This window comes from Triticum urartu, chromosome 2A, assembly GCF_056163025.1.
Source record: "Triticum urartu cultivar PI428250 chromosome 2A, HENAU_Tu73, whole genome shotgun sequence".
Taxonomy (NCBI): domain Eukaryota; kingdom Viridiplantae; phylum Streptophyta; class Magnoliopsida; order Poales; family Poaceae; genus Triticum; species Triticum urartu.
The window spans coordinates 102,425,047-102,496,931 of NC_141874.1; the positions used below are offsets into that span (position 1 = coordinate 102,425,047).

The 71,885-nt window shown below is 52.2% G+C and overlaps 1 protein-coding gene across 1 annotated transcript; it reads left to right on the forward strand.

Annotated features, from left to right (window-relative positions):
* The first annotated feature begins 41,442 nt into the window (after window positions 1–41,442).
* Window positions 41,443–42,309, forward strand: LOC147984095 (uncharacterized). The gene has a single exon (XM_087539679.1). The coding sequence runs from the start codon at window positions 41,443–41,445 to the stop codon at window positions 42,307–42,309; it is 867 nt and encodes a 288-aa protein (XP_087395805.1).
* Window positions 42,310–71,885: the final 29,576 nt, after the last annotated feature.

Sequence of the window (71,885 nt, forward strand, 5' to 3'; positions counted from 1 at the left end):
TAAATTGATTAGACCTATCTTTTTGCGTATGCATTTAACTGATATGCTCAAAATGAATCCTTATGCTAAGTACATGAAAGAAATTGTTACAAATAAAATAAAGATACCGAAAGCTGAAATTTCCACCATGCTTGCTAATTATACTTTTAAGGGTGGAATACCAAAGAAACTTGGAGATCCAGGAGTACCAACTATACCATGCTCCATTAAAAGAAACTATGTTAAAACTGCTTTATGTGATCTTGGAGCCGGTGTTAGTGTTATGCCTCTCTCTTTATATCATAGACTTAACTTGAATAAGTTGACACCTACTGAAATATCTTTGCAAATGGATGATAAATCAACTGCTATACCTGTCGACATTTGTGAGGATGTGCCTGTTGTAGTTGCAAATGTTACTATTTTAACAGACTTTGTTATTCTTGATATTCTCGAGGACGATAGTATGTATATTATTCTTGGAAGACCCTTTTTGAATACTACAGGGGCTGTTATTGATTGCAAAAAAGGCAATGTCACTTTTCATGTTAATGGTAATGAGCATACGGTACACTTTCCAAGGAAACAACCTCAAGTTCATAGTATCAACTCTATTGGAAAATTTCCATCCATTATTTTTGGAGGTTTTGGATTTCCTCTTCCTACTGTCAAAAAGAGATATGATATTCTTATTGTTGGGGACGTGCATATCCCGTTGAGGTAACATAGTGTTATTCGAAATTTCTCCGGTTTCATGTTATTCGAAATGAGTTTGTTAACAAGACCTGATCAACCTTGTTAGTGGATTCCTTTTGATGAGCATGAGATGGATGAAGTTAGAAAGCACAACCTTCGGTACCCTCCATTTACTTTCTGTTATTTGGAATAAATAAAGTAAAAATAGTATTTTTCTGTCTGTTTTCTGAATTATCCATGCAATAAAAAATACCTTGAAAATAAAAGTTCTCCAAATGCCCCGAAAATGAAATATGATTTTTTCTAGAATATTTGAGAATATCTGGCACTGAGAACACAGCAGCAGGAGCAAGCACCTGGCCATGAGGGTCCAGGGTGCGCCCCTGCCTCGTGGGCCCATGGTGGCTCCCCTCCACTTATTCCTGCACCCACACACTCCTTCCTCCCCAAAAAAATCACCATCCAGCTCAAGCACGAGTTCTAGCTCATTTTGCTGCGATTTTCGATCTGCTTGCTCAAAGCACCTCTCACAAAACTGCTTTGGGGGATTGTTCCTTGGTATGTGACTCCTCCAATGGTCCAATTATTTTTTGTTCTAGTGCTTTATTCATTGCAAATTTGTGCTGCCTAGGTGACCATGTTCTTGAGCTTGCATGTCAAATTTATATGGTTCCAAGTAGTTCTAATGCATGATATAGTCTCTAGGCACTTGTGGGAGTAGTTGCTATCAATTTTGTTGAGTTTGGTTCACTTTTATTTGAAGATACTAAAAATTTCAGAAAGTTTCAGAAAATGATGAAGAGATTTTTGAGGGGCTCTTCGAGCCGAAGCTCGAAGGATAAGCAAAGTGAAGAAGAAGAGAGGCCCAAATATAATCTGCCTCGCATCGCGGAAGTTTGGCCGTGTGAATGGCCTTGTGTTGATTTCTTGAGAGCAGCCGAGATTTATGATGATTTTTATGAATTGGCTGAGAATGCAGGCCTCACTGACTTCCTCCGCGACCAACGCGAACAGTATCTCTTACTCACTAATTTGTGCAAAATTTTCATTTCCATTCTAGGATGTCACCACCTACGGTGGATTTTTATTTATATGATGAGTATAAGGAGATGACCCTTCGTGAATTTTGTGAGGTTTGCAAGTTGCCGTTTTCAGGCATCATAGAGGAACCACATCGTGACGATGTGGAAGGGTTTATTGATACCATTGCTGTAGGGGAAACGAGGAAGGTTTCCGACGCATGAATTACTAGCATACACTTTCCTGTTCTACGTTACTTTGCTATATTTGCTAGTAGATGCTTAATTGGTCGTGGAAACTGTGGCAAACTAAGTGCCCCTGACATTGTTATTTTGTTCCATGCCTTGTTTCGTGATGACACATTTAGTATGGGGTTGCAAAGCGATTAAATCTTAACCGTACCAAGGGCCCTACCTTGGGAGGCATCTTCGCCTCGTGCCTCGCTGCATACTATAGCATACCTATTAGGCATTATGAGAAAGAAGAAAAGTTGCTGCCTCCTGTTTATCTAGATTATAAGAGTATGGTAGCGCATGATTTTATTGTTAAGAATAGGGAAAAGGCGCTTAAGTACAAACTATTATTTGATAAAAATCACCCTGAGACTATTACCTTGCCTGCTCCTTCCCTGTTTGACTTATCTGCAGGCAAGTATCTTGTTCCGCTGGCGGCCATCCACGCCTACCAGAACCCTACATCAGCTACAGAGCCAGAGCCGGAACCACAATTTGATCCTCCACGACAATCTGATTACTAGTGCGATCCGGAGGTGATTGCCAACCAGTGGCAATCCGAGGCTTCTTCTCAGTACGACCCCAACTATAACTTTGGATATCCGCCAGGCCAGCCGTGGCAATAGACTAACTTAGGCCAAAAGCCTAAGCTTGGGGGAGTACGTATTTCTCACCGACATTACATTTATGTTCACACACTCATTGCTAGTTGTCGATGCTCATACTTTTTCACTGTAATATCCATGCTAGTTTATTTTCCTTTTTATGCTTTCTTCTTGTGTGTTTGAAAAACCTTAAAAAAACCAAAAAATTAGTAGTAGCTTTTAGCTAGTTTACTTTTCTTGCTGTAGTAGTAATAATTAAAATAAAACCCAAAAATATTTCCTGTTCTTCTTTTGCTTGTTGGGAGCTTTCCCGTGTACATAGTTTTATTTCTTTTCTTTTCTTTTCTTTGGGGGTCGATAGGAGAAGACCATAATAAATTTTTTGAAGTGGCTCTTATATGCATTATTATTTATTTAACCAAGAGCCCATATTGCCTTGTCTTCTCCTGTTTATTGAATGCTTGCAGATTCCAGCTTAGTCCAATGCACGTGCACCATTATTATTATTCACATCATTCGGTCGTGCAAGTGAAAGGCAATTATGACGATTTATGATGGACTGATTGAGATGAGAGAAGCTGGTATGAACTCGACCTCTCTTGTTTTTATAAATATGATTAGTTCATATCAGGACCGGATTTTCGGGATATAATTTCCCAGAAAATGGCCCTTATGCTCATCAGCCCCAGGATTACTGTTAGCTGATGAGGCACCAACTTGATACAGAAATTCCAAGCAAAGTACATAATATGTAGTACAAGACCATTCTGGCCTATGAGTACAACAATTCCAAGCCAGAATGCCAATGGCATCTAGGCAACTCCTGGGGTGGCCCAAATTTCCAGATCAAAGTCTCTTTAGATGATACAGAGGGTGGCGAGGTTAGTTTGCCAAAAGCTCAAACTTGTTAGTGTAAGTTTTGCCAAACTTCAGTTTTGGACAGAAAGAAAAAGGCCTCATTGCATGCACTTAAAATCCTCCAATGGGTCCACTCTCCTGGACTTAAGTGTTTTGTATGGAGGTCTACATGTAGGAAAAAGAATCATGGGTAAAAGAGCAAGATAAAATGGGGTTGCAGTACAAACCACCAAGATGGATCAGAATGAAAAAGAGGTTGATTCACTCAATTTTTTCAAAGGACATCAAAGGGTTTTTGCATAAAGTTGAATAATATACTCCCATGAACATCCCATAATTTTGGTGGAGGCTAGAAATAAATATTTAAATGGGTTGTAGTGCAAAATTGCCCACTGGACCAGATTTGAAAACTTGGTGTACAGCTCAAAATATTAAATGAATGAAATACATTTTTGCATAAAAGTGATTTAGAAACATCACATGACATCTCCAATTTTTGGTGAAAATATAAAATAAATTTATCCAGTGGTTGTAGTTCAAAAAAGGGCTCCAAAACTATTGGAAAATCATTTTAAGGAATAAAGCTCAGAGAGAATTAATTATGCAATTAAATTCCACTGATAATAGAAATGTTTTTCCTGAAATGGCAAACAAGTCCAATAACATATTTGGAAAGTTTTTCATTTGAGGTAAAAACTCCATAATAATAAGGAAAAGAATGGCTCTGAAATCCATAGAAAAGTCCAGAAAATAAAAGTTCAAATTTCCTGGCAAAATTTTAATTAATAAAACAAGGAAAATTTTTTGGGGTGTCACAACACTACCCCCCTTAAGAAAAAATCTTGTCCTCGAGATTTGTTAAGAGCTGTTTAAAAAAAAAGATACTCCCATTAGTTGAAATCGAGAGTTTACTCATAGCGCAAACTTGGGGTACAATCATAAGCTGCAACACACAAATAAACATGGCTATGACATTTACAATGGAAATGGTAAAAGGATAGGATCCCGAGAAAACGCCTTTGGTACTGGGGCACACTCTTCTTCTATCGGGGGAAGCGGGTTGACCAGTCGATGAACGCGTCTCTCCTGGTCGGACCTCAGTGGTCTGCCAATGGCGATCTGAGAATTTAAATCAGCGAGGCTCTAGAGATAACCCATTACTCGCTGGGTCAAACGCTCTTGCGCGATGACATATTGGACAAGGTTGGCCAGTACTGGGTCGCTCTCAATTCGTCCACCGGGAAAAGATGTCACTTCCCCAGGTGCTGCATGGCTCGGAAAGTAGTAATACCCTCGTTCGCTGGCTTAGGGTACCACGAATTGAAGGCGAACAATCGCTTCGTGTGCAGCTGCTTCTATGGCCATTTGCGGAGTCGGCATGGATTTCCCCAGGAAGGAGACTTCCGTGGGGTCTTGATTTGAGTTTACGGGAGGGATCTGCACTACTGCCCAATATTTCGAGGTGTATGAGGTGATTCTTGATTTGAGCAGCTCGTATTGGGGTGGCCGGGTAGAACCCGTGGTACTGCAGGTAAAGTCCCACAATATTTTAACAAAGCTACCCGGGGTTGCATCAGGGGTTCTCAGATAAATGCTAGGGCTCGGCATGGCAAGAAAAGGTGGTGATGGTTGTGCACAAGGTGAGGGGGTACTCAGCAAGGTCAGAGGTGGCCATTTATATAGCCTCCAGGCTGGGTTATTTACCGCGGTGAAGGGCAACTGGTTTGTTGGTTCTGCTCTCATGGGGTCGGGGTCAAAGCCATAGATACACACATCTCGCCAAAGCGATGTATTATCGTGGGTGTCGTTTGTTTTTGGTAGCTACGCCCGAAATAAAAAAAAGCAACCGCATATCAACACCTCTATTATTTAAATTAGGAGCGCACATGCAGACAACATTGCGGGGATACAAGATCACACAACTACAGGTTGTGGACAAACTGAGACTCGGTACTACTCGAGTGACTTAGTCCACCAGGTTTATATCTAAGCGGGCGTGTCTTGTGGATGTCGAGGCTTCTCCAATGGCCTCACCGTCAGGGTTAGCTGGAGGGGGTTGAGGAACTGCAGGGTCGGGGTAGTGATGATGACCATCACGGGGATTGTTGGCCACAATCTCGTTGGAGTGTGTTCCCAAAAGGCGACGGAGCACTTCTGGGGTCATCAAAGCACCTTGGTTGATGGCTGGGGCTGACCTCAAGGTCTCGATCGATTATCGGAACAGCACGACCGGGTTGTCAGCATCGGGCCCATCTTCTCTTATTGCCGGGGCTCGGCAGATCAGTTCTCCGTGAGCTGCGATCAGATCAAGGGTGATTTGATCGAACGGTCCCTCTAGTGCACTTACATAGCGCACCATATGCAATAATGCAGGATCCGTCTCGTGGTCTCCGTTGGCAACTTAGGGTGGTCTACCATACCCGTCACGGCTGGGGTAGTAGTAGAAGGAGCGACAGTTAACTCTGGGCGACAAGTGCCGGAGTTGAACTATAGCTTCTCGAGCAGCTAGTTGGATGGCTTGTGGCTCAAAGGAAGTTGTCCTTCCGGTGAACCTGTAGGGGCGTTCTGGCGATAGACCCCTACCATAGACGTGCACAGTGGCCCAAAATTGACGGCTCTCACCTCTCATGGACCCTTGGTACACAACATATTCTGGGGGCTCTTCTAATGCAAAGGCACGACAAGTGAGGTTTGCTAGCACGGTCACAAAACCTCCAAGGTTGGTTGCTGTGGTCTCATTGTGAACAATGGGTCCTGGCATTTGGATTGGTTTGGGGTAGAGGCTGTGCTGTGCTGGGTCGAGACTAGCGTGCCCTTTTTATAGAAAAAAGGGGACGGAGTCTTCCTTCGCACGCTTGCGAAAAAGACTATTTAGGGGCCGGTCACTGGCGCGTGATCGACTGGCTAGGCTGATAGGTTGGGCACCGACTGCCAAAAAGGTGGCGGGTCACTGTGTGGCTATCTTACATGAGAAGCTTGGCTGGGATTTGGTTAAGGTCTGGTGGGTTGGTTTACCTAGGTTTTTCGACCTGGCTAAGATAGGATTAGCCAATGGTTAGCCTGGCTCTGATACCAAGTTTTTCAGGACCGGATTTTCGGGATATAATTTTCCAGAAAATGGCCCTTGTGCTCATCATCCCCAGGATCACTGTTAGCTGATGAGGCACCAACTTGATACAGAAATTCCAAGAAAAGTACATAATATGTAGTACAAGACCATTCTGGCCTATGAGTACAACAATTGGTTTCTAGTGGTTGATGGCGGAAGTGGTTTGCGGATCATCAGCGTCTATGGGACTCCATTTCCCACATGAACAGCTGACCAGGATAACTCCTATCTTCGCGAGGCTGCTAACACCATTTCGTAGGTTCCGGGGCTGTCATCACAACGCTCCTCTCCACGTAGGAAATCTGGCCAAGACAATAGCCAGGGACAAGCGTGTGAGTACTTTGAATGTACTCACAAACATTAAGAACACATGTATAATATAGCCATTGATAATCATGCTTTAAAATATTCTATGATCACTTCGTCAGTTATGAAATAAGGTTCATGATGCACGCAAGTAGATCATTTAAATAAAGGGACATTTACATCTATGCCCTTAACTCGAACCCACTACTCAGTTTTGCCCATAATTTTTAGGTATGCTCAGTTTTGCCCCTCCGCCGTTAGTTTCACTTATAGAAATGCCCTTCTCTGCCGTTACCGTCCGGTCAAAGGTCTTTGACCGTCCTGAAAAAATAGCAAAAGAATCAAAAAAAATATGAAATTTTGTGGGATCGAAGATAGTCATGTCCGCAAGGCGCGTGCACATTTTCATGCCGTTCGGACACTCCGGGAGCTCGTGTCAAAGGAAAACATAAATTTTGTACGCATGCGAGTAGTAAATTCAAAAAAAATAGAAAAAAAATCAAAAAAATATGAAAGTTCGTGGGACTGAAGATATTCAGGTTCGCAAGATGTGTGCACGTTTTTGTTGTGTTTGGAGATCGTAGGAGCTCGTGGAGAAAAAAAACAAATCTTAGCTCAAAAAAACTTTGAAAAAATGCAGTATTTTGTTTTTTTCTCTAGAGCGCCTCGTACGTCATTTGATCACCAAAACTTGCAAGCACCTTGTGCACTCAAGCCTCTTTGACGCCAAATAAATTCATTTTTTTTGAACTTTTTTGCTATTTTTTTCGAATTTACTGTTCATATGCATAAATTATTATTTTTTTCCTTTGCCACGAGCTCCCAGAGTGTCCAACCAACACAAAATTGTGCACGCACCTTTCGGACATGACTATCTTCGGTCCCACCAAATTTCATATTTTTTTGATTTTTTTGCTATTTTTTTGGATGGTCAAAGTACTTTGACCGGACGGTAACGGCGCAAAAGGGCATTTCTATAAGTGACACTAACGACGGAGGGTCAAAACTGAGCATACCTAAAAATTAGGGGCAAAACTGAGTAGTGGGTTCGAGTTAGGGGCAGAACTGGAATTGGCCCTTAAATAAAACATGAGTAAACAATCAGGGAGTAGAAATGAAAAGCACCGATCGGGTGTCTGAAGCGACGCCTCGAAAGGATAGTAATATGAAGCGTGCCTCAGTCGGGCGTCTGAGCGACACCACATAAAGGGCTTATAAGTAAATGAAATAACAAGCATGCCACGGTCGGGCGTCTGTGCGACACCACATAAAGGGCTTATAAGTAAATGAAATAACAAACATGCCACAGTCAGGCGTCTAAGCGATGCCACATAAAGGGCTTATATGTAAAAATAATCACAGTGAATATCCAGGAGGTAGAACCGTCCCAGGGATACTCAATAATTCAAATAACATAATTGGTTAGTCCATAATAATAATAATCATAGTCATCATACGTCACAAGTCATAATCAATGTCCTGATTTAGTAGTTTCTCCTCCGAAGACCGACACTTGACCCATCCCAGACTGTAGTCCTTAACCATGGACATGGCTATTCGAATAGATTTAATCTCCGTAGAGGGTGTACTCTTTATCCACTAGCAACGGATTTCCTTTAGTCCATCGGGACTAATTCCGTCTACGGTCTTTCATTCGAAAACACACCTAACCGCACACACCAGCCTAACTTACCGATGTCTGGAGTCACCCTTGACACCTGTTAAGCAAAACTCTAAGTGGGGAGGCTACAACCTCGACTAGCATGGGATCACAAAATTTATATCGCGCGCAAACTAGGGGAGATACCCCTTCGGCTACAACCGAAACACCCATGCCCCCGGACCAGGTGGCATGCCTACCGGATGCAGCCGGTATCTTCCACCATGGCCTCTCTATACGGTGTGTGCTAGGAAAGGGGTTGACAACTTACTGAACCATACCCTACCTATGGCAGGGACAAGTGGTAGTACGAAACAAGTATGGGGGTTACCGGAACAAGACTCGATCTATGGTCGACTCAGGAGGCTTAGGTATTCCCTGCATGATTAGCATAACAAATATATTTCACTCCGACAGACAGAATCACCACTCAGCATACCTCATCATGCCATACCGGACACAACTATCTCGACGAGGAACTAGAGACAAGCATCGTGTCTACCCAAGACAGAGGCTTTCCCGGTTTCCTTCCGGTAGGCATGAAGGCTATATGAGGGTGTCTGCTGTCACGACATATCAATGTTCAAAAGAACGGTATCATTAACATGCACTCATGAGTAGGATCATATCACCCTAATCAATAACGGAAATTTCAAGACATGGTGGTGTTGTAACCAATTTAAAACAACACACGGCAATATTATGCCCGGGTTCAGAATGCTTGCCTTCAAGGTGTGGAGAGGTGAGGTGTTCTCCAAAACTTTTGAAAGTTTTCTTCTCTCTCCAAAAATCCTATTTAAGAAAATTGAAAACAACACATACTTTCAAAACAGACAAAAAAGTTTCTTAGAAAATTTTGAAATAAATATGAAAATAAACTAGACAATATTTGAGAAACAACATAAAAGAATCAAGTCATTTGGATTTATATTTTAAAAGTTATAGCCAGTCAAAGTTTAGTCAATTCTGTTTTTTAAAATAAAACTGAAAAAGGGAAAACGTTTCGGGCAGAATATGTCTTCAAAGTAGAGGAGACGTACTCGGGGGTTTGCGCTTCCACTTACGCCAGCGTGGACTCGATCGGGGTCGCTGACAGTGGGTCCAGGGGGCCCACTGGTCAGGTTTGACCGGTCGCCCTGCCTTCATCCTCCTCTGGCCGAACAGAGGCGGGGGCTCCGGCGATGAACGCCGGCGAACGGCGGCTCCCCGCGGGCTCCAGAGGGTCGGGATGGATCCGCAAGACCGGGGCGGTCCTCCCGGTGGTCGTTGGGTCGGCGGGGGTGGAGGGAATCGCCGGCGACGAGCTCCGCCGCGGAGGAAGTTTCGGGTGAAATTGGGGTTCTGTGACGCGGTGGCTCTGGGTTGCGTTTTGAGGGGTTGGGCAGCTCCGCGAGGTTGAGGGGAGTCGAGTGGTGGCGCTAGATGGACGGGAGGGGCTCGTGTTGTGATTGAATGGACCGGAGGGCGGCGGCGGCTGTACTGGCCGGAGATGGGGAAGAAGACCTTCCCTGGTCTGCTACGGGGTGCTAGGTGGGGTGGCTTGAGGTCGCCTGAGGTTTCGGAGAGGCTCGGGCTCCTTATGTAGGCGGTTGAGGTCGGCTGCGGCGATGGCCGTGGATAAGAACATCGGCGACCGTCATTCTGTAGGGGCAGGGCGACGTGGCGGTGACGAGCGCTAGCGGACGGCCTTGCGGATGAGGTCGGGCTGTTGCACGAGCGAGCTGGTGCGCTGGTGTGGTTCGGGCGGCGCCGTCCACGGCAGAGCCCTGCTACGGCCGTCGGCGGCTAGTGTCGGTGGCGCTGTGGGGCGCCAGGAGGAGGGGTCCAACCGGCTCCACGGTGAAGGAGGAGTCGGGGCGCTGGCTGCGAGTAGGGAGAGGCCAGAGCAGGCGCGAGGAGGCAGCCGTGCAACGCGGCGGCTCGGGCGCCCGCACGTGCAAAACGCGCGCTCTGGGTGCGCCCAAAGCATGCACACGACATGCTCGACCAAATACCAGGGCATTCTAGAGTGCTCGAGCGAGGCTGGCAAATAGCAGACCTAGGTTAGGAGTAGCTAGGAGTTTAGTGGACAAGCCTGTTGGGTCAGAGGATCAAGTTCACAATGCAAACCAAAAACTCATGCCCAATCTGTCCATGCACTCAAGGTGTTTGCCAGAATGCCAATGGCATCTAGGCAACTCCTGGGGTGGCCCAAATTTCCAGATCAAAGTATCTTTAGATGATATAGAGGGTGGCGAGGTTAGTTTGCCAAAAGCTCAAACTTGTTAGTGTAAGTTTTGCCAAACTTTAGTTTTGGACAGAAAGAAAAAGGCCTCATTGCATGCACTTAAAATCCTCCAATGGGTCCACTCTCCCGGACTTAAGGGTTTTGTATGGAGGTCTAAATGTAGGAAAAAGAATCATGGGTAAAAGAGCAAGATAAAATGGGGTTGCAGTACAAACCACCAAGATGGATCAGAATGAAAAAGAGGTTGATTCACTCAATTTTTTCGAAGGACATCAAAGGGTTTTTGCATAAAGTTGAATAATATACTCCCATGAACATCCCATAATTTCGGTGGAGGCTAGAAAGAAATATTTAAATGGGTTGTAGTGCAAAATTGCCCACTGGACCAGATTTGAAAAATTGGTGTAGAGCTCAAATTATTAAATGAATGAAATACATTTTTGCATAAAAGTGATTTAAAAACATCACATGACATCTCCAAATTTTGGTGAAAATATTAAAGAAATTTATCAAGTGGTTGTAGTTCAAAAAGGGGCTCCAAAACTAATGGAAAATCATTTTAAGGAATAAAGCTCAGAGAGAATTAATTATGCAATTAAATTCCACTGATAATAGAAATGTTTTTCCTGAAAGGGAAAACAAGTCCAATAACATATTTGGAAAGTTTTTCATTTGAGGTAAAAACTCCATAATAATAAGGAAAAGAATGGCTCTGAAATCCACAGAAAAGTCCAGAAAATAAAAGTTTAAATATCCTGGCAAAATTTTAATTAATAAAACAAGGAAATTTTTTTGGGGTGTCACAACACTACCCCCCTTAAGAAAAAATCTTGTCCTCGAGATTTGTTAAGAGCTGTTTAAAAAAAAAGATACTCCCATTAGTTGAAATCGAGAGTTTACTCATAGCGCAAACTTGGGGTACAATCATAAGCTGCAACACACAAATAAACATGGCTATGACATTTACAATGGAAATGGTAAAAGGATAGGATCCCGAGAAAACGCCTTTGGTACTGGGGCACACTCTTCTTCTATCGGGGGAAGCGGGTTGACCAGTCGATGAACGCGTCTCTCCTGGTCGGACCTCAGTGGTCTGCCGATGGCGATCTGAGAATTTAAATCAGCGAGGCTCTAGAGATAACCCATTACTCGCTGGGTCAAACGCTCTTGCGCGATGACATATTGGACAAGGTTGGCCAGTACTGGGTCGCTCTCAATTCGTCCACCGGGAAAAGATGTCACTTCCCCAGGTGCTGCATGGCTCGGAAAGTAGTAATACCCTCGTTCGCTGGCTTAGGGTACCACGAATTGAAGGCGAACAATCGCTTCGTGTGCAGCTGCTTCTATGGCCATTTGCGGAGTCGGCATGGATTTCCCCAGGAAGGAGACTTCCGTGGGGTCTTGATTTGAGTTTACGGGAGGGATCTGCACTACTGCCCAATATTTCGAGGTGTATGAGGTGATTCTTGATTTGAGCAGCTCGTATTGGGGTGGCCGGGTAGAACCCATGGTACTGCAGGTAAAGTCCCACAATATTTTAACAAAGCTACCCGGGGTTGCATCAGGGGTTCTCAGATAAATGCTAGGGCTCGGCATGGCAAGAAAAGGTGGTGATGGTTGTGCACAAGGTGAGGGGGTACTCAGCAAGGTCAGAGGTGGCCATTTATATAGCCTCCAGGCTGGGTTATTTACCGCGGTGAAGGGCAACTGGTTTGTTGGTTCTGCTCTCATGGGGTCGGGGTCAAAGCCATAGATACACACATCTCGCCAAAGCGACGTATTATCGTGGGTGTCGTTTGTTTTTGGTAGCTACGCCCGAAATAAAAAAAAGCAACCGCATATCAACACCTCTATTATTTAAATTAGGAGCGCACATGCAGACAACATTGCGGGGATACAAGATCACACAACTACAGGTTGTGGACAAACTGAGACTCGGTACTACTCGAGTGACTTAGTCCACCAGGTTTATATCTAAGCGGGCGTGTCTTGTGGATGTCGAGGCTTCTCCAATGGCCTCACCGTCAGGGTTAGCTGGAGGGGGTTGAGGAACTGCAGGGTCGGGGTAGTGATGATGACCATCACGGGGATTGTTGGCCACAATCTCGTTGGAGTGTGTTCCCAAAAGGCGACGGAGCACTTCTGGGGTCATCAAAGCACCTTGGTTGATGGCTGGGGCTGACCTCAAGGTCTCGATCGATTATCGGAACAGCACGACCGGGTTGTCAGCATCGGGCCCATCTTCTCTTATTGCCGGGGCTCGGCAGATCAGTTCTCCGTGAGCTGCGATCAGATCAAGGGTGATTTGATCGAACGGTCCCTCTAGTGCACTTACATAGCGCACCATATGCAATAATGCAGGATCCGTCTCGTGGTCTCCGTTGGCAACTTAGGGTGGTCTACCATACCCGTCACGGCTGGGGTAGTAGTAGAAGGAGCGACAGTTAACTCTGGGCGACAAGTGCCGGAGTTGAACTATAGCTTCTCGAGCAGCTAGTTGGATGGCTTGTGGCTCAAAGGAAGTTGTCCTTCCGGTGAACCTGTAGGGGCGTTCTGGCGATAGACCCCTACCATAGACGTGCACAGTGGCCCAAAATTGACGGCTCTCACCTCTCATGGACCCTTGGTACACAACATATTCTGGGGGCTCTTCTAATGCAAAGGCACGACAAGTGAGGTTTGCTAGCATGGTCACAAAACCTCCAAGGTTGGTTGCTGTGGTCTCATTGTGAACAATGGGTCCTGGCATTTGGATTGGTTTGGGGTAGAGGCTGTGCTGTGCTGGGTCGAGACTAGCGTGCCCTTTTTATAGAAAAAAGGGGACGGAGTCTTCCTTCGCACGCTTGCGAAAAAGACTATTTAGGGGCCGGTCACTGGCGCGTGATCGACTGGCTAGGCTGATAGGTTGGGCACCGACTGCCAAAAAGGTGGCGGGTCACTGTGTGGCTATCTTACATGAGAAGCTTGGCCGGGATTTGGTTAAGGTCTGGTGGGTTGGTTTACCTAGGTTTTTCGACCTGGCTAAGATAGGATTAGCCAATGGTTAGCCTGGCTCTGATACCAAGTTTGTCAGGACCGGATTTTCGGGATATAATTTTCCAGAAAATGGCCCTTGTGCTCATCATCCCCAGGATCACTGTTAGCTGATGAGGCACCAACTTGATACAGAAATTCCAAGAAAAGTACATAATATGTAGTACAAGACCATTCTGGCCTATGAGTACAACAATTGGTTTCTAGTGGTTGATGGCGGAAGTGGTTTGCGGATCATCAGCGTCTATGGGACTCCATTTCCCACATGAACAGCTGACCAGGATAACTCCTATCTTCGCGAGGCTGCTAACACCATTTCGTAGGTTCCGGGGCTGTCATCACAACGCTCCTCTCCACGTAGGAAATCTGGCCAAGACAATAGCCAGGGACAAGCGTGTGAGTACTTTGAATGTACTCACAAACATTAAGAACACATGTATAATATAGCCATTGATAATCATGCTTTAAAATATTCTATGATCACTTCGTCAGTTATGAAATAAGGTTCATGATGCACGCAAGTAGATCATTTAAATAAAGGGACATTTACATCTATGCCCTTAACTCGAACCCACTACTCAGTTTTGCCCATAATTTTTAGGTATGCTCAGTTTTGCCCCTCCGCCGTTAGTTTCACTTATAGAAATGCCCTTCTCTGCCGTTACCGTCCGGTCAAAGGTCTTTGACCGTCCTGAAAAAATAGCAAAAGAATCAAAAAAATATGAAATTTGGTGGGATCGAAGATAGTCATGTCCGCAAGGCGCGTGCACATTTTCATGCCGTTCGGACACTCCGGGAGCTCGTGTCAAAGGAAAACATAAATTTTGTACGCATGCGAGTAGTAAATTCAAAAAAAATAGAAAAAAAATCAAAAAAATATGAAAGTTCGTGGGACTGAAGATATTCAGGTTCGCAAGATGTGTGCACGTTTTTGTTGTGTTTGGAGATCGTAGGAGCTCGTGGAGAAAAAAAACAAATCTTAGCTCAAAAAAACTTTGAAAAAATGCAGTATTTTGTTTTTTTCTCTAGAGCGCCTCGTACGTCATTTGATCACCAAAACTTGCAAGCACCTTGTGCACTCAAGCCTCTTTGACGCCAAATAAATTCATTTTTTTTGAACTTTTTTGCTATTTTTTTCGAATTTACTGTTCATATGCATAAATTATTATTTTTTTCCTTTGCCACGAGCTCCCAGAGTGTCCAACCAACACAAAATTGTGCACGCACCTTTCGAACATGACTATCTTCGGTCCCACCAAATTTCATATTTTTTTGATTTTTTTGCTATTTTTTTGGATGGTCAAAGTACTTTGACCGGACGGTAACGGCGCAAAAGGGCATTTCTATAAGTGACACTAACGACGGAGGGTCAAAACTGAGCATACCTAAAAATTAGGGGCAAAACTGAGTAGTGGGTTCGAGTTAGGGGCAGAACTGGAATTGGCCCTTAAATAAAACATGAGTAAACAATTAGGGAGTAGAAATGAAAAGCACCGATCGGGTGTCTGAAGCGACGCCTCGAAAGGATAGTAATATGAAGCGTGCCTCAGTCGGGCGTCTGAGCGACACCACATAAAGGGCTTATAAGTAAATGAAATAACAAGCATGCCACGGTCGGGCGTCTGTGCGACACCACATAAAGGGCTTATAAGTAAATGAAATAACAAACATGCCACAGTCAGGCGTCTAAGCGATGCCACATAAAGGGCTTATATGTAAAAATAATCACAGTGAATATCCAGGAGGTAGAACCGTCCCAGGGATACTCAATAATTCAAATAACATAATTGGTTAGTCCATAATAATAATAATCATAGTCATCATACGTCACAAGTCATAATCAATGTCCTGATTTAGTAGTTTCTCCTCCGAAGACCGACACTTGACCCATCCCAGACTGTAGTCCTTAACCATGGACATGGCTATTCGAATAGATTTAATCTCCGTAGAGGGTGTACTCTTTATCCACTAGCAACGGATTTCCTTTAGTCCATCGGGACTAATTCCGTCTACGGTCTTTCATTCGAAAACACACCTAACCGCACACACCAGCCTAACTTACCGATGTCTGGAGTCACCCTTGACACCTGTTAAGCAAAACTCTAAGTGGGGAGGCTACAACCTCGACTAGCATGGGATCACAAAATTTATATCGCGCGCAAACTAGGGGAGATACCCCTTCGGCTACAACCGAAACACCCATGCCCCCGGACCAGGTGGCATGCCTACCGGATGCAGCCGGTATCTTCCACCATGGCCTCTCTGTACGGTGTGTGCTAGGAAAGGGGTTGACAACTTACTGAACCATACCCTACCTATGGCAGGGACAAGTGGTAGTACGAAACAAGTATGGGGGTTACCGGAACAAGACTCGATCTATGGTCGACTCAGGAGGCTTAGGTATTCCCTGCATGATTAGCATAACAAATATATTTCACTCCGACAGACAGAATCACCACTCAGCATACCTCATCATGCCATACCGGACACAACTATCTCGACGAGGAACTAGAGACAAGCATCGTGTCTACCCAAGACAGAGGCTTTCCCGGTTTCCTTCCGGTAGGCATGAAGGCTATATGAGGGTGTCTGCTGTCACGACATATCAATGTTCAAAAGAACGGTATCATTAACATGCACTCACGAGTAGGATCATATCACCCTAATCAATAACGGAAATTTCAAGACATGGTGGTGTTGTAACCAATTTAAAACAACACACGGCAATATTATGCCCGGGTTCAGAATGCTTGCCTTCAAGGTGTGGAGAGGTGAGGTGTTCTCCAAAACTTTTGAAAGTTTTCTTCTCTCTCCAAAAATCCTATTTAAGAAAATTGAAAACAACACATACTTTCAAAACAGACAAAAAAGTTTCTTGGAAAATTTTGAAATAAATATGAAAATAAACTAGACAATATTTGAGAAACAACATAAAAGAATCAAGTCATTTGGATTTATATTTTAAAAGTTATAGCCAGTCAAAGTTTAGTCAATTCTGTTTTTTAAAATAAAACTGAAAAAGGGAAAACGTTTCGGGCAGAATATGTCTTCAAAGTAGAGGAGACGTACTCGGGGGTTTGCGCTTCCACTTACGCCAGCGTGGACTCGATCGGGGTCGCTGACAGTGGGTCCAGGGGGCCCACTGGTCAGGTTTGACCGGTCGCCCTGCCTTCATCCTCCTCTGGCCGAACAGAGGCGGGGGCTCCGGCGATGAACGCCGGCGAACGGCGGCTCCCCGCGGGCTCCAGAGGGTCGGGATGGATCCGCAAGACCGGGGCGGTCCTCCCGGTGGTCGTTGGGTCGGCGGGGGTGGAGGGAATCGCCGGCGACGAGCTCCGCCGCGGAGGAAGTTTCGGGTGAAATTGGGGTTCTGTGATGCGGTGGCTCTGGGTTGCGTTTTGAGGGGTTGGGCAGCTCCGCGAGGTTGAGGGGAGTCGAGTGGTGGCGCTAGATGGACGGGAGGGGCTCGTGTTGTGATTGAATGGACCGGAGGGCGGCGGCGGCTGTACTGGCCGGAGATGGGGAAGAAGACCTTCCCTGGTCTGCTACGGGGTGCTAGGTGGGGTGGCTTGAGGTCGCCTGAGGTTTCGGAGAGGCTCGGGCTCCTTATGTAGGCGGTTGAGGTCGGCTGCGGCGATGGCCGTGGATAAGAACATCGGCGACCGTCATTCTGTAGGGGCAGGGCGACGTGGCGGCGACGAGCGCTAGCGGACGGCCTTGCGGATGAGGTCGGGTTGTTGCACGAGCGAGCTGGTGCGCTGGTGTGGTTCGGGCGGCGCCGTCCACGGCAGAGCCCTGCTACGGCCGTCGGCGGCTAGTGTCGGTGGCGCTGTGGGGCGCCAGGAGGAGGGGTCCAAGCGGCTCCACGGTGAAGGAGGAGTCGGGGCGCTGGCTGCGAGTAGGGAGAGGCCAGAGCAGGCGCGAGGAGGCAGCCGTGCAACGCGGCGGCTCGGGCGCCCGCACGTGCAAAACGCGCGCTCTGGGCGCGCCCAAAGCATGCACACGACATGCTCGACCAAATAGCAGGGCATTCTAGAGTGCTCGAGCGAGGCTGGCAAATAGCAGACCTAGGTTAGGAGTAGCTAGGAGTTTAGTGGACAAGCCTGTTGGGTCAGAGGATCAAGTTCACAATGCAAACCAAAAACTCATGCCCAATCTGTCCATGCACTCAAGGTGTTTGCCAGAATGCCAATGGCATCTAGGCAACTCCTGGGGTGGCCCAAATTTCCAGATCAAAGTATCTTTAGATGATATAGAGGGTGGCGAGGTTAGTTTGCCAAAAGCTCAAACTTGTTAGTGTAAGTTTTGCCAAACTTTAGTTTTGGACAGAAAGAAAAAGGCCTCATTGCATGCACTTAAAATCCTCCAATGGGTCCACTCTCCCGGACTTAAGGGTTTTGTATAGAGGTCTAAATGTAGGAAAAAGAATCATGGGTAAAAGAGCAAGATAAAATGGGGTTGCAGTACAAACCACCAAGATGGATCAGAATGAAAAAGAGGTTGATTCACTCAATTTTTTCGAAGGACATCAAAGGGTTTTTGCATAAAGTTGAATAATATACTCCCATGAACATCCCATAATTTCGGTGGAGGCTAGAAAGAAATATTTAAATGGGTTGTAGTGCAAAATTGCCCACTGGACCAGATTTGAAAAATTGGTGTAGAGCTCAAATTATTAAATGAATGAAATACATTTTTGCATAAAAGTGATTTAAAAACATCACATGACATCTCCAAATTTTGGTGAAAATATTAAAGAAATTTATCAAGTGGTTGTAGTTCAAAAAAGGGCTCCAAAACTAATGGAAAATCATTTTAAGGAATAAAGCTCAGAGAGAATTAATTATGCAATTAAATTCCACTGATAATAGAAATGTTTTTCCTGAAAGGGAAAACAAGTCCAATAACATATTTGGAAAGTTTTTCATTTGAGGTAAAAACTCCATAATAATAAGGAAAAGAATGGCTCTGAAATCCACAGAAAAGTCCAGAAAATAAAAGTTTAAATATCCTGGCAAAATTTTAATTAATAAAACAAGGAAATTTTTTTGGGGTGTCACAACACTACCCCCCTTAAGAAAAAATTTCATCCTCGAGATTTGTTAAGAGCTGTTTTAAAAAAAAAGATACTCCCATTAGTTGAAACCGAGAGTTTAATCATAGCACAAACTTAGGGTACAATCATAAGATGCAACACACAAATAAACATGGCTATGACGTTTACAATGGAAATGGTAAAAGGATAGGATCCCGAGAAAATGCCTCTGGTACTGGGGCACACTCTTCTTCTATCAGGGGAAGCGGGTTGACCAGTCGATGAACGTGTCTCTCCTGGTCGGGCCTCATGTTGGGGAACGTAGTAATTTCAAAAATTTTCCTATGCACATGCAAGATCATGGTGATGCATAGCAACGAGGGGAGAGTGTGATCTACGTACCCTTGTAGATCGACAACGGAAGCGTTTGGTTGATGTAGTCGTACGTCTTCACGGCCCGACCGATCAAGCACCGAAACTACGGCACCTCCGAGTTCTAGCACACGTTCAGCTCGATGACGATCCCCGGACTCCGATCTAGCAAAGTGTCGGGGAAGAGTTCCGTCAGCACGACGGCATGGTGACGATCTTGATGTACTACCATCGCAGGGCTTCGCCTAAGCACCGCTACAATATTATCGAGGACTATGGTGGAAGGGGGCACCGCACATGGCTAAGAATATGATCACGTGGATCAACTTGTGTCTCTGGGGTTCCCCTGCCTCAGTATGTAAAGGATCAAGGGGGGGGGGTGCGGCCAGCCTAGGAGAGGCGCACCAGGAGTAGTCCTACTCCCTCTGGGAGTAGGATTCCCCCCAATCCTAGTTGGAATAGGATTCGCGGAGGGGGGAAAAGAGAGAGGGGGCCCGGCCCCCTCTCCTTGTCCTATTCGGACCAAGGGAGGGGAGGGGCGTGTGGCCCATCTTGGGCTGCCCCTTCTCTTTTCCACTAAGGCCCACTATGGCCCATACAGCTCCCGGGGGGTTCCGGTAACCTCCCGGTACTCCGGTAAAATCCCGATTTCACCCGGAACACTTCCGATATCCAAACATAGGCTTCCAATATATCAATCTTTATGTCTCGACCATTTTGAGACTCCTCGTCATGTCCGTGATCACATCCGAGACTCCAAACAACCTTCGGTACATCAAAATGCATAAACTCATAATGTAACTATCATCGTAACCTTAAGCGTGCGGACCCTACGGGTTCGAGAACAATGTAGACATGACCGAGACATGTCTCCGGCCAATAACCAATAGCGGAACCTGGATGCTCATATTGGCTCCTACATAATCTACGAAGATCTTTATCGGTCAGACCGCATAACAACCGTTGTTCCCTTTGTCATCGGCATGTTACTTGCCCGAGATTCGATCGTCGGTATCTCAATACCTAGATCAATCTCGTTACCGGCAAGTCTCTTTACTCGTTCTGTAATACATCATCCCACAACTAACTCATTAGTTGCAATGCTTGCAAGGCTTAAGTGATGTGCATTACCGAGAGGGCCCAGAGATACCTCTCCGACAATCGGAGTGACAAATCCTAATCTCGAAGTATGCCAACCCAACATGTACCTTCGGAGACACCTGTAGAGCTCCTTTATAATCACCCAGTTACGTTGTGACGTTTGGTAGCACACAAAGTGTTCCTCTGGTAAACGGGAGTTGCATAATCTCATAGTCATAGGAACATGTATAAGTCATGAAGAAAGCAATAGCAACATACTAAACGATCGGGTGCTAAGCTAATGGAATGGGTCATGTCAATCAGATCATTCACTTAATGATGTGATCCCGTTAATCAAATAACAACTCCTTGTTCATGGTTAGGAAACATAACCATCTTTGATTAACGAGCTAGTCAAGTAGAGGCATACTAGTGACACTCTGTTTCTCTATGTATTCACACATGTATTATGTTTCCGGTTAATACAATTCTAGCATGAATAATAAACATTTATCATGATATAAGGAAATAAATAATAACTTTATTATTGCCTCTAGGGCATATTTCCTTCAGTCTCCCACTTGCACTAGAGTCAATAATCTAGATTACACAATAATGATTCTAACACCCATGGAGCCTTGGTGCTGATCATGTTTTGCTCGTGGAAGAGGCTTAGTCAATGGGCCTGCAACATTCAGATCCGTATGTATCTTGCAAATATCTATGTCTCCCACCTGGACTAGATCTCGGATGGAATTGAAGCGTCTCTTGATGTGCTTGGTTCTCTTGTGAAATCTGGATTCCTTTGCCAAGGCAATTGCACCAGTATTGTCACAAAAGATTTTCATTGGACCCGATGCACTAGGTATGACACCTAGATCGGATATGAACTCCTTCATCTAGACTCCTTCATTTGCTGCTTCCGAAGCAGCTATGTATTCCGCTTCACACGTGGATCCTGCCATGACGCTTTGTTTAGAACTGCACCAACTGACAGCTCCACCTTTTAATGTAAACACGTATCCGGTTTGCGATTTGGAATCGTCTGGATCAGTGTCAAAGCTTGCATCAACGTAACCTTTTACAATGAGCTCTTTGTCACCTCCATATATGAGAAACATACCCTTAGTCCTTTTCAGGTATTTCAGGATGTTCTTGACCACTGTCCAGTGATCCACTCCTGGATTACTTTGGTACCTTCCTGCTAGACTTATAGCAAGGCATACATCAGGTCTGGTACACAGCATTGCATACATGATAGAGCCTATGGCTGAAGCATAGGGAACATCTTTCATTTTCTCTCTATCTTCTGCAGTGGTCGGGCATTGAGTTTTACTCAACTTCACACCTTGTAACACAGGCAAGAACCCTTTCTTTGCTTGATCCATTTTGAACTTCTTCAAAACTTTGTCAAGGTATGTGCTTTGTGAAAGTCCAATTAAGCGTCTTGATCTATCTCTATAGATCTTAATGCCTAATATGTAAGCAGCTTCACCGAGGTCTTTCATTGAAAAACTCTTATTCAAGTATCCCTTTATGCTATCCAGAAATTCTATATCATTTCCAATTAGTAATATGTCATCTACATATAATATCAGAAATGCTATAGAGCTCCCACTCACTTTCTTGTAAATACATGATTCTCCAAAAGTCTGTATAAAACCAAATGCTTTGATCACACTATCAAAGCGTTTATTCCAACTCCGAGAGGCTTGCACCAGTCCATAAATGGATCGCTGGAGCTTGCACACTTTGTTAGCTCCCTTTGGATCAACAAAACCTTCTGGTTGTATCATATACAACTCTTCTTCCAGAAATCCATTCAGGAATGCAGTTTTGACATCCATCTGCCAAATTTCATAATCATAAAATGCGGCAATCGCTAACATGATTCGGACAGACTTAAGCATCGCTACGGGTGAGAAGGTCTCATCGTAGTCAATCCCTTGAACTTGCCGAAAACCTTTTGCGACAAGTCGAGCTTTGTAGACAGTAATATTACCGCCAGCGTCAGTCTTCTTCTTGAAGATCCATTTATTCTCAATTGCTTGCCGATCATCGGGCAAGTCAACCAAAGTCCATACTTTGTTCTCATACATGGATCCCATCTCAGATTTCATGGCTTCAAGCCATTTTGCGGAATCTGGGCTCACCATCGCTTCTTCATAGTTCGTAGGTTCATCATGATCTAGTAGCATGACTTGCAGAACAGGATTACCGTACCACTCTGGTGCGGATCTTACTCTGGTTGATCTATGAGGTTCAGTAGTATCTTGTTCTGAAGTTTCATGATCATCATCATTAGCTTCCTCACTAACTGGTGTAGGTGTCACAGAAACAGTTTTCTGTGATGCACTACTTTCCAATAAGGGAGCAGGTACAGTTACCTCGTCAAGTTCTACTTTCCTCCCACTCACTTCTTTCGAGAGAAACTCCTTCTCTAGAAAGTTTCCGAACTTAGCAATAAAAGTCTTGCCTTCGGATCTGTGATAGAAGGTGTATCCAATAGTCTCCTTTGGATATCCTATGAAGACACATTTCTCCGATTTGGGTTCGAGCTTATCAGGTTGAAGCTTTTTCACATAAGCATCGCAGCCCCAAACTTTCAGAAATGACAACTTTGGTTTCTTGCCAAACCACAGTTCATAAGGCGTCGTCTCAACGGATTTTGATGGTGCCCTATTTAACGTGAATGCGGCCGTCTCTAGAGCGTATCCCCAAAACGATAGCGGTAAATCAGTAAGAGACATCATAGATCGCACCATATCTAGTAAAGTACGATTACGATGTTCGGACACACCATTGCGCTGTGGTGTTCCGGGTGGCGTGAGTTGCGAAACTATTCCACAATTTTTCAAATGTACACCAAACTCGTAACTCAAATATTCTCCTCCACGATCAGATCGTAGGAATTTTATTTTCTTGTTACGATGATTTTCTACTTCACTCTGAAATTCTTTGAACTTTTCAAATGTTTCAGACTTGTGTTTCATTAAGTAGATATACCCATATCTGCTGAAGTCATCTGTGAAGGTGAGAAAATAACGATATCCGCCACGAGCCTCAATATTCATCGGACCACATACATATGTATGTATGATTTCCAACAAATCTGTTGCTCTCTCCATAGTACCGGAGAACGGTGTTTTAGTCATCTTGCCCATGAGGCACGGTTCACAAGTACCAAGTGATTCATAATCAAGTGGTTCCAAAAGTCCATCAGTATGGAGTTTCTTCATGCGCTTTACACCGATATGACCTAAACGGCAGTGCCACAAATAGGTTGCACTATCATTATCAACTCTGCATCTTTTGGCTTCAACATTATGAATATGTGTGTCACTACTATTGAGATTCAATAAGAATAGACCACTTCTTCAAGGGTGCATGACCATAAAAGATATTACTCATATAAATAGAACAACCATTATTCTCTGATTTAAATGAATAACCGTCTCACATCAAACAAGATCCAGATATAATGTTCATGCTTAACGCTGGCACCAAATAACAATTATTTAGGTCTAATATTAATCCCGAAGGTAGATGTAGAGGTAGCGTGCCGACTGCGATCACATCGACTTTGGAACCGTTTCCCACGAGCATCTTCACCTCGTCCTTATCCAATCTTCGTTTAATCCGTAGTCCCTGTTTTGAGTTGCAAATATTAGCAACAGAACCAGTATCAAATACCCAGGTGCTACTGCGAGCATTAGTAAGGTACACATCAATAACATGTGTATCACATATACCTTTGTTCACCTTGCCATCCTTCTTATCCGCCAAATACTTGGGGCAGTTCCGCTTCCAGTGACCAGTCTGCTTGCAGTAGAAGCACTCAATTTCAGGCTTAGGTCCAGGTTTGGGTTTCTTCTCTTGAGTAGCAACTTGCTTGCCGTTCTTTTTGAAGTTCCCCTTCTTCTTCCCTTTGCCCTTTTTCTTGAAACTAGTGGTCTTGTTGACCATCAACACTTGATGCTCCTTCTTGATTTCTACCTCCGCAGCTTTCAGCATTGCGAAGAGCTTGGGAATAGTCTTATTCATCCCTTGCATATTATAGTTCATCACGAAGCTCTTGTAGCTTGGTGGCAGTGATTGGAGAATTCTGTCAATGACGCAATTATCTGGAAGATTAACTCCCAATTGAATCAAGTGATTATTATACCCAGACATTTTGAGTATATGCTCACTGACAGAACTGTTCTCCTCCATCTTGCAGCTATAAAACTTATTGGAGACTTCATATCTCTCAATCCGGGCATTTGCTTGAAATATTAACTTCAACTCCTGGAACATCTCATATGCTCCATGACGTTCAAAACGTCGTTGAAGTCCCGATTCTAAGCCGTAAAGCATGGCACACTGAACTATTGAGTAGTCATCAGCTTTGCTTTGCCAGACGTTCATAACATCCGGTGTTGCTCCAGCAGCAGGCCTGGCACCCAGCGGTGCTTCTAGGATGTAATTCTTCTGTGCAGCAATGAGGATAATCCTCAAGTTACGGACCCAGTCCGTGTAATTGCTACCATCATCTTTCAACTTTGCTTTCTCAAGGAACGCATTAAAATTCAATGGAACAACAGCACGAGCCATCTATCTACAATCAAGCATAAACAAGCAAGATACTTATTAGGTACTAAGTTTCATGATAAATTTAAGTTCAGTTAATTTACTTAAAGAACTCCCACTTAGATAGACATCCCTCTAATCCTCTAAGTGATTACGTGATCCAAATCAACTAAACCATGTCCGATCATCACGTGAGATGGAGTAGTTTCATTGATGAACATTACTATGTTGATCATATCTACTATATGATTCACGCTCGACCTTTCAGTCTCCGTGTTCCGAGGCCATATCTGTATATGCTTGGCTCGTCAAGTATAACCTGAGTATTCCGCGTGTGTAACTGTTTTGCACCCGTTGTATTTGAACGTAGAGCCTATCACACCCGATCATCACGTGGTGTCTCAGCACGAAGAACTTTCGCAACGGTGCATACTCAGGGAGAACACTTCTTGATAATTAGTGAGAGATCATCTTATAATGCTACCGTCAATCAAAGCAAGATAAGATGCATAAAAGATAAACATCACATGCAATCAATAAAAGTGATATGATATGGCCATCATCATCTTGTGCTTGTGATCTCCATCTCCGAAGCACCGTCGTGATCACCATCATCACCAGCGTGACACCTTGATCTCCATCGTAGCATCATTGTCGTCTCGCCAAGCTTGTGCTTCCACGACTATCGCTACCGCTTAGTGATAAAGTAAAGCATTACAGCGCGATTGCATTGCATACAATAAAGCGACAACCATATGGCTCCTGCTAGTTGCCAATAACTCGGTTACAAAACATGATCATCTCATACAATAAAATTGAGCATCATGTCTTGACCATATCACATCACAACATGCCCTGTAAAAACAAGTTAGACGTCCTCTACTTTGTTGTTGCAAGTTTTACGTGGCTGCTACGGGATTAAGCAAGAACCAATCTTACCTACGCATCAAAACCACAACGATAGTTTGTCAAGTTGGTGCTGTTTTAACCTTCGCAAGGACCGGGCGTAGCCACACTTGGTTCAACTAAAGTTGGAGAAACTGTCACCCGCAAGCCACCTATGTGCAAAGCACGTCGGGAGAACCGGTCTCGCGTAAGCGTACGCGTAATGTCGGTCTGGGCCGCTTTGTCCAACAATACCGCCGAACCAAAGTATGACATGCTGGTAAGAAGTATGACTTATATCGCCCACAACTCACTTGTGTTCTACTCGTGCATATAACATCAACATATAAAACCTAGGCTCGGATGCCACTGTTGGGGAACGTAGTAATTTCAAAAAATTTCCTACGCACACGCAAGATCATGGTGATGCATAGCAACAAGGGGAGAGTGTGATCTACGTACCCTTGTAGATCGACAACGGAAGCGTTTGGTTGATGTAGTCGTACGTCTTCACGGCCCGACCGATCAAGCACCGAAACTACGGCACCTCCGAGTTCTAGCACACGTTCAGCTCGATGATGATCCCCGGACTCCGATCCAGCAAAGTGTCGGGGAAGAGTTCCGTCAGCACGACGGCGTGGTGACGATCTTGATGTACTACCATCGCAGGGCTTCGCCTAAGCACCGCTACAATATTATCGAGGACTATGGTGGAAGGGGGCACCGCACACGGCTAAGAATATGATCACGTGGATCAACTTGTGTCTCTGGGGTTCCCCTGCCTCAGTATATAAAGGATCAAGGGGGGGGGGGTGCGGCCGGCCTAGGAGAGGCGCGCCAGGAGGAGTCCTACTCCCTCTGGGAGTAGGATTCCCCCCAATCCTAGTTGGAATAGGATACGTGGAGGGGGGAAAAGAGAGAGGGGGGCCGGCCCCCTCTCCTTGTCGTATTCGGACCAAGGGAGGGGAGGGGCACGCGGCCCATCTTGGGATGCCCCTTCTCTTTTCCACTAAGGCCCACTATGGCCCATATAGCTCCCGGGGGGTTCCGGTAACCTCCCGATACTCCGGTAAAATCCCGATTTCACCCGGAACACTTTCGATATCCAAACATAGGCTTCCAATATATCAATCTTTATGTCTCGACCATTTCGAGACTCCTCGTCATGTCCGTGATCACATCCGGGACTCCGAACAACCTTCGGTACATCAAAATGCATAAACTCATAATGTAATTATCATCGTAACCTTAAGCGTGCGGACCCTACGGGTTCGAGAACAATGTAGACATGACCAAGACATGTCTCCGGCCAATAACCAATAGTGGAACTTGGATGCTCATATTGGCTCCTACATATTCTACGAAGATCTTTATCGGTCAGACCGCATAACAACATACATTGTTCCCTTTGTCATCGGTATGTTACTTGCCCGAGATTCGATCGTCGGTATCTCAATACCTAGTTCAATCTCGTTACCGGCAAGTCTCTTTACTCGTTCTGTAATACATCATCCCGCAACTAACTCATTAATTGCAATGCTTGCAAGGCTTAAGTGATGTGCATTACCGAGAGGGCCCAGAGATACCTCTCCGACAATCGGAGTGACAAATCCTAATCTCGAAGTACGCCAACCCAACATGTACCTTCGGAGACACCTGTAGAGCTCCTTTATAATCACCCAGTTACGTTGTGACGTTTGGTAGCACACAAAGTGTTCCTCTGGTAAACGGGAGTTGCATAATCTCATAGTCATAGGAACATGTATAAGTCATGAAGAAAGCAATAGCAACATACTAAACGATCGGGTGCTAAGCTAATGGAATGGGTCATGTGAATCAGATCATTCACTTAATGATGTGATCCCATTAATCAAATAACAACTCCTTGTTCATGGTTAGGAAAAATAACCATCTTTGATTAACGAGCTAGTCAAGTAGAGGCATACTAGTGACACTCTGTTTGTCTATGTATTCACACATGTATTGTGTTTCCGGTTAATACAATTCTAGCATGAATAATAAACATTTATCATGATATAAGGAAATAAATTATAACTTTATTATTGCCTCTAGAGCATATTTCCTTCACCTCAGTGGTCTGCCGATGGCGATCCGAGAATTTAAATCAGCGAGGCTCTGGAGATAACCCATTACTCGCTGGGTCAAACGCTCTTGCGCGATGACACACTGGACAAGGTTGGCCAGTACTGGGTCTCTCTCAATTCTTCCATCGGGAAAAGATGTCACTTCCCTAGGTGCTGCACAGCTCGGAAAGTAGTAATACCCTCGTTCGCTGGCATAGGGTACCGCAAATTGAAGGCGAACAATCGCTTTGTGTGCAGCTGCTTCTATGGCCATTTGCGGAGTTGGCATGGATTTCCCCAGGAAGGAGACTTCCGTGGGGTCTTGATTTGAGTTTACGGGAGGGATGTGCACTACTGCCCAATATTTCGAGGTGGATGAGGTGATTCTCGATTTGAGCAGCTCGTATTGGGGTGGCCGGGTAGAACCCATGGTACTGCAGGTAAAGTCCCACAATATTTTAACAAAGCTACCCGGGGTTGCATCAGGGGTTCTCAGATAAATGCTAGGGCTCGGCATGGCAAGAAAAGGTGGTGAGGGTTGTGCACAAGGTGAGGGGGTACTCGGCAAGGTCAGAGGTGGCCATTTATATAGCCTCCAGGCTGGGTTATTTACCGCGGTGAAGGGCAACTGGTTTGCTGGTTCTGCTCTCATGGGGTCGGGGTCAAAGCCATAGATACACACATCTCGCCAAAGCGACGCATTACCGTGGGTGTCGTTTGTTTTTGGTAGCTACGCCCGAAATAAAAAAAGCAACCACATATCAACACCGCTATTATTTAAATTAGGAGCGCACATGCAGACAACATTGTGGGGATACAAGATCACACAACTACAGGTTGTGGACAAACTGAGACTCGGTACTATTCGAGTGACTTAGTCCACCTCGTTTATATCTAAGCGGGCGTGCCTTGTGGATGTCGAGGCTTCTCGAATGGCCTCACCGTCAGGGTTAGCTGGAGGGGGTTGAGGAACTGTAGGGTCGGGGTAGTGATGATGACCATCACGGGGATTGTTGGCCACAATCCCGTTGGAGTGTGTTCCCAAAAGCCGACGGAGCACTTCTGGGGTCATCAAAGCACCTTGGTTGATGGCTGGGGCCGACCTCAAGGTCTCGATCGGTTGTCCGAACAACACGACTGGGTTGTCGGCATCGGGCCCATCTTCTCTTCTTGCCGGGGCTCGGTGGATCAGTTTTCCGCGAGCTGCGATCAGATCAGGGGTGATTTGATCGAACAGTCCCTCTAGTGCACTTACATAGCGCACCAGATGCAATAATGCAGGATCCGTCTCGTGTTCTCCGTTGGCAACTTGGGGTGGTCTACCATACCCGTCACGGCTGGGGTAGTAGTAGAAGGAGCGACAGTTAACTCTGGGCGACAAGTGCCGGAGTTGAACTATAGCTTCTTGAGCAGCTAGTTGGATGGCTTGTGGCTCAAAGGAAGTTGTCCTTCCGGTGAACCTGAAGGGGCGTTCTGGCGATAGACCCCTACCATAGACGTGCACAGTGGCCCAAAATTGACGGCTCTCACCGCTCATGGACCCTTGGTACACAACATATTCTGGGGGCTCTTCTAATGCAAAGGCACGATGAGTGAGGTTTGCTAGCACGGTCACAAAACCTCCAAGGTTGGTTGCTGTGGTCTCATTGTGAACAATGGTCCTGGCATTTGGATTGGTTTGGGGTAGAGGCTGTGCTGTGCTGGGTCGAGACTAGCGTGCCCTTTTTATAGAAAAAAGGGGACGGAGTCTTCCTTCGCACGCTTGCGAAAAAGACTATTTAGGGGCCGGTCACTGGCGCGTGATCGACTGGCTAGGCTGATAGGTTGGGCCCCGACTGCCAAAAAGGTGTCGGGTCACTGTGTGGCTATCTTACACGAGTAGCTTGGCCGGGGTTTGGTTAAGGTCTGGTGGGTTGGTTTACCTAGGTTTTTGGACCTGGCTAAGATAGGATTAGCCAATGGTCAGCCTGGATCTGATACCAAGTTTGTCAGGACCGGATTTTCGGGATATAATTTCCCAGAAAATGGCCCTTGTGCTCATCAGCCCCAGGATTACTGTTAGCTGACGAGGCACCAACTTGATACAGAAATTCCAAGCAAAGTACATAATATGTAGTACAAGACCATTCTGGCCTATGAGTACAACAATTGGTTTCTAGTGGTTGATGGCGGAAGTGGTTTGCGGATCATCAACGTCTATGGGACTCCATTTCCCACATGAATAGCTAACCAGGATAACTCCTATCTTCGCGAGGCTGCTAACACCATTTCGTAGGTTCCGGGGCTGTCATCACAACGCTCCTCTGCACGTAGGAAATCTGGCCAAGACAATAGCCAGGGACAAGCCTGTGAGTACTTTGAATGTACTCGCAAACATTAAGAACACAGGTATAATATAGCCACTGATAATCATGCTTTAAAATATTCTATGATCACTTCGTCAGTTATGAAATAAGTTTCATGATGCACGCAAGTAGATCATTTAAATAAAACATGAGTAAACAATCAGGGTCTAAAAATGAAAAGCACCGATCGTGTGTCTGAAGCGACGCCTCGAAAGGATAGTAATATGAAGCGTGCCTCAGTCGGGCGTCTGAGCGACACCACATAAAGGGCTTATAAGTAAATGAAATAACAAGCATGCCATAGTCGGGCGTCTGTGCGACACCACATAAAGGGCTTATAAGTAAATGAAATAACAAACATGCCACAGTCGGGCGTCTGAGCGACGCCACATAAAGGGCTTATACGTACAAATAATCACAGTGAATATCCAGGAGGTGGAACCGTCCCAGGGATACTCAATAATTCAAATAACATAATTGGTTAGTCCACAATAATAATAATCATAGTCATCATACGTCACAAGTCATAATCAATGTCCTGGTTTAGTAGTTTCTCCTCCGAAGACCGACACTTGACCCATCCTAGACTGTAGTCCTTAACCATGGACACGGCTATTCGAATAGATTTAATCTCTGCAGAAGGTGTACTCTTTACCCACTAGCAACGAATTTCCTTTAGTCCATCGGGACTGATTCCGTCTACGGTCTTTCATTCGAAAACACACCTGACCACACACACCAGCCTAACTTACCGGTGTCTGGAATCACCCTTGACACCTGTTAAACAAAACTCTAAGTGGGGAGGCTACAACCTCAACTAGCATGGGATCACAAAATTTATACCGCACGCAAACTAGGGGAGCTACCCCTTCAGCTACAACCGAAACACCCATGCCCCCAGACCAGGTGGCATGCCTACCGGATGCAGCCGGTATCTTCCACCATGGCCTCTCTGTACGGTGTGTGCTAGGAAAGGGGTTGACAACTTACTGAACCGTACCCTACCTATGGCAGGGACAAGTGGTAGTACAAAACAAGTATGGGGGTTACCGGAACAAGACTCGATCTATGGTCGACTCAGGAGGCTTAGGTATTCCCTGCATGATTAGCATAACAAATATATTTCACTCCGACAGACAGAATCACCACTCAGCATACCTCATCATGCCATACCGGACACAACTATCTTGACGAGGAACTAGAGACAAGCATCGTGTCTACCCAAGACAGAGGCTTTCCCGGTTTCCTTCCGGTAGGCATGAAGGCTATATGAGGGTGTCTGCTGTCACAACATATCAATGTTCAAAAGCACGGTATCATTAACATGCACTCACGAGTAGGATCATATCACCCTAATCAATAACGGAAATTTCAAGACATGGTGGTGTTGTAACCAATTTAAAACAACACACGACAATATTATGCCCGGGTTCAGAATGCTTGCCTTCAAGGTGTGGAGAGGTGAGGTGTTCTCCAAAACTTTTGAAAGTTTTCTTCTCTCTCCAAAAATCCTATTTAAGAAAATTTGAAAACAACACATACTTTCAAAACAGTACAAAAAAGTTGCTTGGAAAATTTTGAAATAAATATGAAAATAAACTAGACAATATTTGAGAAACAACAGAAAATAATCAAGTCATTTGGATTTATATTTTAAAAGATATAGCCAGTCAAAGTTTAGTCAATTCTGTTTTTTAAAATAAAACTGAAAAAGGGAAAACGTTTCGGGCAGAATACGTCTTCGAAGTAGAGGAGACGTACTCAGGGGTTTGCGCTTCCACTTGCGCCAGCGTGGACTCGATCGGGGTCGCTGACAGTGGGTCCAGGGGGCCCACTGGTCAGGTTTGACCGGTCGCACCGCCTTCATCCTCCTCTGGCCGAACAGAGGCGGGGGCTCCGGCGATCAACGCCGGCGAACGGCGGCTCCCCGCGGGCTCCAGAGGGTCGGGATGGATCCGCAAGACTGGTGCGGTCCTCCCGGTGGTCGTTGGGTCAGCGGGGGTGGAGGGAATCGCCGGCGACGAGCTCCGCCGCGGAGGAAGTTTCGGGTGAAATTGGGGTTCTGCGATGCGGTGGCTCTGGGTTGCGTTTTGAGGGGTTGGGCAGCTCCGCGAGGTTGAGGGGAGTCGAGTGGTGGCGCTAGATGGACGGGAGGGGCTCGGGTTGTCATTGAATGGACCGGAGGGTGGCGGCGGCTGTACTGGCCGGAGATGGGGAAGAAGACCTTCCCTGGTCGATTGCCTGCTACGGGGTGCTAGGTGGGGTGGCTTGAGGTCGCCTGAGGTTTTGGAGAGGCTCGGGCTCCTTATATAGGCGGTTGAGTTCGGCTGCGGCGATGGCCGTGGATAAGAACGCCGGCGACCGTCATTCTGTAGGGGCATGGCAACGTGGCGGCGACGAGCGCTAGCGGACGGCCTTGCAGATGAGGTCGGGCTGTTCCACGAGCGAGCTGGCGCGCTGATGTGGTTCGGGTGGCGCCGTCCACGGCAGAGCCCTGCTGCGGCCATCGGCAGCTAGCGTCGGTGGCGCTGTGGGGCGCCAGGAGGAGGGGTCCAAGTGGCTCTGCGGTGAGGGAGGAGTCGGGGCGCTGGCTGCGAGTGGGGAGAGGCCAGAGCAGGCACGGGGAGGCAGCCGTGCGACACGGCGGCTCGGGCGCCCGCACGTGCAAAACGCGCGCTCTGGGCGCGCCCAAAGCATGCACACGACGTGCTCGACCAAATGCCAGGGCATTCTAGAGTGCTCGAGTGCGGCTGGCAAATAGCAGACCTAGGTTAGGAGTAGCTAGGAGTTCAGTGGACAAGCCTGTTGGGTCAGAGGATCAAGTTCACAATGCAAACCAAAAACTCATGCCCAATCTGTCCATGCACTCAAGGTGTTTGCCAGAATGCCAATGGCATCTAGGCAACTCTTGGGGTGGCCCAAATTTCCAGATCAAAGTCTCTTTAGATGACACAGAGGGTGGTGAGGTTAGTTTGCCAAAAGCTCAAACTTGTTAGTGTAAGTTTTGCCAAACTTCAGTTTTGGACAGAAAGAAAAAGGCCTCATTGCATGCACTTAAAATCCTCCAATGGGTCCACTCTCCTAGACTTAAGGGTTTTGTATGGAGGTCTACATGTAGGAAAAAGAATCATGGGTAAAAGAGCAAGATAAAATGGGGTTGCAGTACAAACCACCAAGATGGATCAGAATGAAAAAGAGGTTGATTCACTCAATTTTTTCAAAGGACATCAAAGGGTTTTTGCATAAAGTTGAATAATATACTCCCATGAACATCCCATAATTTTGGTGGAGGCTAGAAAGAAATATTTAAATGGGTTGTAGTGCAAAATTGCCCACTGGACCAAATTTGAAAAATTGGTGTAGAGCTCAAAATATTAAATGAATGAAATACATTTTTGCATAAAAGTGATTTAAAAACATCACATGACATCTCCAAATTTTGGTGAAAATATTAAATAAATTTATCAAGTGGTTGTAGTTCAAAAAAGGGCTCCAAAACTAATGGAAAATCATTTTAAGGAATAAAGTTCAGAGAGAATTAATTATGCAATTAAATTCCACTGATAATAGAAATGTTTTTGCTGAAAGGGCAAACAAGTCCAATAACATATTTGGAAAGTTTTTCATTTGAGGTAAAAACTCCATAATAATAAGGAAAAGAATGGCTCTGAAATCCACAGAAAAGTCTAGAAAATAAAAGTTTAAATTTCCTGGCAAAATTTTAATTAATAAAACAAGGAATTTTTTTTGGGGTGTCACAGTTCATCATTCCTGATTCAACCTATTATGAATGAACATGTTTGCAATGACAATTAGAGATTATAGTTGCTTATGCCATGCTTAATTAGCTAGGAGCTTATAATGGTCTATCTTGCGTGCCAACTTGCTATAAAAATGGTTGTGATGTGGCATGATGGGGTGGTATCCTCCTTCGAATGATTTAAGTGACTTGACTTGGCACATGTTCACACATGTAGTTTAAACAAATTAACATAGCCTTCGCGATATTTATGTTCATGGTGGATTATATCCTACTCATGCTTGCACTCAATGTTCATTAATTTTAATGCATGTTCGTGACTGTTGTCGCTCTCTAGTTGGTCGCTTCCCAATCTCTTTCTAGCCTTCACTTGTACTAAGCGGGAATACTGCTTGTGCATCCAATCCCTTAAACCCCAAAGTTATTCCATATGAGTCCACCATACCTTCCTATATGTGGTATCTACCTGCCATTCCAAGTAAATTTGTATGTGCCAAACTCTAAACCTTCAAATGAAATTCTGTTTTGTATGCTCGAATAGCTCATGTATCAACTAGGGCCGTCTGTATCTTCCATGTTAGGCGGGTTATTATCAAGAGGAGTGGACTCCGCTCTTCACTCACGAGAAAATGACTGGTCACCGGGATGCCCAGTCCCATGCTTTATGCAAATCAAATCAAAATAATTGCAAACAAAACTCCCCTGGGACTGTTGTTAGTTGGAGGCACTCGTTGTTTCGAGCAAGCCATGGATTGATGCTTGTTGGTGGAGGGGGAGTATAAACTTTACCATTCTATTTGGGAACCTCCTATAATGTGTGTAGCATGGAAGATATCGCCATCTCTTGGTTGTTATGTTGACAATGAAAGTATGCCGCTCAAAATATTATTTATCTCTATTTCAAAACCGAGCTCTGGCACCTCTACAAATCCCTGCTTCCCTCTGTGAAGGGCCTATCTATTTACTTTTATGTTGAGTCATCACCCTCTGATTAAAAAGCACCAGCTGGAGAGCACCACTGTCATTTGCATCCATTACTATTAATTTATATTGGGTATGACTGGATCTCTTTTACCATGAATTACAATGTCTAGTCAGTCCTTGATCTTTAAAGGTGCTCTGCATTTATGTTTTGCGGTCTCAGAAAGGGCTAGCGAGATACCATCTTGTTATATCATATTATGATTGTTTTGACAAAGTGTTGTCGTCCGAGATTTATTATTATTGCTCGCTAGTTTATTATGCCATTGATATGAGTAAACGTGAGACCTAAGTGTTATTGTGAATATGGTTAGTCATAATCTTTGCTGAAAACTTGAATGCTGGCTTTACATATTTACAACAACAAGAGCAAACAAAGTTTGTAAACGTTTTTCTTTATTACTTTCAGGTTATCAACTAAATTGCTTGAGGACAAGCAAAGGTTTAAGCTTGGGGGAGTTGATACGTCTCCAATGTATCTACTTTTCCAAACACTTTTGCCCTTGTTTTGGACTCTAACTTGCATGATTTGAATGGAACTAACCCGGACTGACGCTGTTTTCAGTAGAATTGCCATGGTGTTATTTTTGTGCAGAAACAAAAGTTCTTGGAATGACCTGAAACTTCACGGAGATTATTTTTGGAAATAATAAAAAATACTGGAAAAAGAATCAAGGCCAGGGGGCCCACACCCTCTCCACGAGGGTGGGGGGCGTGCCCCCTGCCTCGTGGGCCCCCTGGAGCTCCACCGACCTCAACTCCAACTCCATATATTCACGTTTGGTGAGAAAAAAATCAGAGCGAAAGATTCATCACGTTTTACAATACAGAGCCGCCGCCAAGCCCTAAACTCTATCGGGAGGGCTGATCTGGAGACCGTTCGGGGCTCTGGAGAGGGGAATCCGTCGCCATCGTCATCATCATCATCATCAACCATCCACCATCACCAATTTCATGATGCTCACCGCCGTGCGTGAGTAATTCCATCGTAGGCTTGCTAGACGGTGATGCGTTGGATGAGATTTATCATGTAATCGAGTTAGTTTTGTTAGGTTTTGATCCCTAGTATCCACTATGTTCTGAGATTGATGTTGCTATGACTTTGCTATGCTTAATGCTTGTCACTAGGGCCCGAGTGCCATGATTTCAGATCTGAACCTATTATGTTTTCATGAATATATGTGAGTTCTTGATCCTATCTTGCAAGTCTATAATCAGCTACTATGTGTTATGATCCGGCAACCCCGAAGTGACAATAATCGAGACCACTCCTGGTGATGACCGTAGTTTGAGGAGTTCATGTATTCACTATGTGTTAATGCTTTAGTCTGGTACTCTATTAAAAGGATGCCTTAATATCCCTTAGTTTCCATTAGGACCCCGCTGCCACGGGAGGGTATGACAAAAGATGTCATGCAAGTTCTTTTCCATAAGCACGTATGACTATATTCGGAATACATGCCTACATTACATTGATGAATTGGAGCTAGTTCTGTGTCACCCTATGTTATGATTGTTACATGATGAACCGCATGTGGCATAATTTGCCATCACCGATCCAATGCCTACGAGCTTTTCACATATTGTTCTCCGCTTATTTCCTTTTCTGTTGCTACTGTTACAATCACTACAAAACCCAAAAATATTACTTTTGCTACCATTACCGTTACTTCCATACTACTTTGCTACTAAATACTTTGCTGCAGATACTAAGTTATCCAGGTGTGGTTGAATTGACAACTCAACTGCTAATACTTGAGAATATTCTATGGGATGTGGGGTTCCGGCAAACCCTTAAGGTTCGAACACTGGGGTGCGTGCGAAGTCTCTCCCTCCTACCGATCTACGCTCTAGCTCGCTAAGATCTCGCGGACGAACTCGACGAACTCGCAACACAGAGAGACACGGGGTTTATACTGGTTCGGGCCACCGTTGTGGTGTAATACCCTACTCTAGTGTGGTGGTGCTTGATTGCCTCTTGGGCTGATGATGAACAGTACAAGGGAAGAATAGCCTCCTGAGGTTGAGGTGTCCTTGTGCTTGTGAACTTGTGGCGTGAGGATTCGATGCCTCTACTGTGGTGGCTAGCTCTACTTATAAAGGCCCTGGTCCTCTTCCCAAATATCGAGTGGGAAGGGAGCCAACAAGGGCGGGCAAATTTGAAGGGGGACAGCTAGTACAAGCTATCCTGACAAAAGCGGTCTTCGCCTGCGAAAAGCTTTGGGGTGACGCCGTCTTGGGCTCCACGATGACCTCCACCTTGCCGTCCTCCTGGTCTTGGTCTCGTCGCACCAATATGGCAACATTTGTATGATTCCTCGGTACTCTTCGCTTGCGTTGGCCTCCTTAGCACCAGAGAGGAAATAGAGACGCTGCGCGCACTGGCGCCCACCTGGCACCCACCTGGTACCATTCGTCATGGCTCACGTCTCGAGAGCCTCGTGAGGTTTGCCTTGCCTTGATATCTCCGCTCCTCGTGAGCCTGCCTGGCTAGGCCACTCCAGAGGAGGTCTTGCGTCGTCCTCCTCGCGAGGCTTGGACCCTCTCGAGGGTCTTTGGTGCCTTGTTGACGAAGATGGGTCGTACGGCCTGCTGCTTAGCCACGCTGTGGGCCGCAGGCAGGCAAGTATGGGGACCCCCGTTCCCAGAATGCCGACAGTAGCCCTCGGGCCCAAGGTGCGCTCGGGCTTGGCTTCGCGGTGAAGCCAAGGGTCAAGTTCAGAGCACCGGGGGCCCCAAAAGCCTGTGGCCTCGGTCGACGCATGGCGATTTATTGGACATGGGCTTCTCCGCTTCCCCACGCTGCCTTTGAATCCGCCTGGCTATGCGGCCCCTGCGGCCTACACAGTTATTCCTCTGCCTCCTATGCCTCGCTTCCCCAATTCCCCTGCTTCCTCGTGGCTCTTCTTCTCTTCTCCAATCTGACTTGCGCTCCGCCTGCTCCGTCACCATGGCGCCGAAACAAGCTGAGAAGGGGAAGATTCCTCTATCTCTTCTAGTTGCGCCTCCATCCTTTGCGCCGACGCTTGGCCGGTCTCGGGTGCTCAACGACAAAGCCATGGACAAGGTGCGCCCGATGCTTGCTTCCAGCTTCAATGAGTGGGGGGAGACGGTGGCTTGGCCCGCGTCTCGCACTCACACAGCGCAGACGGCCACCGAGGTTCCAATCTTCATAGATGCCCTCTGGGCTGGCCTGATTCCTCCCTTCTCCGCCTTCTTCAATGCTGTGCTTGAGCATTATCAGATCCACATGCTGCATCTCGACCCTCAGTCTGTGACTCTTCTTGCTGTCTTCGCCTTCGTCTGCGAAGCCATGGTTTGCATCGCTCCTTCGGTGGCTCTCCTCCGTCACTTGTTCTCATTGCATCTGGCCAACTGTCGGTGTACAAAACTAGGGGCACATTTTTGTACCCCTTTACCCGCGCACGGGCAGTCAGAGCCGCGCCCGTGACCACACCAAGCAGAGCAAGGGAGGTGAGCCAAGGTAAGACCGAAGCACAAGATGGCCAGAGCAACGCCAAGACCAAGACCACAAAGAGCAGAGGGACGAAGCAGGTTCCCCCGGCAAGACCCTTGCCGGGGCAGCCCGCCCCACACCAACGGAGTGAGTCACCCTTGCGCCCACGATCCCCAATGCCATCATCCGCGTGGAGCCAGGGCTCGGGAAGGCACCTCCAAGGTGGCATGCAGATCTTTGTGAAGACATATTCAAGGTCAATGAGGATTAGAAGACGACAATCCTCGGCAAGATCCTTGCCGAGGAAGGCTACCAAGGCCCCCGGCAAGACCCTTGCTGGGGACGACAGCACGCTACGGCAAGACCCTTGCCGGGCCACCCGGCAAGGCCCTCGCCAAGCGCACCAGCAGGGCCACCGCCACGCCCGCACCAGCCAGGTCTCCACCGCTGTTCGCATGCAGCTGCCGACCCAACCAGCTGGGTAGGCACCTGCGTGGCAACATGCAGCCCTTCGTGGAGGCTCCACCACCGCGCCACCTCAGCTGCCTGCCTGCCTACATGGCACCGCATGCATCGCTGGCCAGGGCGCGTGTCGAAGCTTGGAGGAGCGGCGACGGACGGGACGGGCCTCGCCCCCGTCCCCGATAAAGTGAAGGGACACCTAAGCCTCGCATTAAATGCGCTTTGTCCTGTAATACCAGCGATAACCTCGCAACACTGTTGCCTTTCCACCTCCTGTGTGCCACTGTGGCAACCCCTTTTCCTATAAAAGGAGGCCCAAGGCGACGAGGAGAAGGATTCGGCTTTTTGGAGCTCGTTACACCCCGTAGCTAGCTCAAGAACTCAGAATACATCCACCAAAGCAGGAGTAGGGTTTTACGCATCCTCGCGGCCCGAACCTGGATAAACGAACCGCATGCTCTCTGTTAGACCCGATCTACTCTCAACCCCGTGCCCCGCAACCGCAGTAGGGATTCTTGTGATCCCATTAGTGTCGTTTCCCACCGACATCTTTGGCGCGCCAGGTAGGGGGCGCACTTGTGAGAATCCGGTCTAGAAGTTAGCCTAGCGGTTCTTCATCGCCATGGCCCCTAAGAAGAATACGGCCACGGCGATCGGCTCATTGGGGTCCGCACGGTCCGTGCCGGTGCGGACGAGCAGGGGACCAGTCGCGGACAGGACTCGGGCCGCGTCCCGCGAACTCCAGCACCACCCAGGCAGTCGGAGCTTGGTGAGCGGCGTTGTTCGTGCACCAGACGATCGGCCCCATGTCGCCGGATCCAAAGACGGAGCTGGGCCCCCTGCTGGCAGCTCAGGGCCCTCCGGGGGTGTCGTTGCACCGACTCCGGATGGCGCGGCGACCTCCAGGACGCGTACACCGGCAACCACTGCGCGTTCTTCCCATGGTGTGCGCGCCGAACAGCGTCACCACGTTGGTGACCTTGAGCACCACCGTGGGAAGAGCCCTGTGCGTCGTCAGCAAGATGAAAGAGTTCAACACGCTCGCCAAAGCATTGGTGGAAATGGCATGCAGCCGCTGGGTCGTGACAGAGCTCCTTCTAACATAGTTAGAAGTCGAAGCGCGCCACGATCCACTCAGCTATCACCGCCACCCACGCCAGTGGAAGCCTTGGCACGCGCACAACTACTCCTTGACTTCCCTCCTGCTACAGAGGAGCTCGATGAGTGGACGGCCACCATCCGAAGCCTCGTCGCTGTCGTGAACAAAGACGATCCGCGACCGGCGGGGCCCTCGGGTCGGCGCTCCACCGAACCACCACATGCTGGTGCCGGGAGGACTGGGGGAGCTGCGGCCACGGTGCACTCTCCTCCTCCTCGCCAGCCGCCGCGGGCGTCGGCCCGTCGTGACAACACTGGTGATAACATCTCCATAGCGTCGTCCGATCCACGGACCCTCCACGACCAGCGCCAGGTCCTTCGGGAGCGAGCTCATGAAGACGCTCGAACCACCGTCGAGCGCCAGCGTGAAACGCGCCGCCAGTCGGACAAGCGGGCGGGACCCGCTACGGACCACCCGGCACCGGGGGGCCCCGGCGGCCTACCTTACGAGGTGGGCTGCCCGGCTTTTACCCATGAGCTGAGGCAGTTCCAGTGGCCGTCCCACCGCATGTTCAAGCCCGACGTCGGCGAGAAGTACACGGGCAAGACCCATCTGTCCGAGTTCCTCAGCATCTACACCATCGCGATGCAGGCCGCTGGGGCTCGCGATGACAAGGTGCTTGCCAACTACTTCCCGCTGGCGCTCAAGCCCAATGTAATGTCTTGGTTGATGCACTTGCCGGCGGACTCCATCTCCTCCTGGTCAGATCTGTGCCATGAGTTCGTTGGCGCCTTCACAGGAGGCCACCAAGCTCATGGCCAGGCTAGTGATCTGCATATCATTCCCCTAGACGGAAGGGGAAACCCTGCGCAAGTACATCCAGAGATTCAGCCGGGTGCAGTACAACATCCCCGACGTTCATCCCGCCGTTGTGATTAGCGCGTTCCATCAGAACACGCGCAATCGCAAGATGCGCGAGGAGCTGGCAATTACCAAGGTTAAGGATGTGGCCGAGCTCTACGTTCTGGCCGACAGGTGCGCCCGGGCTGAAGATGGAAGGAAGTACCCCGGCGAAGACGCCGGCGCGGAAGCCGACTCTACCGTTGAGGACGCCGCCGCCCCGATGAAGAAGGGCCGGTGTCGTGACAGGAAATGCAAAGGCAAGGCCGTGCTTGCTGTTGAGGGATCTGACGATACCAGTGCCAGCAAGAAGGTCAAGGCAGACACCCCCGACAAGGAGATTGCCGGGTGCGCCGCCTGCCGGGCCTTGGCGGATACCGACAAGCCAGGAAGCTCTGACAAGCAATACTGCAAGATCCACCACACCAAGGGCCACGATCTCCAGAACTGCCGACAATCGAGCTGCTTGCTGAGAAGCAAAAGGCTGAGTACAAAAGGCGGGACAAGGAGAAGGACCAAGATGGTGCTGAGGGATCCGGCAAGAAGCGTGGCGGCCAAGGAGGCCGCCCCGGCAAGGACAACCAGCAAGAGAGGCCCGCCCGGGGCCGCGACAAGAAACAAGAAGACGACGATCACGACGAGGACGACGAGTCTGGTGAGTAAGGGTTCCAGAAGGCTATGGAGGCCATGTGCGTCGATGGCGGCGCCTCGCTGCACACCTCTCACCACCAGCTCAAGCAGTGGGCGCGAGAGGTTACAACAACAGAGCCGTCGTTTGACGCTCAGAAGCCACTAAAATGGTCCAGCATGCCCCTCATCTTTGACGCCGAGGACCACCCTGATCGCACTACCGCGGTCGGGTGTTTGCCGTTGTTGGTTTCGCCAACAATACGCAACCTCAGGGTGAACAAGATGTTGGTTGACGGCGGGGCCGGCCTGAACCTGATCTCACCTGTCGTGATCAAAAGGTTGCAAATCCCTGACGGAGACCTCGAGGAAATGGGCACGTTTCAGGGGGTCAATCTGGGGAGAAGCCAGCCAAAGGGAAAGGTCACACTGCCCGTGACATTTGGAGGAGAGTTGAACTACCGGACGAAGAGGATTGTCTTCGACGTGGCCGAGATCCCCTTGCCCTACAACGGGATCCTCGGCCGCCTGACACTGGCCAAGTTCATGGCGGCATCACACTATGCCTACAACATGCTAAAGATGCCCGGGCCGTTGACCATCATCTCCGTCCCCTCCGACAAGAAGGACGCGCTGATCTGCGCCGATCAACTCTACCGGGAAGCAGTTGCAGCAGCTGCCTTCAAGGCACCTGCTCCTGCCGCCGAAGGCCCGGGAGGAAGGAAGGAGCCCGGCAAGACCTCTCGCACCCACTCCGGCAAGAGCACCTCCTTGGAGTGTTGTGCTACCATTGAGGACGTGCCAGAGAGCTTTGCTGACAAGAGCAAGAGATCCAGAGCCGAGCCGCCGCAGACCAAGAAGGTGCCCGTCGTGGAGGACGGCACGGGAGGGGCCTTCATCATAGGCTCCGCCCTCAACAGAAAATAGGAAGGCGAGCTCGTCACCTTCCTGCGGGCAAATGTCGACGTGTTTGCATGGCAAGCGTCCGACATCCCCGGTGTTCCCAGGGAGGTGATTGAGCACCACCTAGCTGTCTGCCCCCACGCGCGGCCCGTCAAGCAGAAGGTGAGAAAGCAGGCTCTCGAGAGGCAGGAGTTCATCACAGAGGAGATCAGGAAGCTAGAAGCGGCAGGTTTGGTGAGAGGGGTGCTCCACCCGACGTGGTTGGCCAATCCGTTAGTGGTGCGCAAGGCGAATGGGAGGTGGAGGCTGTGTATTGATTACACAAATATCAATAAGGCTTGTCCTAAGGACCCCTTCCCATTGCCGCGCATCGACCAGATTGTTGACTCCACGGCCGGGTGTGATCATTTATCATTCCTTGATGCCTACTCAGGCTACCACCAAATCTTCATGACAAGAGAGGATGAAGAGAAGACATCATTCATCACCCCATGTGGTACGTATTGCTTTTTATGGATGCCTTTCGGGTTGAAGAGTGCTGGCTCAACGTTTGCAAGAGCAGTCTAAATTGGTTTTGAACCTCAGCTCCATAGAAATATGGATGCCTACATGGATGACATAGTGCTCAAAACCAAGGACGGGCCGACTCTTGTGCAAGATCTAGAAGAGACATTTGCCAACCTGCGCAAGATCAACCTCAAGTTGAACCTTGAGAAGTGCGTCTTCGGTGTCCCGTCCGGCAAGCTTCTCGGGTTCTTCATGTCACAACGCGGGATCAAGGCAAACCCAAACAAGATCAAGGCTATTGAGCAGATTGAGGCGCCCAGGCGGATCAAGGATGTGCATCGGCTCACCGGCTGCGTTGTCGCCATGAGCCGGTTCATCTCCAAGTCCGCCGAGCGCGCCCTTCCCTTTTTCAAGATCTTGAAAAAGGCGGGCCCAATAGAGTGGACCCCAGAAGCCAAGGCTGCGCTGCAGGATCTGAAGAAATACCTTTCCTCCACGCCAATACTAGTTGTGCCTAAACCACAAGAGCCGTTACTGCTGTATCTGGCAGCGACGAATCAAGTGGTCAGCGCCACACTGGTGGCACAGAGGGAGGTCGACGAGGAGGTAGCAATGACGGCAGGACCAGCAGATGGCGAGCCGAAGGTTCTCCCGGCAGGGCCTGGTGCCGACGAGGCGCGACCCCCGACAGAGTTTGGTGCCACCAAGGCGATGCCCGCATGGTCGAGTGAAGTGGTGCCCAAGAAAAAGATGATGGAGCACCTGGTTTACTTTGTCAGCTCCCTCGTGCAGGGGGCAAGGTCAAGGTATTCCGGTGTGCAGAAATTGGTCTTCGGCCTCCTTATGGCCTCGAGGAAGCTGCGTCACTACTTCCAGGTCCACGAGATCACTGTCGTCACCCGCCTCCCATTGCAACGGATACTGTAGAACCCGGACGCAACCGGAAGGATTGTGGAATGGGCCTTGGAGTTGTCAAGCTTCGGCTTAAAGTTTGAGAGTACCTCAACAATTCAGAGCAAAGTCTTGGCGGAGTTCATCGCGGAATGGACCTCGACACCTGACGAAGAAATCCAGGAGACTACCCTCCCTGGCAAGGAAGTAGACCGCAACTGGATCATGTACTTTGATGGAGCCTTCTCGCTGCAAGGCGCCGGTGCCGGTGTGGTGCTCGTCGCACCCACCGGAGAGCACCTCAAGTACAAGATCCAGATGCACTTCCCCAGGGAGATGTCCACCAATAACACTGCCGAGTACGAGGGATTGCTTGCCGGTCTGAGGATCGCGGGAGACCTCGGGGTTAAGAAGCTCATCGTCAGGGTTGACTCGCAGCTTGTTGTCAGGCAGGTCAACAAAGATTATCAGAGCCCACTCATGGAAGCATATGTAGATGAGGTGGGGAAGCTGGAGGAACGCTTTGATGGTATCCAGGCGGAGCATGTCCCCCGAGCGGAGAACGACATTGTTGATTACCTGTCAAAGCGTGCCGCATTCAAGCTACCTGTGGAACCAGGTAACTTTTTGCTCCGGTTAACTCAACCATCCGTCGATCCATCAGCAGGGCAGAGCAAATGGAGAAAATCAGGCCCCGGCAAGTACTTTCCTACTGATCCCCCCGGGGCTGCCGGCAAGGGTACTGCCGCGGACGCTGAGCCTGCCCAAGAGCAACTGGCTACGGCGGGGCGTCAGGCCCTGGCCGTAGAGACAACCGCTCCCATGGCGGAAGAGATGCCTTTGGTCCTTGCCGTCGAGCCTCAGGCTCCGACATGGGCGCAGCATACCGTCCAATTCCTCCAAACAGGGGAGCTTCCCGAGGAGCAGGAAGAAGCAGAGAGAGTAGCCCGTCGGTCCGCCCTGTACCAGTTCGTCGATGATGTGCTATACCGGAGAAGGTCGAACGGTGTGAAGCTCAAGTGCATCCCCCGGGAGGAAGGACTGGAGCTGTTGGCAGAGATACATGGAGCCATATGTGGCTCCCACATTGGGTCGAGGGCCCTTGCCGGGAAGGCGTTCCGGCAAGGTTTCTTCTGGCCCACCGCCCTCCAGGATGAGACGGCACTAGTCACCAAGTGTGAAGCGTGCCAGTTCCATTCAAAGAATGTCGGGGGTTGGGTGTGACATATGCCAAAGGATGGCTTATCATGGTGGGAGCGAGTAGAACATCGCCGGTGCCTGGAAACGGGATAAGGCGAAGGCATGCACGCCGGCAAATCTTACCCAGCTTCAGCGCTCTCCGTGGAGATAACACCCCTACTGCTGCTCTGCGGGGTCTCCGCATCATCACTATGGCAAAGTGTGTACAAGGTTGCTCCTTGAGCTGTTTCCTGGAGGTAGGAGAAGGCAAGGCTAGCTCTCTCCTTCCTCTATGATCTGGTCTAATGCTTATGGATTCGAACCGTTTCCATGGGTGCCCTGGGGGTTTATATAGGCCTACCCCCCAGGGGTACAATGGTAATCCGGCTAGGCGCGGGACCCAGCCGTCTGTCTCTTTGGCCGCCGTCTTCTCTGCCGACTGCTGGGGCCCGCTGACTGGTGGGCCCCGCCGACAGGTCCGGTACGGAGCCGACAAGCCATGTCCACCGCGGGCGGGTATTGCCGGCTGTAGATCACTGTAGCTGTGCTTCTAATGACGCAGGCTTGGTCGTGGGGTCGTGGCTACAGCCCCGCCGCCTGGCGGGCGATCACTGTCGCCACTCCCCGTCGCATCTGATTAATGGTGCGTGGGCCCCGTGGGAGGGGCTGGCCGACTCTCGGGGGCCGACTCCCAATGGGTCTGATTGGTGGCGCTCTCGCCGTCTTCTGTATTCCCGCTGACTGGTGGGACCCGTTGTCCTTGGGTCGTACTGGCAGACCGTCGTGGGTATAGGACTCTACCCACTGGGGCTGACGTCAGGGCCGGTATGGCAACAGTGCTGCGCCGGACGGAGATCTCCGCGGGTACGGCGCACTATGGCCACACCTGCCCTTGGAAAGGGGCGGGAGTGGACCTTACTATGGCCACTCCCCGTCCCGTCCCTCCTTATGAGGGCATGGGGTCTGTTGGTGTCGCGGGCCAACTCCCCATGGCCGGCTTCTCTAGAAGTCGCCAGATAGGAGTCGGCTCATCCCAAAGTTGTCCCCAGGACTTGGCCATGAGTGGGCAGTAGGCTGCCTTGCCGCCGACTCTCAGAAGGCGGCTCTTCGTCCTGGGGTCTTGAGGGGCGCAGCCTGCCCTGATGTCTTGAAAGGTTTAGGGGCTCAGGTTAGCCTACCCGTGGCCCATTACTCCGACAGTAGTCCCCGAAGCTGGTGAGGCACCGAGGGTGACATGTCGAGGAGCCTCAACAGTTTCTTCCCTCCGGTGGTTGAATCTGGGCCTTGGTCGCCGTCTTCCTCCAAGCCGACTATCGGGAGCCGAACTTGCTCAGGCCGTCTTCCTTCAAGCCGACTATCGGGAGCCGAACTTGCTCAGGCCGTCTTCCTTCAAGCCGACTATCTGGAGCCGAACTTGCTCAGGCCGTCTTGCCCTCGAAAAGTTTGAATGTCACGGCGGGATCCAGGCAGCGTGCTTGATAAGCCTCCAGGTCGCCGCCCGTTGCGGGCCCGTCGCATGGGCCACGCGGCAGGGCTAGTCTGCCCACCCACGCGTGCGACGGGATAGGCCCACAGGCGGGTCCCGCCACTACTGCACCTCGCCATGCGAACGGATCCATTGTGGCCACGCGGATGGTTGGGGTTCCCGTGCAGTAACTGCACGCAGTAACTTCGTGTGGTAAATCGTGGGGGTCGTGGGGTCCTGGGCGCAGTTAATCCCATGACTGCCCCATCGGCTTCTCAGCCCATGAGCCTATAAGTAGGCGGGGGGAGGGGGGCGGCGGTGCACGCGCGCCCATATTCCCTACTCCCTTTCGCTCCTTCTTGCTTCTTCTTCCTCTCGCCGCCGCTGCTCCGAACCAAGCCACGCCCACAACGATGAGCTCATCTGTCGGATTTCGGGTTCCGGCAGAACCTTGAGGTTCGAACTCTGGGGTGCGCGCGGAGATTACGCCCTCTACCTCTCCGTCTCGCAAAGATCTAAACTACTGAAAGAACAGCACGAGAGACACAAGGTTTATACTAGTTCGGGCCACCATTGTGGTGTAACACCCTACTCTAGTTTGTGGTGGGTGGATTGCCTCTCGGGCTGATGATGATGAACAATACAAGGAAGAACAGCCTCGCGAGGGCCTGTTCTAGGCTGGGGGGATGAACTGCTAGGAGGAGTTCAGCCGCCCTTCTCTCTGACTCGCATCTATGCCTTTCTACTGATTTCTCGATGCCTCTACCCTGGGGGTGGCTAGTCCTATTTATAGGCAAAGGCCCTGGGCCTCTTCCCAAATATTGAGCGGGAAGGGCGCCAACAATTGGCCATTTTGAAGGGGAATATCTGGTACACTTATCCTGACTAAAGTTGGTCCTCGCCTGCCAAAGGCCCTCTAGTGACGCCGTTCTGGGCTCCACGATGACCTCCTTCCCACCGTTGGACTGGTCTTGGTCTCGTTGCACCGAAATGGATGCCTTTGCTTGATCCTCTCGCCTGCGCTTGCCCCCTTTGCACCAAAGAGGAAAGGGAGACACTGCGCGGGCTGGCGCCCGCCTGGCACCCTTGGTCGTCATGGCTTGCGTCATGGGCACCTCGTGAGGTACCCTGCCTTGATCTCTCCGCCTCCTCGTGAGCCAGCCTGATGAGACCGCGCCTGAGGAAGCTCCGTGTCGTCCGCCCCGCGAGGCTTGGCCCCTCGCGAGGGTCTTGGGTCTTGTGTTGATGAAGATGGGCCGTGCTGGGCCCCCCTTTGAGCCACGCCGTAGGCCGCGGGCAGGCATGTCTGGGGACCCCCGTTCCCAGAACGCCGACAGTAGCCCCTGGGCCCAAGGCGCGCACGGACTTGGCCATGCTGAGAGGTGAAAGGGTAAGGGCGAAGCGCCGCGGGCCCTAACAGCCCGCGGCCTTGGGCGCCATGTGGCGGTTGATTGGAGGTGGGCGTCTCCGCTTCCCCATGACGCCTCGGTGATCGCGCGGATTGGACAAGTCCCTGCATGCAGATCATGTCATGATTACCTGTGATCGTGGAGGCCGACGGTTGGCCTTCGCCGGCTATAAGTACGGGACCGCGCGTGCCCTTCCAGTCCATCTCTCCTTGCTTCTCCTTCTCCTCCATGGCTCCGTCGAGGAAGTTCTCGGCTGCAGAGAAGGGGAAGGCCCACCAGGTTGAGCCTGCCTCTCCTCTGCCCAAGCGCGGTCGAGGGCGCCCTCGGAAGCATCCCGTGGCCGCCTCGGCAGCGTCCCGCAGTCATGTAGATGGTTCCCAGCGTGGTGGCGGGCGAGCCGCTGTGGCCGGGGGACGCGCTTTGGTCGCGCGCTCCCCCAGGCCGCGCTTTCGCGCTGCCGGGTGTTGCCGGAGTTCGTCATATGGTCGGCGGAGCCGACTTGCGCCCGGCTCCAACTCCCTTGCTTCCTCCTTGGTGAGCTCCCGGCCGGTGCCCCGGGTGGCCTCTGGCTTTAGGCGGACGGCTGCTGCAGCCGGGCCTCATGGGCTGCGCTGGAGGTCTCCGCCACTGGGAGCTTGGCCTTAACTCGTGGTTGGCAGGCGTTCACCCGTGCTCACGGCCTGGGGCGCCGGTGCACCCTGCACTTTAGGTTTGACGGCGATGCCACCCTCTACGTGAGGGTGTTTGGGGAAGATGGTCGCCGCGCAGGGTGTTGCCCCGAGGACGACGACCGCGGCCGGGGACCCAGCCCCGACGACGATGGAGGAGACAGCGCCCGAGGCTCCCCAAGCTTCATCAACTCTTCTTCAAGCGACTCCTCCAGTGGTGGCTGCAGGTAGCCCCCACGCCGTCGAGCCTGCTTGGGAGACGGCGGTACGTTCGCCCGTCGTCGCTCCCCGGTGAAGCGCGAGAAGGAGTCCACTTGAGCCCCGGAGGCAGCCCGAGTCGCCTCCGCAGGCCGGTGTGAGGCGAGCCGCGCCGGGCTTGTCCTTTCTTTTCCTTTTGTTTCCTGCGTAAAAGAAAACAGCTGCATGGAGCCCCGCGGGGGCGTGTTGGGGATTATTGCTGTTAACCATTACCTTGATTTCGTTTTCGCGCTTTTTAGCTATGTGTCTGCGCGTAGATAGTTCCCGGCCCCAGCCGAAGGGGGGCGACCGACCCAGGCCCTGTGTGTGTGTTGCGGTGCCCGAGGGGCATGGACTAGAGGGGTGCTCCCGTAACGAGCCCAGGCCGTGAGACCTTCAAACAGCTAGGACAGAAACGCTCGCGAGGGCGCTTGGTTATCCTCCCTCGCGAGGCCTTTCATAAGAGAAACCAAAGTGGGGAGCAAAAATCGACGAACCACAAACCAACGACGGCAATAGCTTCAATAAGACTTCAAATGCGAACAAACAAGCCAACTGCGGAAAGCAAATGAAAAAGCCGTGTCCGGCACCTAATCTAGTCTTCGACGTCTTCTCACCAGCGCGGAGCTAAGTGCTGCCACTGGGCGTGGGAGGGAGCCCCAGGGCCTCAGGCCGGTGCTCCTAAGACTCCGGGGCGTGTACAGCCCAACTCATTATTACGTGAGAGTGTCACGGGCGGCGAGCTTCACAGGCGTTGGCCTTCTTCACAGGCTCCGGGCCTTTCTTCTTAGGGGAAATGAGCTTCACAGGCATTTGCCCTCTTCACAGGCTCCGGGCCTTTTCCAAAACGCGACAGCTTCACAGGCGTTCGCCTTCTTCACAGGCTCTAGGCCTTTCTTAAAACACGACAGCTTCACAGGCGTTCGCCTTCTTCACAGGCTCTGGGCCTTTTCCAAAAAGGGATAATCTTCACAGGCGTTTGCCTTCTTCATAGGCTCTGGGACTTTTCCAAAAAGGGATAATCTCCACAGGCGTTTGCCTTCTTCACAGGCTCTGGGCCTTTTCCAAAAAGGGATAATCTTCACAGGCGTTTGCCTTCTTCACAGGCTCTAGGCCTTCTAGGGGTAGAATCTCCGGAGGTGCTGGATGTTCCATGCGTTCTGGATCGGCTCCCCCTCCCGAGTCTCCAAGCGCATGGAGCCTGTCCTGGAAACATGAACAACCTTGAACGGGCCCTCCCACATGGGAGAGAGCTTGTGCAGCCCCTCCCTGGAGAGAACCGGCCTGAGCACGAGGTCTCCTACCTCGAGAGTCCTGGGGCGGATGTTGCGGCAGTGATATCGTCGTAGCGCCTGTTGGTACCTCGCCGCTCGCAACGCGGCTTCTCGGGGGTGTTCCTCCCCCAGCACGAGGTCCATCCCCCGCATGGCGTCCTGCTGCGCCTCATCGAACGCTAGGACCCGCGCGGAGCAATGTCTGACCTCGTGAGGGAGGACTGCTTCGGCTCCATAGACCAGGAAGAACGGGGTCTCTCCAGTCGGCTTGGTCGCGGTTGTGCGGATGGACCACAACACGGACTGGAGCTCATCGTACCAACCTCTTCCGCAGGCCTCCAGCTTCTTCTTGAATTTCATGGTCTTGAGGCCCCTCAGGACCTCCACGTTGGCTCGTTCGGCCTGGCCGTTGCTCCGTGGAGGCGCCACCGAAGCGTAGCATATCTGCGTTCCAAGGTTAGCACAGTATGTTCTGAAAAGGTTACTGGTGAACTGCGAACCGTTGTCTGTGATGATGCGGTTCGGCACCCCGAACCGGCTCACGATGCCCCTGATGAACTTGACCGCGGAACCTGCAAGGATGGTGCGGACAGCCTCTACTTGTGCCCACTTGGTGAACTTGTCAATGGCGACGTAGAGGTAGCGGTAGCCCCCTGGCGCCCGAGGGAACGGGCCCAGAATGTCCAGCCCCCAGACTGCGAATGGCCACGAAAGGGGTATAGTCTGCAGGCCTCCCGCCGGCTGATGGATCTGCTTGGCGTGAAATTGGCAGGCTTCACAAGCCTTTACTAGTTCGACAACATCGTTGAGTGTGGTGGGCCAATAGAACCCACTGCGGAATGCCTTGCCAACGAGGGTCCGTGATGATGAGTGATGCCTGCAGTCCCCGCCGTGTATGTCCTCCAGCAGCTCCTTTCCTTGCTCCCTGAAGATGCAGCACAGGGATACGTCGTTCGGTCACTTCCGGTAGAGCCCTCCGTCCCTGATGCAGTATGCCGTGGCCTGCCGCGCCACACGCTCCGCTTCCTCCTCCTTCTCCGGCAGGGTCCCTTGTGTTAAATAACTCCGGAGTTCCGTGATCCAGCACTCCTCCTGAGGTTCCATTGTCAGGAGCAGGCGTGCCCTTGAGGTCGGGCCGCAGATCGGGGCTCCTGAGGCAGGTGGCTGGGGGAGTTCCTCCCGAGGCTGAGCAGTGTTTGATAATGACGGCTGGGCTGAGGGCTTGAAGAGCCGCTCTTCGAAGACGCCAGGTTCCTGAGGTAACCGCCTGGATGCCTGTCTGGCGATGTCATCGGCCTCCTGATTGCTGCCACGGGGCACGTGCTTCAATTCCAACCCCCAGAACTGCTTTTCCATCCTGCGGACCTCCGCTAGGTAGGCTTCCATGTGCTCATCCTTCGGCTCACACACCTTGTTGGAGAAGTTGACAAGGAGCTGCGAATCGCCCTTGACGGTGAGGCGCTTCACCCCCAAGGCGGCTGCGGCCTTCAAGCCCACTATCAGACCCTCATACTCCGCTATGTTGTTGGAGACCTTTTCACCTTGCTGGAAACAGAGCTGTACAGCGTAGTAGAGCTTGTCCTGAGTGGGCGATATCAGCACCGCACCAGCCCCAGCGCCGTGCCTGGAGAACACCCCATCGAAGTACATGACCCAGCCTTCCGGCGCCTCGCTTCCTGGGGAGAGGGACCGATCCTCATTGTCCTTGAGGCCTGGTGCCTCTGCCCATTCTGCCATGAAATCCGCTAATGCTGCTCCCTTGATGACCCTGGTCGTGCTGAACTCGAGCTGAAACGCCTGCAGTTCTATGTTCCATTCGGCGACCCTTCCGGCTGAGTTGGGGCTCCTGAGCACTCTCTCCAAGGGGTATGACGAGACGACCTTGATGGGGTGACCCTGGAAATAGTGACGCAGCTTACGCGAGGCCACCAGTAGCGCGAGGAGGAGCTTCTGAGGTATGGGGTACCGTGCCCTTGCGTCCCATAACACCATGCTGACGAAGTATACTGGGTGCTCAACAAGGCTGAGAGCATCAGTGCTCGTGGCGCCCTCCGGAGGCAAGGGCGCCTCGCGAGGCGACGAGGCCTCTGGAGGTGGACAATCCAGGTGAGTGGCCTCTCCTGCTTCCGGTGCACTATTCGGCGGCTGATCTTCCTCAACCGTAGTTACGTCTCCTGTGGGCCTTCCTTGTTCTCGTTTTGCCTTGTTTCGAGCTGCTGCCGTGGTTCTGATTTGGCGCTCCTCCCTAACCGCCACCAGGGCTGCGCTGCCAGAGTATGGAGTGGCGGCGAGGTAGAGCAGCAGGGGCTCTTAAGGATGCGGAGCCACCATGACTGGGTGACTGTTCAGGTACCTCTTGAGATCTTGAAATGCCTTATCTGCCTCTTCAGTCCATTCAAAGGGCCCCTTCTTCTTCATTAGCTGGAAGAAAGGCAGCGCTCGCTCCCCCAGTTTGGAGATGAAGCGCCCTAGCGCGGTCACGCGTCTAGTGAGCTTCTGCATTTCTTTGAGGGTCTTTGGCGGCCTCATGTCCTCGACCGCCTTGACCTTCTCTGGGTTAGCCTCGATGCCTCGATGGGATACGAGGAAACCCAAGAGCTTGCCTGAGGGGACCCCGAACACACACTTCTCTGGGTTGAGCCGCAGTTCACCGCGTCGAGGCTCGCGAAGGTTTCCTCCAGGTCTTGTATTAGGGTCTTGGCCTCCCGAGACTTCACCACAATGTCGTCAACGTAAGCTTCGACATTCTTCCCGAGCTGCGGGCCCAGGGTGATGTGCATCACCCGCTGAAAGGTTGCCCCTGCGTTACGCAGCCCAAATGGCATGCATGTATAGCAGTACACCCCGCATGGGGTTAGGAAGGCGGTCTTCTCGACGTCTTCTACCGCCATCTTGATCTGGTGATATCCAGAGAAGGCATCCAGGAAGCATAGCAGGTCGCACTCTGCGGTGGAATCGACGATCTGGTCGATGCGGGGGAGCGGGAACGGATCTTGCAGGCATGCCTTGTTGAGGTTGGTGAAGTCGACACACATGCGTTCCTTTCCTCCCTTCTTGGGCACAACAACAGGGTTGGCCAACCAATCCGGGTATCGGACCTCGCGAATGACCCCAGCGGCTTCTAAGTTGCGGGTTTCTTGGACGAGGAAGGCCTGCTTCTCTGTGGACTGCCGCCTGGCCTTCTGCTTCACGGGGAGCACGTTTGGGCACACGTTGAGGTGATGCTCGATTACGCTCCTGGGGATCCCTGCCAACTGATCAGGCTCCCAAGCGAATACCTTCTTGTTTGCGCACAGGAACCTGATTAGGGCCTCCTCCTTCTTAGGCTCGAGGTTGGCGCCTATGGTGAAAGTGGCACTGGAGGACCCGTCCTCGTCGACAGGTATCTGCTTGGTTTCTGCCTTGTCCTGGGTGAACAACTGCTTCTTCTTGGCGGGCGCAGACCCCTTGGGCTCCGGGGTCCCTGAGTCGGCGGGCTGTGCCGATGCCGCCGTCTTGAAGGCGAGCTTGAGTACCCGCAGAGCGTCCCCGGTGTCCCCGTGCACGGCGAGGACACCGCTGCTTCCAGGCATCTTCATGAGGTTGTACGCCGGGTGCGTGGCGGCCATGAACTGGGCCAGCGCTGGGTAGCCGAGGATGGCGTTGTAAGGGAGGCCGACGGGGGTGATGTCAGAGTCGACCATCTCCGTGCGGAAGTTGTCGTAGGTGCCGAAGGTTACTGGGAGCCGGATCTGTCCCAAGGAGCTGGATGATCCGCCCCCAACGCCCGAGAAGGGCCGGCTGGGTTGCAGCCGCTCCAGAGGTATGCAGAGGAGATGGAAGGCCTCAACCGAAAGCACACTGAGGCCCGCGCCACCATTGATAAGGGTTCTGGTGACGGCCACCTGGCAGATGGTGGGGGTGCACAACATGGGGAGCGTGCCCGAGCTAGCTGAGTTGGAGGGGTGGTCCTCCGAGCTGAAGGTCAGACCGACCTTGTGCGCCACCCGGTTCGGGGGAGCCCCCTGCCGCGCGGAAACGGCGCTGACCCGACGGGCAAACGGCTTGACGTGGCGACTTGTGGGCGGCGCCTGCGAGCCGCCCAGGAGGGCCGCGATGACCGGGGGTGTTGATGTAGCGGTGCGGTCGTCTTGCCGCACGGACGGATGCTGAGATGACGCTTGCTGCTCGTTCCCCGCCGGGCCGGTGGCGGCGTTGACGGCGGGCGACGGGGAACGACGAGGACGCCCGCCGATGGGAGCCGTCTGGGCGACGCGGGAAGCGATGGCGGCCCGGCGCTTGGCGCGGGCGCGACGAGCGTCGGACATGGACGCGACAGCCGGAGGAGAACGAAGCGGTGCAAGACAAACTCCAGTGCACCCCTACCTGGCGCGCCAAATGTCGGATTTCAGGTTCCGGCAGACCCTTGAGGTTTGAACTCTGGGGTGCGCGCGGAGATACCTCTCCGTCTCGTAAAGATCTAAACTACTGAAAGAACAGCACAAGAGACACAAGGTTTATACTAGTTCGGGCCACCATTGTGGTGTAACACCCTACTCTAGTTTGTGGTGGGTGGATTGCCTCTCGGGCTGATGATGATGAACAATACAAGGAAGAACAGCCTCGCGAGGGCCTGTTCTAGGCTGGGGGGATGAACTGCTAGGAGGAGTTCAGCCGCCCTTCTATCTGACTCGCGTCTATGCCTTTCTACTGATTTCTCGATGCCTCTACCCTGGGGGTGGCTAGTCCTATTTATAGGCAAAGGCCCTGGGCCTCTTCCCAAATATTGAGCGGGAAGGGCACCAACAATTGGCCATTTTGAAGGGGAACATCTGGTACACTTATCCTGACTAAAGTTGGTCCTCGCCTGCCAAAGGCCCTCTAGTGACGCCGTTCTGGGCTCCACGATGACCTCCTTCCCACCGTTGGACTGGTCTTGGTCTCGTTGCACCGAAATGGATGCCTTTGCTTGATCCTCTCGCCTGCGCTTGCCCCCTTTGCACCAAAGAGGAAAGGGAGACACCGCGCGGGCTGGCGCCCGCCTGGCACCCTTGGTCGTCATGGCTTGCGTCATGGGCACCTCGTGAGGTACCCTGCCTTGATCTCTCCGCCTCCTCGTGAGCCAGCCTGATGAGACCGCGCCTGAGGAAGCTCCGTGTCATCCGCCCCGCGAGGCTTGGCCCCTCGCGAGGGTCTTGGGTCTTGTGTTGATGAAGATGGGCCGTGCTGGCCCCCCCTTTGAGCCACGCCGCAGGCAGGCAAGTCTGGGGACCCCCGTTCCCAGAACACCGACATCTTCCTCCGTAGCCGCGCCTCCTGCGGTGCGCTTCGGTGTGTGGGACGGCTCCGAGATCGACGACAATGATATTGAGGTCCTCCGCAAGACGCGGCCGTTGCCCGGCAGGGGCTTAGTGCGGGTCCGCCTCGCGCCGGAGGGGGAAATATCGCCGGCGCCGGAGGAGGGCGAGCGGGTCTTATTCCGCTCGCACCTTATGCGCGGCCTGGGGATGCCGGCGAGTGGCTTCTTCCGCTCCTTCTTGGAGTTCCATGGGCTCCAGCCGCACCACCTTACACCAAACACGGTGGTGCTGCTGGCTGCCTTTGCCACCCTATGCGAAGGCTTCCTCGGCGTTCTCCCCACCATCGAGCTCTGGGGGAATTCTTCCAATCCAAGCTTGGCACCCACGTCGCCGGCGTGCCGGCCCAGTGCGGTGCGTTTATCGCGATGTGCAGACCAGGGGCCGACAATCCGTTTCCCACCATCGCGCTGATTAAGTCGGTCAAGATGTGGCAGCGGTCCTACTTTTATGTGAAGAACGTCGCCCCAGAAGGCGACTGGGTTAACCTGCCGGCTTACGAAGCCGGCGCGCCGGCTGGAAGGCTCCCCAGCTGGTCCCACCGAGCCAGAACGCTGTCTCCTGCTGGTGCCGCCGCCATCGCACGACTCCGAGTGCTGACATAGTCGGAGGGCTTTACCGGGGCCGACTCGCTGGCCGCCTTTGTGGCGGGCCGAGTCCTCCCACTCCAAGGCCAACCTCACCTGATCTGTCAGATGAGCGGTCATCAGGACCCGAGTCGGATGTGCTGCAAGGACATGCCCCACGCGGAGGTAGCGGACACGGTGAACTACATCGCAAACTGCAGTCTTACGGCGGATTGGCGGTTCGCAAGGAGCCGTACTCGCGCGCCAACCCCCCGCCTATTGTAAGTCGTCTTTCTTCTTCTGTTTTCTTTTGCAGCCGAGTCTGACTTGTCCAGTCTGACCTTTTTAGTTTTTTGGATCAGAACCCCCTCATCCAGCCATCAGTTGGCACCACAGGGCCGCCCCGCCAATTTTTCCCCGATCGGGCGGAGAGCGACGTCGACGACCCTGACTTGGGGGCGGTGGCGATGGAGGCCGACGCCGAAGGAGGCGGAGGAGAAGCAGGCGGCTCCAGGACCTCGGCCACCTTTGACGACTGGCCTGATGACGACGCCGAGGGGGAAGTCGCCCCGCACCACCAGCCAAATGTTGGCCAGCCAGGCGCGAGTTCCTTTGCCGTCTTGGATGCTCAAGGCGGCGCGAAGAAGCGCCGGGCCGGGCCTTGTACGCTTGGCGGCCGGTCAAAGAAACCCAAGGCAGCGGCTGCGGCGACCAAGCGGGAAGAGGCGGCCGCGAAGGCCAACCGCTTCTGCAAGGAAGTGAAGAAGCCGCCACTGGTCTCTGCGTAAGTGCCTCCGCCCTTTGTCTTATTTTCTTTTTGTGGATCTTGTCTGAGTCTTTTATATGCTTCCCTCGCTTCAGGGCTCCCCTCACTCTTGAGAGGGTTTCCGCCGCCTCCATCATGGGGTCGGCAGAGACGTCGGCCACCACTCGGCGGATTGACCCCGCCGCCGACCTCCGAGAGGCGACGGAGTGGAACGCGCAAGAGAAGCGCGACGAGGAAGAGGCCGCCTGCCTGGAGAAGGCGGAGGCCTCCGCCCAGAAAAAGCTGGAGGAGGCCGAGGCCGCCGTCGCGGTGAAGCGGCGGGCCGAAGAGACCGCGCACCGCCCATCGGCGGTGTTCGTCACCCCACTGAACTCCGCGCCGCCGCCTCCAGAGTTCACGGGCCAGTCAGGGGAAGCCGGCGGCGAGTTCCTGATCATGGAGACGGAAGGCGGCGATGCCTCTATGCCGGACGCGGTCGTGCCGCCACCGCCGCCTCCGCCGCCATCTGGGAGCACGCAAGGCAAACAGCCGGCGGACCCGCCGGTGCCGCCGACTGAAGATGAGGCCATGGTGAAGCTGCTCCTCCAAGTCGGCTCGCCAACGCGCCGCCGTCTTGAGAAGGCGACTTCGGTGCCACGCCCCTTGGAGACCGGCACCGTCAGCTCGACGATCCCAGACGCCGAGGCGACGAGCGCCGCACCCATAGGGTGTGTGCGAGGAGGCGGCACGGGCCCGCTGAACCAGGCGCTTCTGGACGTCCAGACAAAGCTGCAAGCTGAGGGCGACACTATCCAGAACTGCACCAAGGAGCACCTGGCGTCGCGGGCAGCCGTCCGGGTATGCTTTCTCCTTTGTCTTTGTTTTCTTGTTCCTTTCTGTGGGGGCGCGCCAGCACACCCACTGGGTGTAGTCCCCGAGTTTCGGGCCGGCTGCTGAGCAGGCGGCTTGGAACTCCAATTGGCGAGTTCCAAGTACTAACTTTTGTCTGAAATACTTGTCACAGAATTATCACAACCTCCGCGTCACCGCCTTCAACCGTAACGTTGAAGAGCTGGGCAAGCGGACTGCTGACTTGTCAGAGAGCCAGAGTGAGTCCTTTTCCTTCTCTGCGGGGGCGTGCTGGCGCACCCGCGGGCTATAGTCCCCGAGATTCGGGCCGACAGCTGAGCAGTCGGGCCGGATCTTCCCGGCGACCTTCTTTGTTGATGACTTAACATCCTCTTTCTTCCTTTTATTTAGAGGCCAACGCCACTCTTCAGCAGCAGTTGGGCGAAGCCAACACCGCGTTGCCCGCCAAGGGGGAGGAGTGCAGCAAACTCGCGGCAGAGCGCGACCTACTGGCCGCACAATTGGCGGAGCAGAAGGAGCTGCTTAAGAAGGTGCAGAAGGAGGCGGAAGAGAAGGAGACTGCCCTCCTGGCCGAGTTCGCAAGCGGGCGCTCCTCCTGGACTGACAAGGAGGCATTGCTGGCCTCCTGCTTCCATGAGATTGAGGACATCGTCTATGGTGAGTTTCTTTACTTTCTTTCTTCGAGCTGTCGTCTATAGGTCGGGCCGACTCCTGATTTTTTGACTTGCTTCTTCATTATTTTCGTCTTGGCAGACTTCTTCCCCGGCCACTCGCAGGCTGCCAATCAAGCCATCGAGGCTGATCGCGAGGGGCGGAGGGCAAGTGGCATGGAGATCGCCGCCGATGCCCCTCGGACCCTTGATGAGCAGTTTCTGAGCATCGAGGCTCATCTACGGCCGGCCCATCGGATGCTGCGCCGGCTTCAACGTGTCGGCGCTGAGGCGATCGCTGCCCTGTGGCCAGACATGCAGGCTCTGTGCACCCCCAGTCGGACTGTCGACTGGCTGGAAGTCACGACTGGCCGTCTTGAGGCCTGGAAGGGTTCCTCGGCTCGGGCTGGAGCGCGCGAGCCTTGGAATTTGTCAAGGCGTGGTATCCGGGGCTGGAACTAGACCGGCTGGCCACACTCCGGTCAGAGGCCCAGCCGGAGCTGGCAGCCGCGGAAGATGCCCTCGTCAAGCGCGTCACGGCGATCGCCGAGTACACCGACACCAGCATCTTCGTCCCCGAGCGGGCTGAAGACGGCGAGGAGGCACCGCCGGAGTGGTTTGGGATGAACCCAGACTACGGCAAGGACTCGGCGGAGGTGATCGGCTCCAGCGTCGAGGAGGAAGGCGAGGTGGAGGACGGAGGTGAGACGGGGGCACCAGAAGACGGAGCGGATGGCCAGCCTCAGCTCGACCGCGTCTCCAGCAACGAGCCGCGCCCGACCGAGCCAGCTGTTGCCGGAGGTGATCAAGACGAGACTGCCCAGCCGGCCGCCCGAACGCCTGACACCGCCGTCTCCTCCGACCCTTCGAACCCGTCTGCCGCTTCTTAGGCTGCCGCCTTATCTTTATTTTATCTGCTTTAGTAGTCTTTGAAGAACTTGTTAATTCGCACAATTCCACCCGCGGGGTGTATTTTGAACTTCTTCTTGAAGATTCGGCCAAGGCCCTTTGTTATGTAAATATTTATCCGACTTCTATCTTTTCTTGCTCTTTGCTCCTCTGGCTTTTTCCTTTGCCGCCTTCCCTTAGTTGCCGTCTTTGCCAGTCGGACAGCCGCTCTGCGGACTGCCGCTGGGTCAAATGCTTGGCTTTTTTGGGAAGGCAAGTACTTAGCCGTTTTAGAGTTGCTTAGCAGGTCGAATAGAAGGCGGCAAGCCAACTGCTCAAGAGTCGGTTTTGCGAAAAAGAGGCTGGAAGGCAGGCTTAAAGATATGTTTATGCTTTGAGTCCTTAGCCATTTTTCATGTGGACGCCCATTCTTCCTTACTCCTCCCCACCAGACAGTCGCTCTGCGATTTGCGGCTTCTGACAGGAGACGGCTTAGGCGCCACACACTACTTGTCCGGCTGCAGGAAGCATTTCATAATGCAAAGCGGCAAGTCCCCGGGCCGACTAGTCGAACCCGGTGCCAAGCGGCATAACAAAGAGTAACATACTCGTATGCATAATTCTTATCACACAGATAAAAGAGGGCAGTCCCCGAGCTCATCTCGGGGGCCCCGAAGTCTTGGTACTTTAATACAAAAGGTAGCGTGGTACATACTGCATCAACTGTAAAATCTTCGGAGGAGATTTGCATTCCAAGGCCGCTTCGTCTCTTTGTCGGAGTCGTCCCTCTTGCGTGCTCGGGGCTTCTCAGCGTCGATCAGATAGTAGGAGTCATTGCCCAGCACTTTGCTGATGATGAAAGGGCCTTCCCAAGGCACCGACAGCTTGTGCGGGCCGGCTGTTCGCTGGATCAGTCGGAGCACAAGGTCCCCCTCTTGGAAAGATCTTGGCCTGACCTTCCTGTTGTAGTATCTGCGCAGGCTCTGCTGGTAGATGCTGGACCGGCTGAGTGCCAACAGCCGACCCTCTTCTAGCAGGTCGACACCGTCTTGACGTGCTTCTTCTGCTTCCTCCTTGGTGTACATGGTGACTCGCGGGGAGTCGAACTCTATGTCCGTTGGGATGACGGCTTCAGCACCATAGATGAGGAAGAAGGGCGTGAAGCCGGTTGACTTGTTTGGAGTCGTGCGCAGACTCCAGAGGACGGCTGGCAACTCGTCAAGCCAACAGCCGGCCGAACGCTCCAGCGGTTCGACCAGTCGAGGCTTGATGCCGGACAGGATGAGGCCGTTTGCTCGCTCCACCTGGCCGTTTGACCGCGGATGGGCAACGGACGCTAAGTCCAGTCGGATGCCCTGTGTCGCGCAGAAATGGGCCAAGACACCTTTGGCAAAATTTGTGCCGTTGTCGGTGATGATGCTGTGTGGTATGACGTACCGAATTGTGATGTCGGAGATGAAAGTCACGACAGTCGGACCATTCAACTTCTTGATGGGCTTTGCTTCTATCCACTTGGTGAACTTGTCCACCGCGACAAGTAAGTGAGTTAGGCCACCTCGCGCCGTCTTGAACGGTCCCACCATGTCCAGGCTGCAAACTGCAAAGGGCCAGGCGATGGGGATGGTCTTGAGTGCGGAAGCCGGCTGATGCGGCTTGGAGCGGAACTTCTGGCACCCCTTGCATTTTTGGACCAATTCCTTGGCCTCTTGTAAGGCAGTCGGCCAGAAGAAACCATGTCGAATGGCTTTGGCGATGAGTGCTCTTGAGGCCGCATGGTGGCCGCACTCGCCTTGATGGATGTCTTTGAGAATTGCCTGGCCTTGCTCTGGCTCTACGCAGCGCTGGTAGACACCAGTGACGCTGCGCCTGACCAGCTCTTTGTTGACTATGGTGTAGGCTGCTGCTCGGCATTGTACTTGCCGAGCCAAGATCTCATCGGTCGGTAGCTCTTTGCTCACCAGGAATTTGAGGATGGGCTAGGCCCATGAGGGTGCTGCTATTTCTTCGACTGCCAGAACTGCGACTTGGACGAGGGCGGCTGGCCTGGGAGGCGGCGGGCTAGAGTCAGCAACCGCTTCTTGGATTGATGAAGTCCCCGGGCCGACTGGTGCAGCCCTCGGGACGAGTTCTGGAGTCTTCGGGCTGGCCGCCGCAGTCCCTGGGCCAGGCTCTGAAGTCCCTGGGCCGGCTTCGACTGCGGCGATTCTGGAGCCATCTGCCAAAATTCTCGTGCCGTCTGCTGGAGCTCTGGAGTCAGATCCAACTTCTTTAGGAGGAGCCGACACGAAGATGGAGTCTGATTCTGGTGAAGGCTTGACAGACGGCTTGAGGAGGCGCTGAAGGGCGACGCCGGATGGTATTGCTTGACGGATGGAGCCGATTAATGCCCGGGTGTGTGCTTGGTCATTGTCGTTTCTCGGCCCATGGAGGAACTCGCACCCCTCAAAATATCCACTGAGTTGCTGCACGAGGAAGCGATAGCTTGCCATGTTTGCATCTTTGGCGTCCCAGTCGCCAAACGACTGCTGGACCACCAAGTCGGAGTCGCCATAACACAGGATCCGGCGAATGCCAAGTTCTTTGGCAAGCCGGAGCCCGTGAATGAGCACCTCGTATTCGGCGACGTTGTTGGAGGCGGCGAAATGGATTTGTAGTGCGTATTTGAGCTTGTCGCCTTTAGGAGAAGTGAGGACAACGCTGGCTCCCAAGCCGGTGCGCATCTTGGAGCCGTCGAAATGCATCCGCCAATGGGTGGAGTCGGGCGCTGGCGGTAGGTACTGGGTCTCGGCCCAGTCGACGAGGAAGTCGGCCAGTGCTTGCGACTTGATGGCGGTGCGGGGCTGGTAATAGATGGTGTAGGGGGCCAGCTCTATGGCCCACTTGGCCACTCGGCCAGAAGTATCTCGGCTTCCGATGATCTCGGCTAGTGGGGCTGTGCAGACCACAGTGATTGGATGCTCTTGAAAGTAAGGCTTCAACTTCTTGGCGGCAAAGTGCACGCCGTAGCACATCTTCTGGTAGTGGGGGTAGTTCTACTTGGAGGTCGACAGCACTTCGCTCAGGTAATATACCGGCCTCTGGACAGGTAGTGCCTTGCCTTCCTCCTTACGATCCACCACAATGACTGTGCTGACTACTCGGCTGGTGGCGGCGATGTATAGGAGCATGGGCTCCTTAGGAGTCGGAGCCGCCAGAACAGGTGGAGTAGTCAGCATCTTCTTTAACTGGAGAAAAGCTTCGTCTGCCTTGTGGTTCCACTCGAAAAAAGTGGTCTTCTTCATGAGCTGGTATAAGGGGAGAGCTTTCTCGCCCAGCCGACTGATGAATCGGCTGATGGACGCCAAACAGCCGGTAAATTTTTGCACGTCCAGTAGTCGGCTGGGTACCTACATCCTCTCAATGGCCTTAATCTTTACTGGGTTGCACTCTATGCCGCGTTCAGAGACCAGAAAACCAAGGAGCTGGCCGGCTGGCACTCCGAAGACGCACTTCTCAGGGTTGAGCTTGATCTGGAATCAGCGCAGGTTCTCAAAGGTCTCCTTGAGGTCTTACAGCAGTGTTCCACGCTTCTCCGTCTTCACCACCACATCATCCACGTAAACATGGGCGTTTCTGCCGAGTTGCTTGAGGAGGCGCTTCTGCATGCAACGTTGAAAGGTGGTGCCGGCATTCCTTAAGCCAAACGTCATGGTCAGGTAGCAGAAGGCTCCAAATGGCGTGATGAAGGCGGTCTTCAGTCTGTCAGCCGGGTTCAGCTTGATCTGGTGATATCCTGAATATGCATCTAAGAAGCTCAACAGCTCGCATCCGGCTGTGGAGTCTATCACCTGAACAATTCTCGGCAGAGCAAATGGGTCCTTGGGGAAAGCTTTGTTGAGGCTTGTGTAGTCAATACACATTCGCCATTGCTTGTTCTTCTTCAGCACCAGGACCGGGTTTGCTAGCCATTCTGGAAAGAATACTTCCATAATGAAGCCGGCTGCTAGGAGTCGGGCTATCTCTTCTCCGACAACTCTTCTCCTCTCTTCTGATAGGCGGCGCAAGGGCTTCCTGACTGGCTTCACATCAGATCGGACATGTAAATTGTGCTCGGCGAATTCCGTCGATACACCTGGCATGTCTTTGGGGGACCATGCGAAGATGTCCTGATTCTCATGGAGGAAATCGACGAGCTCGCCTTCCTATTTGCTGTCGAGGTTTGCGCATACGACAGCGTACCTCTCTGGGTGCTCCGGGTCTAAGGGTATCTTCTTCGTCTCTTTGGCCGGCTTGAACGAACCCTCAGCCTCCGACTCCTTGGGGTTGGGCGACATCTCTGGCTGCTTGCCGGCCATCGCCACAACCCGGTCAAGGAGCCGCTTCTCTGCCGCGATCACCAGGGACTCGGCCAACCGACTACTTTCAGCCGCACAAGTAGACGACTTCCGGTAGTCGCTGGCTATGGTCAGAATCCCCTTGGAACTTGGCATCTTCATCTTGAGGTAGGCGTAGTGGGGAACCGCCATGAATTTGGCCAAAGCAGGTCGGCCGAGCAACACATGGTACGGGCTCTCGAGGTCCACCACTTCAAACCAAACTGGCTCCCGACGGAAGTGATCTTTGTCTCCGAAGAGGACATCTATCAGGATCTTGCCGATGGGTGTGCAGGAAAGGCCAGGAACTATGCCATGGAATACAGTCCGGCTGTTCTGAAGCTGTCTTTGCTTGATTCCTAACTTCTCCATGGTGTCCTTGTACAGGATGTTGATGCTGTTGCCTCCGTCTATCAGAAGTCGCGAGAAACGAGCTGCTCGTCTATCTGTGGCAAAGGTGGCATTCAAGACCAAGGCGTAGGAGCCCGGACTCGGCATCACCTCTGGGTGATCAGCTCTGCTCCAGCTGATAGGCTTCTCGGACCAGTGCATGAACTTTGGTGTCTCTGATGCTACTGCATTCACCTCCTGCTGCTACAGCCGCCTGCTGCATCGATCATCGACCACACTAGTGAACACCACATAGGCTCCATGCTCTTCTGGGTACTCGTCTTGCACTGCGCCGACTGGCCTGACAGCCGGCTGCTGAGGCGGAGGAGGAGGCTGCTGCCCAGCCGGCAGGGGAGGCAGGAGGCCGTCTCCCTTGGCGATCCTGGTGAGCCAGTGGCACTTCCGGGTGGTGTGGTTGGACGGCTTCGCGCCGCTGTGGAACTTGCAAGGACCATCCAGAGTCTGCTCGTATGAGAAAGCCGGCAACCAGTTGGGCTTGCGCCCTTCCGTCGCTTTGGCAGAGGCCGCCCTTCCGGCTGCTGGTCTTCGACTGTCGCCACCTGCCGGCTGCTGGAAGTCGGCTGTGGGGCCTTACGCTTGTGGTCGCTTTGCTACTGTCGCCGACTGACGTCTCCAGCCAGAGTTCTAGGAGCCTGAGGGGCCACTTTGCCAGTCGCACTAACTTGAATCTCTGCCTTCATGGAGGAGTCGGCCGTGGCATACTTGTCTGCTATGATCAGCAGCTCGTCGAGGGTTTCTGGCTCGTCGCAGAGGAGCTTGTGCTTGAGTAGGGTGCCTTCTCTGCACCCGGTGGTGAAGTACTCGATAGCCTGCACCTCGTGCACGCCCTCGCAGGAGTTCCGAAGCTCGGCCCAACGCGTGAGGTAGTCGCGAGTCGACTCGTTGGGGCCTTGCACGCACAAGGAAAGCTGGCGAGGCTTGGGAGGTCGCTTGTACGTACTTGTGAAGTTGCGGACGAAGGCGTCGGTGAAGTCAACCCAGCCGTTGATGCTGCGGGGCTTCAAGCTGTTCAGCCACGTCCGGGCCGTGCCCTGGAGCATGAGTGGAACGTACTTCACGGCAACTCGCTTGTTGCCGTTCGCTATGTTGACGGCCGTGGAGTAGTCAACTAGCCAATCCTCCGGCTTCACGGAGCCGGTGTATTTAGGAGTATCTCTTGGGAGCGTGAACCCTCTGGGAAAGGGCTCGTCCCGGATGCGGGGGCCAAAACACGGTGGGACCAGCTCGTCTTCTTCTTCCAGCGCCAGGGATCGGTGGAGTCGGTCGATCCGGTGGCGGGCGTCGTTTTCTCTGACTCCCTCTCGGCGGCCAAGGTGGTCACCGAGAGTCGGATGGTCAACAAGCAGCGGGGAGACTCGCCTTTCTTTGCGAGGAGGAGGAGGTGGACAGTCGTCCTGCCGTTCTACTGCTCTTGGGCGGCCGTCTTGATCGCGCTCGATGGTGATGTGAGTCCGACTACGGCTGGCAGCCGGCTCCTTATCTTTTCTTCCACGGACCCCGCCAGTCGGTGTCCGAGACGTCGCGCCTTGGTCTCGGCGGGGTGGTAGGTCGTCGCTTTGCCGCTGCGGCGCCTCTGCGCATCATCCGGCCTTGTTCTGCGTGGCAGCTGCGTCGAGGAGCCGCTGGACTCGCTCCGTCATTAGGCAATGTACTTCGCCCTCAAAATTATCCAGCTCGTCTGCCACCGCCTGGGCGGCTCGGATGTTCTTCGCAGGCATGGCGTATACGGGGCGATTTGTCCCGAATAGGTTGGCGATGGCAACGCCGCACTATTGGACCGCGCCAAGGCGGCTAGGCCCAGTTGGAGCCGGTGAGCCGCCCACAGCACGATCCATCTCACGCTGGTAGGCCTCTGACAGGTGTCTCATGCTAGCCAGCTTCTTCGCGCCTTCGACGAGCTGGAGGCGGTGCGCCTCCAGCGTCTCGGCGTCGGCGTCTTCGGGAATGGGCGCGGTCAGGTCTTGCAGCGCCGCGTCGAGTGGGTCATGAGCTCCTCCGCCGGAATGCTCGTCATGACCGATCATGGACACCTCTATGACGGTGCTTCCGCCGCTCTTCACGCGAGGGAGCGGCTCGTCGTAGACCACCATGTTGGTGGGGAACGCGTCGAGCGACGCGGTGTCGGAGTCGACCAGCATCGGGTCAGTGGAGCCTACGGACTCCAAGTCCACGATAGGCTGACGGGCGACATGGAATTGGTCGAGGAGGCCTGCGAGGAGGCTCTCGGGGCCGCCCGTGCCTGCGTCGGATGTAGGCTCATCGGAGAGGCGAACCTCGCCGACAAGATCGGTGAGGTAGATGGCTGCGCAGGCGATCTCAACGCCGTGTAGTGCGTCGGCGCAGACTCCGTGTGGCATGCCGGGCTGGCTGCTCTCGCCAGGGAGGAAAAGGGTTCCCGTCCAGAGCAGGTCTCCGGACGACGGTGCACCTGGCCCCATGGTGGGCGCCAAATGTCGGGGGTTGGGTGCGACATATGCCAAAGGATGGCTTATCATGGTGGGAGCGAGTAGAACGTCGCCGGTGCCTGGAAACGGGATAAGGCGAAGGCATGCACGCCGGCTAATCTTACCCAGCTTCAGGGCTCTCCGTGGAGATAACACCCCTACTGCTGCTCCTCGGGGCCTCCGCATGATCACTATGGCAAAGCGTGTAAAAGGTTGCTCCTTGAGCTGTTTCCTGGAGGTAGGAGAAGGCAAGGCTAGCTCACTCCTTCCTCTATGATCTGGTCTAATGCTTATGGATTCGAACCCTTTGCATGGGTGCCCTAGGGGTTTATATAGGCCTACCCCCTAGGGGTACAATGGTAATCTGGCTGGGTGCGGGACCCAGCCATCTGTCTCTCTGGCTGCCGTCTTCTCCGCCGACTGCTGGGGCCCGCCGACTAGTGGGCCCCGCCGACTGGTCCGGTACGGAGCCGACAGGCCGTGTCCGGCATGGGCGGGTCTTGCCGGCTGCAGATCACTGTAGCCGTGCTTCTAATGACGTGGGCTTGGTCGTGGGGTCGTGGCTACAGCCCCGCCGCATGGCGGGCGATCACTGTCGCCACTCCCCGTCACATCTGGTTAATGGCGCATGGGCCCCGTGGGAGGGGCTGGCCGACTCTCAGGGGCCGACTCCCAACGGGTCCGATTGGTGGCGCTCTCTCCGTCTTCTGTATTCCCGCTGACTGGTGGGACCCGTTGTCCCTGGGTCGTGCTGGCAGACCGTCGTGGGTATAGGACTCCGCCCACTAGGGCTGATGTCAGGGCCGGTATGGCAACAGTGCTGCGCTGGACGGAGATCTCCCTGGGTACGACGCACTGTGGCCACGCCTGCCCTTGGAAAGGGGCGGGAGTGGACCTTACTGTGGCCACTCCATGTCCCGTCCCTCCTTATGATGGCATGGGGTCTGTTGGTGTCACGGGCCGACTCCCCATGGCCGGCTTCTCTGGAAGTCACCAGATAGGAGTTGGCTCATCCCGAAGTCGTCCCCGTGATTTGGCCGTGAGTGGGCAGTCGGCTGCTGTCGGAGTAAATAGCCATGGGTAGCCTAGCCGGCTTCCCCTGGCCCTTCTGAAAAAGTTACGAGCCCGCCCGGCTCTCAAGAATCCAAGACATGGGGCCGCCTTCCCCTTGCTGGCTGCCACCCAGGCCGGCTTTCGGAAGGCGGTCCGACTTTAGCCCTCATGAGAAGGCCGACTCCAAGAAGCCGGCCATGAGAAGGCCGACTCCAAGAAGCCGGCTCTCATAAAGTGGTCGAGACCGTACCCTCAAAGTTTGCACCCACCTAACGGCGGAGCGACGGGGCGTGGCTACAGTGAAGCCTGCCACCCCCGAATCCCGGAGCACGCCTGGCACAGTGCGCCGTACGGGGTAGGCATGACCCGTCCGGCGCGGCACTGTTGCCATGTTGACCCTGGCATCACCCACAACGGGCCGCCAGCGTGGCCCACAAACGGTGGGCCCCCTTTGAGGAGAGAGACACCCGAAGGCGGCCACGCCTCCAACCAGTCGGCCCAAGACAGAGCCGGCTCCCTGCAGCCGGCTTGCCGCCTCCCTCGAAGAAGACGCCCCATTAAGGAGACAAGACGCGGTGAGGCTACAGCGATCGCCTGACAGGCGGCGGTACTGTAGCCGCGCTTACCACGACGAAGCCCACGTCAACAAGATGGAGCCACAGTAACCAGCCGCCGACCAGGCCCTGGACAGTGGGGCCTGCCTATCGACCAAGGGGCCGGCAGCCGGCGGGACCCACCAGTCGGCGGGCCCCAGCAGCCGGCGCAGAGGCCGGCGAGCGCAGTCACAGACGGCTGGGCCCCGTGCCCAGTCGGATTACCATTGTGCCCCCGGGGGGTAGGCCTATATAAACCCCCCGGAGCACCCATGCAAAGGGTTCGACCCCTTGCTAGTTCTAGACACCACACAAGGAGAAGAAGCAGGCTGGCCGTGCCCTTCTTCCTCCTCCCACCAAACAGCTCAAGGAGCATTGTGTAGCTACTTGATTCATCTAGTGAGCATGCGGAGACCCCGCAGAGCAACAGTAGGGGTGTTATCTCCACGGAGAGCCCCGAAGCTGGGTAAGATCCGCCGGCGTGCACGTCTTCGCTTTATCCCGTTTCCAGGCACCGGCGATGTCTTACTGGCTACCACAATGATAAGCCACCCATTGGCATATGTCGCACCTACCACCCGACATTTGGCGCCCACCATGGGGCCAGGTGCACCGTCGTCCGGAGACCTGTTCTGGACGGGAACCTTATTCCTCCCCCGCGAGCGTAGCCAGCCCGGCACGCCCGATGGCGCTTGCCACGACGCGCTGCAAGGCGTCACCAGCATCTGCGCGGCGAGCAGCCTCGCCGATCTCCTCGACGAAACTCTCATCTCCAACGAGCTCGCCTCCGATGCGGGCACCGACCACCTCGCCAACCTTCTCAGCCAGCTCCATATCTCCAGCGAGCCCGCTGCGGACCTGGAGTCGGTTGGCTCCACTGACCCGATGCCTGTCGACTCTGACACGGCCTCCTACGACACCTTCCCCACCAACGTCATGATCTACAACGACCCGCTTCCTCGAGCCGACGGCTGCGATGCTGTCACCACCGAAGTGATGGTTGTCGGCCATGGCGGCCCGGCCGACGAGAGCGCCCGCGACGCCTCGCACGCGGCGGCTCACGACTTGTCCGCTCCCCTCCCGGCTAATGCCGACGACGAAGCACTGGAGGCACGCCGCCTCGCCCTCCTCGCAGAGGGCCGGAGGCTGGCTTCCGTAAGACGAGCAAGCAACCTACACGATCTTCTACCAGCCCCGCACTGCCATCAAGTCCCAAGCACTGGCCGACTTCCTCGTCGACTGGGCCGAGACCCAGTACCTGCCGCCGGCTCCCGACTCCACCCATTGGCGCATGCACTTCGACGGGTCCAAGATGCGCACCGGCTTGGGAGCTGGGATCGTCCTTACCTCTCCAAAAGGCGACAAGCTCAGATACACGCTACAGATCCATTTTGCCGCCTCCAACATTGTGGCCGAGTACGAGGCGCTCATACACGGGCTCCGGCTTGCCAAAGAACTTGGCATTCTCCAAATCCTATGTTATGGCGACTCGGACCTGGTGGTCCAGCAATCATCCGGCGACTGGGACGCCAAGGACGCGAATATGGCGAGCTACCGCTTCCTGGTCCAACAACTCAGCGGATACTTTGAAGGATGCGAGTTCCTCCACGTACCACGAGCCGACAACGAGCCAGCCGATGCCCTGGCTCGAATAGGCTCCACTCGGCAAGCAATTCCAACCGGTGTCACTCTACAATGCCTCCTCAAGCCATCTATCAAGCCGTCTCCAGAGTCCGATTCCATCTTTGTGCCACCTGACCCCGATGCGGCCGGGTCCGGCTCGAAGAACCAAGTAGGTGACCCCAAGACTCCTGTAGCCGGCCCGGCGACTTTGGCAGCCGGCTCGGGGACTGCGGTAGCCGGCCCGGGGACTGCACCAGCACAACAGCCGGCGGCCGACTCCAGCACTACACCGCCCAGCCCGCCCACCCTGGTGGCAGTAGCCACATTGGCAGTAGAGGAAGTCGCGGCTCCATCATGGGCTCAGTCCATCCTCAACTTCCTAGTAAACCAAGACCTGCCGACTAACGAAACAGAAGCAAGACAAGTCCAACGTCGAGCCGGAGCATACACAATCGTCAACAGAGAGCTCGTCAAGCGCAGTGTCACTGGAGTCCTCCAACGGTGCGTCGAGCAAGAGAAAGGCATTGCAATCCTCAGAGACATTCACCAAGGAGAATGCAGCCACCATGCGGCCTCAAGATCACTTGTCGCCAAAGCCTTCCGCCATGGTTTCTTCTGGCCGACTGCTTTGGATGATGCCAAAGAATTAGTTAAACATTGCAAGGGGTGCCAACTCTTCAGCTCCAAGCAACACATGCCGGCCTTGGCACTCAAGACCATTCCCCTCACTTGGCCCTTTGCCGTTTGGGGACTGGACATGGTGGGCCCATTCAAGACGGCGCGCGGCGGCATGACGCATTTGCTCGTCGCCATGGACAAATTCACCAAGTGGATTGAGGCAAAGCCGATCAAGAAGCTGAATGGGCCGACTGCTGTGACATTCATCGCAGACATAACAACACGGTACGGCGTGCCACACAGCATCATCACCGACAATGGCACGAATTTTGCCAAAGGAGCCTTGGCACGTTTCCGCGCAGCCCAAGGTATCCGGCTGGACTTAGCATCCGTCGCCCACCCGCAGTCAAACGGCCAGGTCGAGCGAGCCAACGGCCTCATCCTCTCCGGTATCAAGCCTCGACTGGTCGTACCTCTGGAGCGCTCAGCCGGCTGTTGGCTCGATGAGCTGCCGGCTGTCCTCTGGAGTCTGCGCACTACACCAAACAAGTCAACCGGCTTCACCCCTTTCTTCCTTGTATATGGTGCCGAGGCGGTCATCCCAACTGACATCGAGTTCGACTCGCCTCGAGTAACCATGTACACGGAAGCGGAGGCCAAGGAAGCATGAGAAGACGGCGTCGACCTGATGGAAGAAAGCCGGCTGTTAGCCCTCAGCCGGTCTGCCATCTACCAGCAGGGTTTGCGCCGCTACCACAGCCGGAAGGTCAGGCCAAGATCTTTCCAAGAGGGCGATCTTGTGCTCCGGCTGATCCAACGAACAGCCGGCCAGCACAAGCTCTCAGCCCCTTGGGAAGGCCCCTTCGTCATCAGCCGAGCTCTAGGCAACAACTCCTACTACCTGATCGATGCACAGAAGCCGAAGGCACGCAAGAGAGACGACTCCGGCAAGGAGTCGGAACGACCATGGAACGCCAACCTCCTTCGAAGATTTTATAGTTGATGAAATGCAGTATGTATCACGCTAACTTTTGTATTAAGTACGAGACAATAGGCCCCCCGAGGAGGGCTCGGGGACTACCATCCCTTATTTATGAATGAAAAGTATCATGCTTATGACCTTGTCATTTCATTTACTTGTTCCGTCCGGCACCGGGTTCGACTAGTCGGCTCGGGGACTGGCCGACTGGAGTTATATTAGAAGTCCTACTCGCAGTCAGATAAGTAGTGTGCCGGCTCCCAAGCTTTCTCTTGCCAAAAGTCGCAGTTCGAAGAACCGGCTGTCCGACTGGCAAGAGTTAAAGGCAGGAACAGGCGCCCACACGAAAAAACGGCTAGGGACTAACGGACTAATATAACAAAAGCCGGTTTTTCTCCCACCGCCGAATGGCTACCAGAGTAGCCAGCCGGCCGGTTTCCATTCACTTCACTTCAATCCAAGAAAGCTCAAGTACTTGCCTCCCCAAAGAGGGAAGGCGGCAAAGGAAAAAGCCTAAGGATAAAAAGCATACGCGAATGGAAACCAAACATGCACATAATAATATTTACATAAAAAGACCTCCGAGAGGCCAGCATTCAACATAGTTTGGATACACCCCCAGTGGGTGGAACTGCGAAAACTTAACAAAGATTGTTCAAAAGACAACAAGCAGGAAAGATAAAGACGGCAGGTCAAGCTGGCGGAGCGGCCGATGAGCCGGACTGGTTGGCGGGGACGGTCGTGCCGGCTGAAGGAGCGGCCAGCTGGCGAACTTCGGCTTGGTCGCCACCTCTTGCAGAGGGCGCGCTTCCACGCGCCTCGTTGCTGGAGGCACGGTCGGC

Excerpts from the sequence above, each read along its gene's own strand:
- LOC147984095 (XM_087539679.1), top strand. The coding sequence starts at position 41,443 with ATGTGCGTCGATGGCGGCGCCTCGCTGCACACCTCTCACCACCAGCTC.